This window comes from Etheostoma spectabile, unplaced genomic scaffold (assembly GCF_008692095.1).
Source record: "Etheostoma spectabile isolate EspeVRDwgs_2016 unplaced genomic scaffold, UIUC_Espe_1.0 scaffold00005339, whole genome shotgun sequence".
NCBI classification, from domain to species: domain Eukaryota; kingdom Metazoa; phylum Chordata; class Actinopteri; order Perciformes; family Percidae; genus Etheostoma; species Etheostoma spectabile.
The window spans coordinates 14,318-79,236 of record NW_022603251.1 but is presented as its reverse complement, the minus strand read 5'-3'; the positions used below and the strand labels follow the sequence as shown (position 1 = coordinate 79,236).

Sequence of the window (64,919 nt, the reverse complement as noted above, 5' to 3'; positions counted from 1 at the left end):
CTCGGATCTGTCCCCGTCTCCCCACAGATCTGTCCCCGTCTTCTCCCTCTGATTTTCCTTCTTAAATCTTTGTGGGTTTTTCCCAACATTTTTAAAGCCTTTTTTTTACATCACTTTTCATATTTACACAAGGAAACTCACATCTAAAAAGATGAATTTGGTAGCTGTGACTCCCTGATGGTCTAGTGGCTAGGATTCGGCGCTCTCACCGCCGCGGCCCAGGTTCAATTCCCGGTCAGGGAATGGTCAGGACTTGACAGATGCAAGTGTAACATTTGAAAGAGTAAGTTCCTGGACTTTTAATTTCATTTAAATCAGACTCTGCTGAAACTGGTCCCGATTGATTGGAAACCGGGCAGAAAACCTGTTGTTTTTTATTTTAATTTGAACACTGAGTGATACAATTAAATGGTTCAGTCGAGTACCAGTGAGCCAGACAACATTTGGCACTATGTCAGCAAGATGAAACAGCATAGATAGAGAAAGAGTACAGGTTTCATTGTCTTCACTCATGCACATACATGTTTTAATTCCAATGTTTACATAACTCTTTAGCCTCATTTGTTGTTTTGTGGATTCCTGGATCCTGAGGTAGGTGATCCTACGTCACCGGTAAAGCTCTCTTTGACAGCAGAACATGCTCAATGCTTATGTAAAGGTTTTGTCTTTCTTGGACTTTATATCATTTAATACCGTTTTCCTATAACAACGCTAGGTGTTGTTTTATTTAGGCCACGTATCCACACTACTCCAGCATTTCGGCAACAACTACACAAAGACATCTGGAAACGTTACTCACCCAGCTTAGGTTTGAAAAAGGGTTGAGTTGTAGTCTGTACAGACAGACGGGTAGTTTTGCTGACCTCCCTATAGAAATGTTAAAAAGAATATTCTCCCTTGTTACTGTGGTTGAACAATGGTGAAATGTTTTCTAAGTCATTCCTATTACCTAACTTTACCATTGACTTGACTGTTGAATTCAGTAAGTGCTACTTGTTGGGGCAGTTGAACATGACAATGCTACAGACTAACTGAAGATGGATGTCATTGTAATCACATTCAGATCATCTCAAATGGAGACACTGATGATTATTGGGTTCATAAGTGCTTCTCTTTGGGGTTGTCCCGGTAGTGAGTTCATCATCAGACATATCTCTGAACAAATACAGAAACAAGAAGGAAGTAACCAGAAAGGTTATTTGCCCATACGGATTGGATAAACCATTAGATCTCTGTTACAAAATAGCTCTTGTACAAATAAGGGAGCATATCAATCAATCAAACTTCATCCACAACTATCCACAGACTATGATTTGCACTTTGTCCATGTCTGGTATTACTAACCAATTGAAATGTTTATGAACATTCATGCAAACAGGTATAGGACTGTGTTTCAGGTTGTCGTGGCCGAGTGGTTAAGGCGATGGACTAGAAATCTATTGGGGTCTCCCCGTGCAGGTTCGAATCCTGCTGACAACGAGAGGCTTTATTTAAGAGCGGTAGAAAACCAACAATGTATGACATTATACCAAATTGCAGATGTACCTTCATGAATAATATTGTGTTATCTCATAACTACTGGAAGCCACCAGCCTCCAGCAATGTATCTCTTAGCATTTATTTTCAGTCTGTGTTACAACATTTGCAATAAACGTTGTATTTGTCCAGCAGAAAGGCACAGATGTGTACTTTTTGACTATGAATTATATCATGGCAGTGCAAGCATTTTGCCCAGGTTGATTTCCAGCCACCGCAGTTGCATTTACAGGTTTTGAAGCCATATACAACATTAACATTACATGTTTTACCCAGGTTTCTTCTTTTATTCAGTGATATTTCAATTTCCTTGTGGGAGTCATCCAAAAGGATTAATAAAGATAAGTCTAAGTTTATCTAAAAAAAAAGTAAAAAAACTGAAAATCTTCAGGGATGTAGCTCAGTGGTAGAACTCATGCTTTACATGTATGAGGACCTGGCATCTCCAGCAGGTATTATGGTAGAGTCTTTAAAAGAGCTGCAAAAGATATTACCTCCTGTAGTAATCTGACTTGTAGACAGCACAACAAGCACTTTAAACCTACATGTTTCTATTTACAGTATTTATTAACTGTAGTGTAATGTATTTATTGTTTTATGCTCCAGTTTTAATGGGTGTTACAGCAGGTATGAGCACTGTAGTTTCTATTTTTATGGATGAAATGAACTTGACAAACTATTAAGTTAACTCTTCAGCCGGCGGAGACATTTCACTTCAGACACTTGCAGCAACAGACGCTATGCTATGTTAAACATCAGACTGTAAATATACTTACTGCTGGTACAAAGTATAGGAATTAGCAGAGGATGGTTTCGATCCATCGACCTCTGGGTTATGGGCCCAGCACGCTTCCGCTGCAGCACTCTGCTCTGCATGCTCAGGGTCTGGAAAAACAAGCCGAAATATGTCGGTCAAAGGCAGAAAGGAACTGTTCACTTGTGGCCATTAACGACAAAAAGACAAACTTGAAGAATATGTATTGAGTATCATTGTCAAACATAACACCATACCATTTGACAGCGATAAGTACCCCACTAACACAGAACGTTTAGAGAATGTTAGGGAACGTTAGTTTTTGGTTCTCTAAAGGTTAGTTTGAACCAAACCAAAAACTAACGTTTAGGGAACGTTCCCTCCTGGTTATAACGTTCCCTAAACGTTAAGAGAACCAACCAACTGTAACGTTCCCCTGCGGTTGCGCCGTATCTTCACACAACGCAAAAAACACATAATTTAATGGTGGTCACACATCCCTTTATAACAAATGGCAGATGTGCCGTCATGGACGATATTGTAATATCTCATAGGTACTGGAAGCCACCGATGCATCTCTGAGCATTTAGGTTTGAGTCTCAATAACCAGATGTGTTGCAAGATTTGCCGTGACCATTGTATTGTCCAGCGATGGTGGTATAGTGGTGAGCATAGCTTCCTTCCAAGCAGTTGATATGGCTTTGATTCCCAGCCAGTAACATTCTTTGAGTGACGTAACCTGCTTTGTTTGTCAAAAAGTAACCAGAAAGGTTACTCTCCCAACCCGGTTTGATAAAAATTAGATCTTGGTTATATCGCACAAATAAGGGAGCATAACAATCCATCAAGCTGCCTCCAAGAGGATCCACAGACATAGACATGTTCCACCACCTGCTATTAAGCCTGTCTCCTCAGCTTCTAGGCGCCGCTGCATCTCCTCCTCTTCAGCTGGAGAGTTTGCATCTGCGTTTGTGAGCTCACAGTTTTATGCCAAGAATGGTCTGGTCTCTCCCTCTTCCCCAGATAACATTCTCTCTGAGTTCCATTCCACATGCACTGAAATCCTAGACTCTATTGCCCCTTATTGGATTAAAGCTGTTAAACCTAAGGCGGACCCCTGGCTAAATGACACCACAAGGGCCCTTAGGCAACACTGCAGACGAGCTGAACAAAGATGGAAAGACAATCTACACGTGACACTGGGTGTATTAAGGGACAGTCTATCACATACCAGAATGCTGTGAAGGTGGCGATGATGCAGCATCTCTCTTCTGTCATAGCTACCAATTGCCACAAACCTAGATTGTTATTTAATACTTTTAACTCTGTCATAAATCCATGCACCTCTGCTCCAACAGATGTGTCAATTAGTACATGTGAGAATTGTCTCGCTTATTTTATTGACAAAGTAGCATCTATCATGAAAATAACTTAGTGCTGGTTTTAAGGTATTTTATCCGCTTCTCCTACACACTCAGCTGTGTTTGAGGAATTTAAGCCAGTTTCTCTGATGTTACTTAGTGAGGTTGTACAACACATGAAACCTACCAACTGTCCCTTAGACATTGTCCCCGCCAGAATGGTAAAGGAGGTTTTTTAATAGCACCATTGGGGCAAGTCTTCTTACTCTATTTAAGTAAATTGCTAAGCCTGTACTTTGTTACTTTTACTTGAAAGAAGTAAAGAAGTTAACCCAGTACTTCTACTTTTACCAGAGTATTTGTTAACACAATTATCTGTACTTCTACTTGAGTGTTGGCAGTGAGTACTTTTACCATCTCTGACAGTCATTGGTATGCAGGTCACTTGATGTAATACAAGCAAATACATAAGGCCCCACCCAACAGTTTTGGGATAAGTGGCGTGCAACTGTATGTCAATGATCAAGCTTGTTGCTGTGACCAAGAAACCACCAGCAAAATGACTGATCTGTTCTGGAAGTTTCTTGGATGCCAAATATTTGAATTCAAAGTCAGAATCCAATTGACATGTAAGAAAAATACCATGCACGTCCAGCTTCTACATTTCTGCATGAGTCAGCTTCCCCAATTTCTAAGTAACAGGAAAATAGCCTGATAAGCATACATGTGCAGCTCAACTTCAAAAAGTCATAGAGCAAATGCTTGTGGCTTAAAGATCGAGCTCCCGCTCATAAAACCTCAGACAGGCGCAGTCTCTGTGGCGCAATAGGTCAGCGCAGTCGGCTGTTAACCGAAAGGATGGTGGTTCAAGTCCACCCAGGGACGTTTGTTGCTTAAATAACCTGGAGGGAGCCGACTTTGGGGTTCGTCATTCCGAAAAAGACCATAGAGCAGCCCAAAGACAACCCAAGATGTCTTACCTCTATAAGAGGGTACAGTTCTGCAAACCATGTACTGTACATATTAATCGTCATTGGTATGCAGGTCACTTAATGCAAAACATACAGCCCCACCAAACTGTTTTGTGATACTTGGTGGCAACTGCATGTCAATGATCAAGCTTGTTGCTTTGACCAAGAAACCACCAGCAAAATCAGACATTTAAAAGTCACTTGATTGATTTGATAATGCAGCTGTCATAGTAGGTGTGCGTTTTTGCTGTAGTGTAAGTGTATTGTCCAAAGGATGCTCATTGTATATTGTTTACCATGTTCATGTTGCCTTTAGATGAGCAATAAGCCTAAACTTCACAAGTCCATGGGGGAAGGAGAGTGGATGGCAAGGTTGAGGGCGTGTGCCGGCTCAGGGGTTTGGCATTCTGGAGGCAACAGACCAGCCCCTAAGCAGCAGAAGGGGCATGACCTCTATCAGAAGGTCAAATATAGCAATATATAATGATAACTTCAAAAAATATACCATACAATAGTGCAGATACTATGAATAAAACAAAATACTATATACCCCAGGGTTGTGATTGTTTCAGATTGAGAAATGTCCCATGCAGGCCCGTGGACAGACCACTCTGTTTGGAGGGTCAGTGGCTTGTAATTGTGGATTTCATGGCGCTAATGTGATCTGTTTTTAAATGCCCTGAGTGAGGGAAGCCGCTGACGGTCTACGGTGTCCACAAGAGGGCTCAGAAGGTCCTGGACATCGCCAGGTATTACCTGATGGTGACAGAGACACTCAGGTGCACTGTGTGTTCTCTGAACTACTTGTCAACATCTCAGACTGTCCAGAACCAGCTGGACCTGCTGCACCAGAAAACGTTCTGGCTGATCCTGACCCACAAGTGAGTAAATCTGTTTTGAGTGTCATAGCTTTTACATGACTTCTATTAATGTGTAACTAATCAGAGCTACATGTGCATTTCAGGTATGCCTGTGACATCCGTGTCAATCGCATGCTGCGTGACCGGACTCTGGTCTGGGAAAACAGCTCAGGGAAAACCATGGGGAGGAATGGCTGAACAGGTTGGCACACTATCTTGGGGAGTGTGCTGACTTTGTTGATCGGCCAAGCCTCTTCTCAGTGGTGTGCCAGGAGCCCCCAGAGCCCATTGATGTGCCCACCAGTCGCTGGCTGCTGACCGTCTATGGCAGGGACATCCTCTCCCGCCTGGACCATATCAAGGCCAGCATCACCTCCACATTTGGCTCTATCTTAAAGATGGACTCAACCAAACAGGTAATAAATAATCTGTGTAATAGATTTCCACGTTCTTAATATATGCCATTCATGCTATTGTCAATCATAATATAACATTGGTAGATATTTTTCAATGTGTACAGTGTAATTAATCTATATACACTTGGCTGCTGTAGATAGTTCAAATTACAGATTTTGTTTAACATCACTATTGTCAAATTTCAGATCACAAAGAAGCTGGCTGGCCACGGCAGGGGGGCTGGTCTCTGGGTCACCTCTATTGGAAACGAGATTGGCCAGATCATGACCAGTGTGGTTACAGTGCAGGAGGGGCCAGGACTGGACAGGATGGTGGCAGGGGTGATGGAGCGGTACCGCCAGTCAGCTATCGCACCCCCACTGCTGCTGTATGTGGACTGTGGCTGCTGTATCAGTGAGGGGTCCAGCAAGCTGCAGACAAGGTTTGGAGAGTGGCCAGACCTCCACATACGGCTGGACATCTTGCACTTCATGCGAAGGCTGGCGGTCAGGTGTACCACTGACGCTCATTCCCTCTACCCCACCTTCATGAGCGCTCTCTCTGCCTGCAGAACTCTAACATTCTAGAACTGCAGTCGACCATTCTAGAACTACAATGTAACCTTTTAGGACTATGAGCAACCTTTTGGGACTTATAAAAATTCAAAAACTTCAACCTATTGTTCTTGAATTGCAACTCAAATTTCTAGAATGAAAGCTTTACTTTCTAGAACTGCATCTTTACATTCTAGAACTTCAACCTAACATTCTAGAATTTAAAGCTAACATTGTAGAATGGCAGCTTAACATTCTAGAACTTCAACCTAACATTCTAGAACTGCCAAGTAACATTCTAGAACTGATAGCAGTCGGTAATTAGTCAGTCCCAAGGTTTACCAGTTTACCAATAAACGCAACACTTTGTCCCATCTGTTGTTTTTCCGATAACAGCAGTGAGCAGTCCTAGTCGGTGCTAGTTAGCGTTAGCTGTTAGCTCCTCTAAGACGCACCGGTGCTAATGTCATCGCATCCGCAGCAATGTTGTTTATATGCATATGGTTTAATTTTGCGTTACATGACCCATTTCTTCTATAAAGCCGTGACTGTGTTGGGTCTTTGTACGCTCTCTCGTCCTACTCTCTCTCCTCTACTCTCCGCGCCCCACGACACAGCGGCCGCCGGTCCACACTTCTGATATTTGTCCACAGTTTTAATTTTTTTTTAACACAGCTGTATATTGTTAAGTATGAGGGGCAAACCAGTATTTGTACCAGTGTTTCCGCGGGTAACTCTGCTATCGCGGCCGCTACGGCGAAGAACACAGAAGAAGTTATTGAATGCAACTAACTTCAGTTGGTAGAGTAACAGCGTGTGAGACGCAGCTGCTGGACCTGGACCTGGCCAGAGATGTGACCCATGGCCAGAATATCAGAGTTCATAAAAATGCAGCGCAGTGAAGATACAGACGTTTCATACACACGACGTGTGTGTCCGCCGTTCGACCCGTGCTGGACCCGTTCATAATGAGCCGTCTCTCTGTGAGTAGCGTCCATCACACTCCCTCTCGCAGTTATAAATAGCCTATGTGACAATACAATTTGTTTTGGTTAAAATCAACAAATAATCGTGAGAATAATCGCGATCAAAATTTTGATCAAAATAATCGTGATTATCATTTTGGCCATAATCGTGCAGCCCTAATGTGCAGGCTGGGGGAACTCATATTGATGTTAAAAAAACTCATAAAGTGAAATCTTCATGCCATGGGACCTTTAATGAGCTTCAGCGTTGGCTCCACTCCACTGACCCGGATGCTCAGTCCATTCATTTTTACAGTCTATGGTCTCAGGAAAAAGAGAGCAAGTGTTCTGGTCTTTTCTCCAGTAACAGTGGTATCCTATTTCTTTTGTTGTCTGTCCCTCCAGAGCTCCCACAGCAACATGTCTGTAAGGAGGAGGAGGATCTCTCTGACCAGCAGCTCAACATGCCAGTTATAACCTCTGTGGAATCAGAAGCAAACCGTGACCACCAGCTCCTCTCTCACAACTCTCATGGAGCTGAGAGCCAAGATCAGAAAGGAGACCAGCATGGAGACTCAGGATCAACTAGAAATGCAGAGCCAGAACCAAAGAAGAGACGACGCAAGAGCAGAAGTCAAAGTAACAACGTAGACAACACTAACATGTCAGAGACAGGTAAATGTAATAAGTCTTTCATGTGTGACATGTGGATAAGTGTAATTCAGAATTTCGGAGACACATGAAAATCCACATAGGTGAAAAGCCTTGTTATTGCAAAACATATGGAAAAGATTTCAGACCTAAGGATGTTTTTAACATCTACATGAGAATCCACACAAGTGAGAAGCCTTATTCTTGTAAAACATGTAGAAAAGACTTTGGACATAAAGATAACTTGAAAATCCACATGAGAACCGACATTTATACAAAGTAGTGGCTTGTTGGTCCACGTGAGAAGAGCCCAGACAGTTGAGAAGTCGTGCATTTGCAAGACTTTTGGAAAAAGATTCAGACGGTTCAGCATTATTAAAGCATATGAGAATCCACACAGGTGAGAAGTCTTATTCTTGTGCTGCATGTTGAAATGACTTTGGACTTAAAGATAACTTGAAAATCAACATGAGAACCATGATTTATACATAGTAGTGGCTTGTTGGTCCACGTGAGAAGAACCCACACAGGTGAGAAGCTGTATGTTTGCAAGACCTGCAGGAACAGATTCTGTCATGGTTCAGGTTTAATGCAGCATATGAGAAGCCCAGAGGATAGACTCTGAACAGTGGCCGCTGCAGTCTTGTTTTTTTATTTTTATCAGGCTGTTTTAGAGAATGTAATCCGCTTTGGAATGACTGCATGGTTAACGAACCTTTCCTTATCATCGAAATTTAAGTTAGTGGTTATTTGTTAAAGACAGATAATCACTTTTTAGTCTCTTTTTGACCAGTGCGTACTTAAACAGGTGAAGATTATCCTCTGTGATCCGTCCCATGTTCTGGACTGAGTGTGTGAATTGTTACCATATAGGCATTGGTCGTTTACCGGTTTCAAGGTATATTGTGGTTTGAAAAAGTCACGGTTTCAAATCCTCTCAAGTTTTCTATAGTGTTCCTAAGGTATCAGCTTTTTACCCAGACATTTTGAAATAATACATTTGAAAGCTGTGATTGCAAAACCGTGAAACCGTAATATTTTTGCTTAAGGTTATCATACTGTCAGGATCTCATACACATATACACAGCTCAGCAGTTCAGATAGAATATGTTGCCGATGGGGACATGGGTTAATTACAATTATTTTAGAGAATAAAATGAGTATTTTAAGTGTAACAAACGCTACCTCATTTACACTTTCAGAAATCAGCTCTAAAAACTGTATACTTGTATTTGAGTACAGCTGATATACAGAGTCATGCCAGTGGTTCTCTATTTTATTACCTTGAATAACATTTGGGTTTTTCTCCTGAAAAATAAGCAGAACACTTCTTCCACCTCTGCGCTTTTCCTAAAAATCATTGCTTACAAAGTAGCTCATTGTTAACCTTACTACGTTAGGAGAGATGCGTCATTTGTGATTTAACATCATTTCGATATATAGAGTAATTGATCCCAGAAGTTTGAATCTCTGAATATCTTTCCTATTTTGCTCTCGTTTATAAAATCGTGAGCACGGTTTATGAATCCGTGCGCACAGTTTATTATTTATTTATTATTATTTTTTTATTCAGCTGACCCCAGGGGGGCGCCGTATGTTTCTGTGATAAAGAGCCGAACTGCCTCACATTCATTTAAGCATAATGTTGTCAGATTAACAGGTGTGAATATTTGTAAAAACTGCTTGTACTTTACAAAAAATGAAAGCAGAAAGCAACAATTTGGTCGTAGTTTGGAGCCCTGTAAAGAGATCCTGTCAACATGAAATTACAGTTTTCTAACAGTTTTCTACATGTGCTTGTATTTCCTTTATCTCCTCAGACGTCCAGAAGCTGTCGGTGGTTAAAGCAGAGGTTCCCCCTGAGCAGCAGGGGTGGAGCTCCAGTCTGGACCAGGAGGACCCAGACCCCCCACACATTAAAGAGGAACAGCAGCAACTCTGGACCAGTCAGGAGGGAGAGCAGCTTCAAGGGCTGGAGGAGGCTGATATCAAGTTCCCGTTCACTACTGTCCCTGAGAAGAGTGAAGAAGATGATGAAGAGAAAGCTCAGTCCTCACAGCTTCATGAAAGCCAAACTGAGGAGAACAGAGAGGCAGAGAGAACAGGAGCTGATGGAGAAGACTGTGGAGGACAAGAACCAGCCAGGAACTCAGATCCAGATAGTCCTTTACAACCAGCTACTCATGACAAGACTTCAGACTCCCCTGAATCTGAATCTGATGATAGTGCAGACTGGGAGGAGACTAGGGAACCTCAGACAGGTTTAAACCCTCTGCCAAACAATGAAGAACCTGTAAGTGTTGTTGGATGTAACACTGGAACACATCAGTTAGCTCCTCTGAATGTAAAGGAAGCTTTGGCCGCAAAAAACATCTGCAGAAACACTCTGGAGACCAAACAGGAGAGAAACCATTTAGTTGCTCAGTTTGTGGTAAAAAATACCTTTGGAAGAAAACCTTAACGACTCACATGAAACTTCATTCAGAAGAAAAATGTTCCACTGCTCAGTTTGCAAAGCAAGTTATTGTCAGCCTGGCAATTTGGTTGTACACATGAGAATCCACAGAGGTGAAATACCATTTAGTTGTTCAGTTTGTGATCAAAAATTTGCACTGAAGCAAAATCTGAGACGACATTTGACTGTCCACACGGGAGAAAAACCATTTAGTTTCTCAGTTTGTAGTAAAGGTTTTACACAAAAGAAAACTCTGAGACAACATTTGACTGTCAACACATTTTGCTTCACAGAATCAATCCGCTCACTAATTGAACACAACCCTGCTATTATTATGAGCATGCTCCTTTCAGTTACAGATTATACTCTACAGAATGAGAAGCATGCACGTCATGACTATTGGTTTTCTAGGACTCTACAACACTTACTAGTAAATTATTTGCCATGTAGAAATATCACTTTTACCAAAAAATATGATTTATGAGTTTAGTGATGCTATTTTTTAAACATCCATGACCACAACATTTGCGCTTGTGTTTTTCAGAGGCGTCAGTGATGCTCAGCAGTTTTATTCCAGAGCACAGCAGAAAGCTCTGCTGAGCTTCAGAAATGCTTGAGGAAATGCAGCTTGTGTGGACAATACCACATTACACTACCATATTACTTACTTACACAATACTGCTGGTTATACAAGTTTGATTTAGCAAAAACGACAACCTAAAACAAAAGGTCAAAGTTCAACTGGTGCCCCTCATTGTTAATGCCTATCAGGGACAATGGTTCCAATTTACTTTACTGGAGTAGAGCTGTTCCAGCAACATGAAGACAACACGGTAACCCCTACAGATACCAGTGAAAGCTGAAAATCTGTGGGAAAATGTTACAGTTACAGCTTTTCCGGTACTAAAATCCCATATGATCCCCCATTTGTTAGCGGCTGGCAACAAAATGGAGACAACACATAAATTGATCAAAAGTAGTTTATTTATCACAAACTAACCAACACTGAATGTTACATTTCCCATAATGCAACTCCATAATAGTGATGTTGGCAGATAATTAAGAAAGGTAATGCGTAAATCAAACAATGTTCCATAGACGTGCTCTAAATGTTGTTTCTAGTTTAAGATAGAGCTCTACAGCATGGCAACTCACTAACTCACTCTCTTGGTTTTTCTCTGTTGATAGAAACGGAGAGGAAGAGGAGTCCAACGTCACCGTTGTCAGCAGTGTGACAAATCCTTCACATCAGGATATTTAAAGATTCATCAGAGAGTTCACACTGGAGAGAAACCTTACAGCTGTGATCAATGTGGGGCAGCTTTCACACTACAGAGTGCCCTTAAAACTCACCAGCACATTCACACTGGAGAGAAGCCGTACGGCTGTGAACAATGTGGGAAAACATTTTCTCAGAGTGGTAGCCTTAAAAGACATCAGCACATTCACACTGGAGAGAAGCCATACTGGTGTGAACAATGTGGGGAAACCTTTTCTCGTAGTGGTAACCTTAAAACTCACCAGCGCATTCACACTGGAGAGAAGCCGTACAGCTGTGAACAATGTGGAAAAACCTTTACTCATAGTAGTAACCTTAACCTCTTAAAATACACTGGAAAATATATGATTTTCTCGCCTAAATTTTTACCCCCTAAAAAGTGCTGCAGTTTCCACCTGCTTTGGCCCTCTGGGATGACCCTGAGTTCATTGTGAAGCTAACTCTCTCAGTTTGTTGTTTCTAGTGGCATTGTGACACTAGGACTTACTGACACAGAGCTACAGAGGTTAGAACACAGAATTTCTATTTCCGTCCAAGTAAATCATCTGAAAAATTAATAAAAAGCACTACTGTAAGCATATTACATGGGCTATATACTAAAATAGTACCCTAGCGACATGTCTCAACTTAGAACAGAAAAAATCCAGAAGAAAATTGCTTATAAAATGGATTTTATATGAATGTTTTTCTACAGATATGTCTGTGCGTTTGTCTTATTTCTTATTTCTAAAAAAGCCAAAAAAGTGCTAAATACATAACTTCTGAAATACAAAAACACATCCACATCACTCACACATATACATAAAAGAAGTATATACATAAATTTATAGGAATAAGTAATCATAATTTGATGAAATGGTGAAATGCCATAAAAAGGCAATATTTTTGGTTTGAATGGGCTGGAGACCCTCTCAGGGAAAATGTTTGTTGGCCATGTTTGATATCATTCAACTCGTCTTCCTATTGGCTAAACAGAAATGCCAGTTTTATGACCTCTGTCTCTGACTGGTGGGAAATGCTGTCAGTTTTTCCCACGTGGGCCCAATGGGGACTGTGAGATGTTTATTGGCTTACCTTGGGAGTATCTTGGGAAATACTCATGCTATTGGCTGAGAAGAAAGTTCATTGGAAACTGGACAAGCCCCAGATTCCGACGGTGTGCCGAGTGAGAAAGTAGCGCGAACACGGAAAAAGTTACACGCCATCAAAACCGAGAAATGATGCATGATCTAGATTTCTGAACGTCAAAACTTGGCCAGAAACTACCAGATTGTGAGGGGACCAGATAATTATGGATTACAAGGCTTGGATATTCTAATAGCTTGGAGTGTTTACGAAGGAGGAATACCACGTTTTCGGCGATCTTTCACCGCTGTGATTTATGACACGAGCAGACAGGTAGGAAAGCACACTCAATTTAGACTCGAATATGTCTGTCTTGCTTTACTTCAGAACATGATTAAAACCGTTGTGAGTCACCTTATTGCTTGTGTGTGGGCTCGATGGAATCATGAGACTTTAAGCTTTTAAATGGTGTATGGCTTGAGCGTGTTTATGACGGTTTAATGCTTGCAATTTATGACGGAAGTCAGCACTTCCGAAAAACGAAGATAAATCCCGGTGCCGGGACCTATACGCCCAACACGTTAAAACTCATCAGCGCATTCACACTGGAGAGAAGCCGTACTGGTGTGAACAATGTGGGGAAACCTTTTCTCTGAGTGGTAACCTTAAAAGACACCAGCGCATTCACACTGCCTCGTTGTGAACATGTTTCAGAGCCAAGCTGTTTCCTCCTCCTCATACCTGATAGCTGTGTTGTTAAATTCTGATCTTCTCTCCACATTGAAGGCTGACCAGCAGTAACTTTATCTTCTGAGCAGCATGTATGTTATTGTGGATCAGCTGGACTGTTTTCTGTCTTTCCTCAGAACTCTTACCATTTAGGCACCAGAATCGGTGCCTGAACCCGTTCTTTTAAAAAATATATTTTTTAAAGGTATACGTTTAAATAAAAAAAAGGGAGCACAAAAAGACAGCCAGCAACATTTAAGAGCAGCTTGCTTATTACGATATGGTCCAAATTAAATGTAAAAATTTTTTTTTAATAACATATTTCTCCAGTAAATTGCTGCTAAATGACAAAAACAACCACTAGATGGAAAAAGGCAGCCCTGGTGTTTCAGTAGCACCAAAATGAGGCCCCAAAATCCCCGTTACTATTCGGTCCGATAGATACCGGGTGTTAAGGCACCGGTGCCGTACTGGCACCGGGTTTCGGTACCCAGCCCTAACCACAATGTACCCACCGTGGGAAGGAGAACGCCCAAAACTTCTTTAAACATTAAGACGTTTAAAGATGTTTCGGTTGGAAAACATAGACATGTTTGAAACTTTTGATTTTGTAAAAAACTTTCTTCTCATCTCTAGAAATCTGTTTTTGGCTGACAGAAAGTCATTGTAATTTTTATTTATATGGTGGGTTTGGGATGAAACTATGAAAAGTTGGGAGTTTAGAAAAAGCGCAAATTAAATATTTGTGTAAATTGGTCCTCTCATCATTACCAGCACACTAGAAGTTGGCTATTTTTACGCTCTCAAGTTATTATTGTTTTATAGTTAAAATAAAATAAATTAAACGAGGCCTCATACTGATTATTTGAGACTTGATATGGTGGATTTATCCTTCCTGCTGTTCCTGTGTTTAAACTCCTTGATAAGAGAACGTTTCCATCCACTAAAAGTGCTGAAAGACTCAGATTATTATTCTAAGTGTGTGACAACATTATGGGATGGATCCCTACAGAAATAGACCTTTTAGATAGAAAAATGAAGGTGATTTTCTTACTAAACCAAGTGACATAGCAAATTGTGTCAATGATTATTTCATAAATAAAATAAATAATCTTAAAAATACTACACTGCTACACAACACGGATTTGTCAAAAACATTGATAAATAAGATCATGGAAAGTAAAACGTAGCTTCTGATGAATTGTAAAACAAACCACCTGGTGGGGACTATCTTGAATGTAAGTGGATTAAGCCAATAGTTTCAATCATTGTTCCTACTATTGCTCATATAATTAATGTGTTTTATGGAAAATATATGTCTGCAAGCATGGAAGATATGTAAAGTTGGGCCAATACCAAAGAATAAGAAAATGTCTTTTATCTGGATCAAACAGTAGACCAATAAGCTTATTACCAATTCTTGGTAAAATAATGGGAAAGAATTGTTTATGAACAGATTCAGTTTTATTTTTTAAATAATAATTTAATTACAGGTTTTCAGCATGCATACATACAGTGGTGTGAAAAAGTGTTTGCCCCCTTCCTCATTTCCTCTTCCTTTGCATGTTTGTCACACTTAAGTGTTTCGGAACACCAAACCAATTTAAACAATAGTCAAGGACAACACAAGTAAACACAAAATGCAATTTGTAAATGAAGGTGTTTATTATTAAAGGTGAAAAAAAATCCAAACCATCATGGCCCTGTGTGAAAAAGTGATTGCCCCCTAAACCTAATAACTGGTTGGGCCACCCTTAGCAGCAACAACTGCAACCAAGCGTTTGCGATAACGTGCAATGAGGCTTTTACAGCGTCCTGGAGGAATTTTGGCCCACTCATCTTGCAGAATTGTCCTAATTCAGTACATTAGAGGGTTTTCGAGCATGAACGCCTTTTTAAGGTCATACCACAACATCTCAATAGGATTCAGGTCAGGACTTTGGCTAGGCCACTCCAAAGTCTTCATTTTGTTTTTCTTCAGCCATTCGGTGGTGGACTTGCTGGTGTGTTTAGGATCATTGTCCTGCTGCAGAACCCAAGTTCGTTTCAGCTTGACACACGAACAGATGGTCGGACATTCTCCTTCAGGATCGCTTGGTAGACAGCAGAATTCATAGTTCCTTTTATCACGGCAAGTCTTCCAGGTCCTAAAGCAGCAAAACAGCCCCAGACCATCACACTACCACCACCATATTTTACTGTTGGTATAATGTTCTTTTATGAAATGCAGTGTTCCTTCTACGCCAGATATACTTGGACACACACCTTCCAAAGAGTTCCACTTTTCTCATCGGTCCACAGAATGTTGTCCCAAAAGTCTTGGGGATCATCAAGATGTGTTGTGGAGAAATTGAGACGAGCTTTGATGTTCTTTTGCTCAGCAGTGGTTTTCTCCTTGGAACTCTGCCATGCAGGCCATTTTTGCCCAGTCTTTTCCTGATGGTGGAGGCATGAACGCTGACCTTAACTGAGGCAAGTGAGGCCTGCAGTTCTTTGGACGTTGTTGTGGGGTCTTTTGTGACCTCTTGGATGAGTCGTCGCTGCGCTCTTGGGGTAATTTTGGGCGGCCCGGCCACTCCTGGGAAGGTTCACCACTGTTCCATGTCTTCGCCATTTGTGGATAATGGCTCTCACTGTGGTTCGCTGGATTCCCAAAGCTTTGGAAATGGCTTTATAACCCTTTCCAGACTGATAGATCTCAATTACTTTCTTTCTCAATTGTTCCTGAATTTCTTTGGGTCTCGGCATGATGTGTAGCTTTTAAGGATCTTCTGGTGGACCTTACTGTGTCAAGCAGCTCCTATTTAAGTGATGCCTTGATTGTGAACAGGTGTGGCAATAATCAGGCCTGGGTGTGGCTAGAGAAATTGAACTCAGGTGTGGACAACCACAGTTATAGTATGTTTTAACAAGGGGGGCAATCACTTTTTCACACTGGGCCAAGACGGTTTGGATTTTTTTTCACCTTTAATAATAAACACCTTCATTTACAAATTGCATTTTGTGTTTACTTGTGTTGTCCTTGACTATTGTTTAAATTGGTTTGATGTTCCGAAACACTTAAGTGTGACAAACATGCAAAGGAACAGGAAATGAGGAAGGGGGCCATCACTTTTTCACACCACTGTACAGAGGAAAACACTCGACAGCCACTGCCCTGACTCAGATGGTTGAGGACTGGTTTAAGGATATGGACGAGAGAAAAATAATAGGTGTTGTGATGCTTGATTTTATTGCAGCATTTGATATAATTGACCACAACTTACTGTTAAAAAAACTGGAATATTATGGTTTTTCACAAATCACATTATTATGGAAGGAAAGTTATTGGACTGAGACAATTAGTTTACTTTAATGGATTTTTTCAGGCTTGTGGAACATGGAGTTCCTCAAGGAAGTTGTCTTGGGCCACTCCTCTTCACAATCTTTACTAACGATTTACCATCTGTTTACTAAACTACAGAGAGAGTTACAGTGGTGGACTGGATCAGAAGTAACAAACTGATCTCAATGGATCTAAAACTACTAGTTTAGTGGTTGGAACTCATTTTTTTAATGTTCCAAACCGAAACTTGAACTCAGTATAGAGCAAACTTCTGTAGAGCAAAGAGAAGAGGCTAAACCTTTGGGTGTGATAATCGACAAGAGATTGTGTTGGGACAAATACGTTCAGAAGCTGGTAACTAAAATGGGCAACACCTTGTCAGTTATTAAATGGCGTGCAAACATCTTCACACCACAGATAGGTAAAAAAGTCCTTCAGGTTTTGTTTTTTTCACATGTGGATCACTGTTCAGTGGTGTGGTCCAGCACTTTGAAAAAATGACAAGTGACTAAACAATAAAGCTGCACATGTGACGCTCATGTGGGTTTAGATCAAATGTTGATACCATGCATGAACAACTCTCATGGTTTAAAGTTAAAAATAGATTTGTGTATTTGCTAATGTTTTTTTTACATAACGTTATAAAAAAACAAAACACCTTTTATTTCAAACAGAAAACTATCCTTTAGTACTGCTACACATCATCATCCAACGAGGCGTGCAGTAGGAGGGAGTTTTATTTTACCTAAAGTGAAAACTAAATCAATTCAGCGTTCTGTCGGGTACAGAGCGATGTGTGAATGGAACTCTCTCCCAACGACGATCAAACACAACTCTCAGTATGGTTTAAAAAATCACTTAAGACATATTTATTTCAAAGGAATTAAATACGTAATTTAAAATTAGTTTGTTATAGGGCTTTTGTTATCTTATTTCTTAAATTGATTTTTCTATTTGGAGTAGTGTCTTTTATTTTATTTCTTGTATGAATTGCGTTAACTTTAAGATTTAATTATGGTTAGTGTTTTCTAATTTATGTCTGTGTGTGTGTAATGAAATGTCATAAAGAGTATTGTCAAAGAAAGGATTGTAGGACCCCAGGAAGAAAAGCTTTTAGTTCATGCTGAAGCTAATGGGGATCCAAATAAAACAAACAAGTTTACTTCAACATTTTTCCCGGGTAGGGGTTTCTGTAGAAACATTCAGGGGATGTAGCTCAGTGGTAGAGCGCATGCTTTGCATGTATGAGGACCTGGGTTCAATCCTCAGCATCTCCAGCTGGTATTCCTTGTCCAGTTTGTCAAAGAGCTGCTGAAGCTCTTATTCTGAAAGAGAAAATGAAACAATGCAGCAAGTATTAAAAGGCAATAAAGTGGATGATTAACTTATCAAGTGTCTAAAAACTCGGTGCACTTTACCCATGTCCTGCTTTACTCAACAATTGAAAAGGATTAGTGCATATTTGAATAGCACAGTGTTGTGAGTTGCCGTGACCTCCTTGCATTTATGGTAATTAATGCAAAATCAGTCTCAATGCCCAGATGTGTATCAAGATTTGCAGAGAACATAGCATTGCCCAGTGATGGTGGTATAGTGGTGAGCATAGCTGCCTTCCAAGCAATTCACCTGGGTTTGATTCCCAGCCATTGCATTAGTTTTCATTTTGTGGGTACTTGCTTTATTTGTGAAGATTAGCCAGAAAGGTTACTCGCCCAACCCAATTTGATAAAATATTAGATCTCTGTTATGGTAAAAATAAGGGAGAATATCAATAAATCAAGCTGCCTCCACGAGGATCCACAGAGACAGGAAGTGCACTACGATTTGCACTTTGCCCGTATCTGGTAACTACTAATAACCAATCAAAAAGTTTATGAACATTTGTTCCAATAGGTCTGGCACTAAGTTGCAGGTAGTTGTGGCCGAGCGGTTAAGGCGATGGACTAGCAGTCCATTGGGGTCTCCCCGCGCAGGTTCCAATCCTGCCGACAACGAGAATGGTAGCAAATCACAGAATACCGAACTACGGATTTGTTTTCATGAACAATTTTGTGTTGTCTCATAGTTACTGGATACCACCAGTCTCCATAAATGCATCTCTCAGCATTTATTTTCAGTCTGTGTTACAAGATTTGCAGTGAACGTTGTATTGTCCAGCAGAAAGGCAACAGCAGTGTGTTACTTTCAACTATAATTTATACCATAGGTTTTGAAGCCATATACAACATTCCCATTACATGTTTTACCACAGTTTCTTCTTTTATTCAGTGATATTTATATCTCCTTGCGGGAGTCATCCCAAAAGGATTAATAAAGATAAGTTTAAGTATATCTCAGAAAACAATCCAAAAAAACCTGAAAATCTTCCGGGGATGTAGCTCAGTGGTCTTTTATACCTCAGGTTTTTTTTTTTTTTTACAGTTTCACTGTATTTATCTACTTGTACTGTAGTGTAGTATATGACATCACACTCCAGTTTGTTATGCACCTGTACTGTATACAGTATATTTATTTTGTAATGCTCCAGTTTTTATGGGTGTTACAGCAGGTATGAGTACTGTAGTTTTCATATTTATGGATGAAAATAAACTTGTCATGCAATTAAGTTTACTCTTCAGCAGGTGGAGACATTTCACTTCAGACACTTTGTTAAACATGGAAATATTCATGCTGATACAAAGCATAGGAAAAAGCAGAGGATGGTTTCAATCCATCAACCTCTGGGTTATGGGCCCAGCACGCTTCCGCTGCGCCACTAGGACCCTGTGGAAATTAAGGATCCAACAACTTACGGGTTGCAAAGTTTAACATTTGGTAGACCTTGTAACTATCTTTTAAGTGAGCTTCCTGATTAGTCACACATTGATTATTGACATCTAACACTTGTGATTGGCTGGTGTTTAAAAAAAGGGCATTGTGAGTGCAGATATAAACATCAGTAAGGAGTCTACCAAGTTGCCTCTTATCATTTTAGTTTGGAAAGCGGCACACCAAGTCAGTTTTACCGCGATGGTTTTTTTGGCTGCTCTCGACCAGATGGTTGTACTCACTCTGGTTTCTCTTCATAACACATACGTCTTTTGTCTTTTACTAAAGACTTCCTTGGAGGGGAATGCAGATGAGCTAAAACTAGTTAAGTCTATTTCTAGTCTGTTAACGTTTAACAAAGCATCTGATGTTGCAAGTGTCTGAAGAGAAATGTCTCCACCTGCTGAAGAGTAAACTTAATGGCATGTTAAGTTTATTTCATCCATAAAAATAGAAACTATGGTGCTCATACTCGCCGTAACACCCATAAAAACTGGAGCATAATACATTATATGTACTACACTATGTTACATAACTACACTTAAATAGAAACTGTAAAACATGTATATTTAAAGTGCTTGTTGTGCTGTCTGATAATCTGAGGTATAAAAGGGAGAGCATACTTCACAGGAAGTCTTAGTCTACCACTACGTTCTATAACCCTACCAGTCAGATTACCACAGAAGGTAATATCAGTTGCAGCTATTTTAAAGACTCTACCATAATACCTGCTGGAGATGCCAGGTCCTCATACATGGAAAGCATGAGCTCTACCACTGAGCTACATTCCCTGAAGATATTCAGATTTTTGGGACTTTTTTCTGAGATAGACTTAGACTTATCTTTATTAATCCTTTTGGGATGACTCCCGCAAGGAAATTGAAATATCACTGAATAAAAGAAGAAACCTGGGTAAAACATGTAATGTTAATGTTGTATATGGCTTCAAAACCTGTAAATGCAACTGCGGTGGCTGGAAATCAAACCTGGGCAAAATGCTTGCACTGCTATGGTACAAAATCATAGTCAAAAAGTAACACACCTGTTGCCTTTCTGCTGGAAAACAACGTTCACTGCAAATTTTGTAACTCAGACTGAAAATAAATGCTAAGAGATACATTGGTGGAGACGGGTGTTCTCCATTACCAATGAGGTAATACAATATTGTTCATGAAGGCACATCTGACCACCACCTGAAAGTCAGTGTATTTTCATTTTTTGTTTGTTTTCAAAACACCTGCCCCATGTGAGGGTTGAACTAACGACCTTCAGATTATGAGATGTATATATTCACAAATTCAGTCCAGGTAGATGTTCAGCCCATATTCACACAGACCTAAACCTACTCACTTAATGTTGGTTACAATATTCTAAAATCAATGCCAGAGAAAAATGACAAAGTGTGATAACATACTCACACAGCTACTCTGAGATGGTCATTCATTTTTTGTATTGAATTTTTTCAACAAAAGAGATAAAATGCATGTGCAAAACCCAATCTATGATCAATATTATATACTATCTATTGTACAAGGGCATACCTGACACATCTGAAATAATGCAGTTTCTGTAATGTCAGCTGATGATAGTGTTTTTTTGTCATTGTGTTATGATTGACTAAATGTTCCTGTTGGAAGAGAACATGTGTTAGTGTTTGGAATAATTATTTGATTTTGAAACATGTTTGCAGTGTTTTGTTAGACATAGTGTGTTGTGTTAGTGTATTATTGTATTTTGACAATTAGTTTTAGAGTTTAGTTTACAATGTGTGATTTTGAGCATGAAATTAACTGTTTTGACAGTTGTGTTTTTGTGGTGTGTTGGTGTGTTAAGAGTTTAGGAAACTTGTTAAATGTATTGAAAATTCTGTCATAGCGATTGTAAAAAACTGTAATATATTCATGCTATTGTCAATCATAATATCACATTGGTAGATATTTTAAATGTGTACAGTGTAATTAATCTATATACACTTGCTGCTGTAGTTCAAATTACAGATTTTGTTTAACATCACTATTGTCAAATTTCAGATCACAAAGAAGCTGGCTGGCCACGGCAGGGGGACTGGTCTCTGGTTCACCTCTATGGGGAACGAGATTGGCCAAATCGTGACCAGTGTGGTCACAGTGCAGGAGGGGCCAGGACTGGACAGGATGGTGGCAGGGGTGATGGAGCGGTACCGCCAGTCAGCTACCGCACCCCCACTGCTGCTGTATGTGGACTGTGGTGGCTTCTTATCAGTGAGGGATCCAGCAAGCTGCAGACAAGGTTTGGGGAGTGGCCAGACCTCCACATACGGCTGGATATCTGGTACTTCATGCGAAGGCTGGCTGTCGGGTGTACCACTGACGCTCATTCCCTCTACCACCTTCATGAGCTGTCTCTCTGCTGCATAGTTGAGTGGGATGCAGGAGACCTCTCTCTGTTGCGGCGGGCAAAGACAGAGCAGCTCAGGCCGGAGGGTGTGCCAGCCATGACTGATCATGGGGTGGATGCAAAGATCAGTAAGAAGGAGCTGAGTCAGTACTGTCTCAGGAGGACACGCGGTGAGGAGGCCACCATCTGCCTCCTTGAGCGGCTGCTGCAGGAGCTAGGAGGGGCAAATGGGAGGGAACTCATGGGGGTGCCACTGCTGGACCAGGTGCGCACGGAGCACATCTGGCGTATGCAGCAACGCCACGTCAAGTGCATCCAGGACCTGCCTGGTGTGCAGCTTTATATAGAGACGGGTACCACCAAGAAGGGGGGTGTTGTCCTGACCAAGTATCGCTGTGCCAGAGGGTCCACGTCTCTGGAATCATTTCATTGCCACCTGAACAGATTGGAAAGCTAGACCTTTTTAATGGACTATTAATATTTTATTGTTTTGTCAGGAACCAGTGCAAATGCGCTGAATTTCCATCTTTACCTCCTGGAAGGCCTGAACAGGTGGAACCAGGATCGGGGGAGTGTGGCGGTGACCAGTAGGCCATTGTCTCTGCTCACCTACGCCGGGCATGTGACCCAGTGCGTCAACAGCAGCAGCTTGAAGGTGTCTGGCCGGCCATTTGTGCCAAACTTCCGGCCACCCTCCAAATCCACTGGCATGCTAATGTAATAATAACTGTCTACCTAGTACAGTGAGGAAAATAAGTATTCGAACACCCTGCTATTTTGAAAGTTCTCCAACTTAGAAATCATGGAGGGGTCTGAAATTGTCATCGTAGGTGCATGTCCACTGTGAGAGACATAATCTAAAAAAAAAATCCAGAAATCACAATGTATGGTTTTTAAACTATTTATTTGAGAAGTGGGAGAACTTGCAAAATAGCAGGGTGTTCAAATACTTATAGGTTTCTGCTGTTAAAAGACATTTTTCCTCATACAGTGAGGTATGAGGAAAAATGTCTTTTTAACAGGCAGAAACCTCAGACTAAAACTGGCTCATGGTGGGCAGTCATCTGACACAACCAGTTGGGGGAGAGGGGTGAGAGAGAGAGAGAGAGAGAGATGGAATGAAAAGATGACCGGTGGTAATTATGGCAGCAGTAAGGTAATAGAACTATAGCTAATAATAGTAGCAGTAATAGTGCAGGGCGTCCAGCAGGACCACGGCAGCAGCTGCCTCCACTACTCAGGTGCCACCACAATCCAAAGGAAGTCTGACAGGGGAGAAAGCACAAGGGCTTCTGAAAAGAAGTAACATTAATTACATGCATGCTTTTTTCCAGTATCAACAACTATCATAAAGATGAAAACCTACACACATCCATGCAGGGGGCACCCAGATTTGAACTGGGGACCTCTTGATCTGCAGTCAAATGCTCTACCACTGAGCTACACCCCCACATACTCTATGTTGGATATGCTTATGGTGCAGCAAAACAATGGCTGGGCCTCCACCATGTGGTTACCTTCACAGTCTGAGAAAGTATCCAAATCTCATCTACTGTATGAAAGGGAGTTACAGTTTTTTACAATTGCTATGACAGATTTTTCAATACTTTTAACAAATTTCCAAAATTATTAACACAGTTAGCACTACATCCACATGTGTAAGCTATACTATACAGTTTTTTACAATTGCTATGACAGATTTTTCAATAGATTTAACAAGTTTCTTAAACTCTTAACACCAACACACACAAAACACACAACTGGCAAAACAGTTAATTTCATGCTCAAAATCACACTTTGTAAACTAAACTCCAAAACTAATTTTCAAAATACAATAATACACTAACACTACACACTATGTCTAACAAAACACTGCAAACATGTTTCAAAATCAAATAATTATTCCAAACACTAACACACGTTCTCTTCCAACAGGAACATTTAGTCAATCATAACACAATGACAAAAGAAACCGTTTAGCTTTAACGTTGCCAGCCGGTTGGATGCTAACCTCAGCTAATGTAATGACAAACTATGAATGGACATTCTTAATTTGAACTATGTAAATGCGTCGTATTTTCTTTGCCATCAACATAACGTCGGCTGGCGCTATCAGACACCGTTGTATTTCTGCAGCTTTACGCTTAGCAAGTGTTTAGATCCAGTGGTGAAATGTAACTACTATACATTTACTTATGTAGGCTACTGGAACTGGAACGTTACTGCTACTCATACTCTAATGTCACATCTCAGAGGGATTTGTAGGCTACTTATTAATTGCTCTACTTTTTTTTGCAGCTTTGCAGGTTGAGGTTATTATAGATCAACACATAAATTATGATGTATTATTAGAGATTAAACTACCCAACCGGTGAAAAAGTAGTTAAATCAGCTCCAACTTTACCAGCTGCCACATTACAGTGAAACCTCTGCCCAAAACTTGTCTATTGTTGTTTCTGAGATCAACAATAACTTATGAAGTTGAATAGTTATTGCTTACCTGGTAATATTAGAGAAGAGCTCTCGATGCCACTGTAAGTGGAAAGTTTTGAAAATTAAGTTACTTACACGTTAAACTGTTAAATCTCCTCTGAATCACCATCTGCAAATTTTCGAGCCTCATTGGCATGCTGACCACATCTACATTAGGTAAATCACTGGCTAGCTATGCATGAGTACCTCATACCTTTTACCAGGTTCAGCTGGTTAATAGTTATGGTCAAATGAAGCTTCATTAAGCTTTCTGAACAATGTTCTTCATTTTCTGAACTTATTCACTCAGCTCAAAGTCACAACTCATCATGGCCACTAGTAGACTGTGAACATCCAGTAAACCTGCATGACAGATGACGATAGCGAGCACTTCGTACATATCCTAGAATAAAGCTGTCGCCGTACCCGGGACTTGAGCTGTGGTTTTCTTTTTTGCTGAAAACGTTGATAACCTAATGCAATTTTACAGCTCTAGACAAATAAACTTTACTGCTGGTGAGTATAATAAAACAACTCTCTTCCTCTTGACGGGAAAAATCCACCAGATGACTTGCCATCCAAGCAGGGAGATCAGCACAGAGATTTGGGTGCTAACAAGATGGATGTAGGTTGGCCATTGTTCATTTAGAGATAGCACCCGCATTGTTATGATGCAAACCTGCATGAAAAACAGCCACATTTCTTTTTAAAGACTTGCGCATGTTACTTTAATGATGCAACAGAGTGTGAACGTGTTAAGGATTGCCAAAGTGTACAGTTTATCATGGCAGCAAGCAGAATGTGCAACTGTACGCCTGAACAGGGACTGGAACCCTGGACCCTCAGATTAAAAGACTGATGGGCTACAGACTAAGCTATCCCTCGGGGGGTAGTCCAGGCATGTCCAGCTGGGAGGAAGCCACAGGGAAGAGCCAGGACTAGGTGGAGGGATTATATCTCCAACCTCTCGGAAAAGGGAATTTTGTCCAGTCCCCTGCTGGAGCTGGTGGACGAAGATGGATGGATGGAACCCTGTTCACTAGCTCATTGTATTCTTGCATGACAGGCAAATGTGTCACAGGCGCTGTAGCTTAGTGGTTAAAGCGCCTGTCTTGTAAACAGGAGATACTGGGTCCAAATTCCAGCAGTGCCTGGTTATCACTAACAGTATGTGCACTACAAAGATTTTATCCATTTGTTTTGCTGTAGTAATTAACAAGCAATGTTTAATTTTGCCCAGTTTTGGCCTGTTGAGGGCCAATAAATATCCAAAGGAAAATGTATTGAACCCATTTTTAATGCTTTTAAACCTTGTTTTGTTGGGGCTGAATGTGGCCCAGGTGTACGCCAGGACCCTGTGACACTGTCGGGTGGGGTTTCAGGTGCATGTGATGCTGACTGAGGTCAGAGGTGAAATAACATGAACTTTACCGGCCAAGGCACTTTAGGCGCTGACTGCCTGATTTTAACGTCTACGATGCTGCTTTAATAAAAATTAATAAATTGATTATTTGATATTAGTTGACTATATCGGGACATGCAACGAAGGAACAATCACCAGGTCATCATGTAAGAATAGGGGAGCCCACTCGTAAAGATCACCACCATAAACTGTAATTTCTCGAAATATCGTCCTTCCTGTATGCTTTGCATCTTGGATGCTTTTCTGTTGTTTAGACTAGCTACATTCACATAAAGTGTCCAAAGTGCACAATACTCCACTGTATTCTGTTCAGTTGTTTCACAGAGTTCCTCCAATATGGCGCGCATCCGTTTCACACCCAGAGGTGTTGTGGCTCAGTTGGTTAAAGTGCCTGTCTAGTAATCTGGAGATCCTAGGTTCAAATCCCAACAGCAATGTTTTGTTGCAGAAATTACATCAAATTGTGTTTCATCCCTTGACTTGTAATTAAGTTGCCTGCCAAGAGATGGTTTTGTGTGCGGAGCATTAATTCTGACTCAGTGGTGAGTGAAATGGAGCAGTTTGACAGACACAGGCCTGTAGTGGAGCAAAAGTAGTGCGTTTATTAATTTAACTAGTCATCAGGCAAAAAAAACACATTGTGGGTATTTATTGATGTTTTTGTGTAATTGTAACATGCCATTTTCATTGCTACCAGGGTACTTTAACAGGGGTTGGGTTGACATGATGATGACACGCAAACAGAGGTAATCCCTGCATCAAAAAGGTGCTGCTGGGATTTGAACCCTGGATCTCCTGTTTACCAACTAAGTCACAGCACCTCATACTACTTTTACCTTCCTTCCTTCCTTCCTTCCTTCCTTCCATCCATCCATCCATCCATCATCCATCCATCCATCCATCCATCCATCCATCCATCCATCCATCCATCTTCATCCGTACCTGGCAGGTCTCTCCATTCAGCAGTTTGAACGCCAGCCCACTCCTTCTCATTGGTGCTGATCATCCACATCTCACCCCATAGAGCCAGTGAAGCGGCCCACCAGGTAGACCACTCACCATTCAAACCAGACTGGGGGGGAACGTTTCAGGGCCCAGCACGGATCGTGGAGCAACAGCTACGCCGCAACAGTGCCTTCTCAAGTCCACTGTTCCTTCAACATGGAGCTCTTCCAGATTGTTGAGAGCCTCTACCAGCTGGATGTGCTGCTACAAATGAAAAGTGGTAACCAGGTCAAGACAAGACCAGGAGGCAGTAAGTCTGCTTGAAGAGAAGACTACGCGTGTGGAGGTGGACAGAAAACTCTGCTATGCTGTAACAGTTTCCCTAACTCACCCGCAAGGGAAAAGCACAACGCATAAAATTAAGGTAATGGGTGGATCTCTGATAGATATCGGCTATAATCTAGTCCTGCCTACTTTATTTACACAACCCCGAATACCCTCAACCCCACAAACACCCTAATTGTCTCAAATTTAGCTCAATATAACATGCTAATAAAATAAAAGAAGACCATGGATATAAGTGTAACTGCTTAACTGTGTAACTAATTAAACAGGATTCACCATCTTCGTCCCCATCCCTTTCTGGCAGCCATATCTGATAAGAATGGCCGAGCAACCAAGGAGCGTATGTGAAGTAGGTAAGGGAATGTACTGTTGAAAGTTGGTGTGCAAATATGTGCTGATGATTGTGTAACCTTGCAAGCGACTTATCTTATCACCCCCCCCCAAGCTACCCACCACAACAAACAGCAAAAACAAAACAAAACAATATCCCCAATTTCGAATCTATGCCTCCAGTGGAGACTGTGACCTGAACGCAGCACCTAAGACCGCTCAGCCATCCTGACTGAATAATCCAACGTGTAGTAGGATCTCTCACAGAAAATAATAATATGGTAAGTCAACTATGTCATGATATAGTAGGTTCTCAGTCATCCAGGTCGTAGTTATCAAAGAAAGGTTTCCCTATTGTCAGCCCAATATATGGGTTATGGGGACACAGAAGAAAAGTCCCCAGTGTGGAAATGTGCTTGACAATAGCAATACATTGCGCGGGATGTGAAGGCATCTTACCGACTCTGTACCCCAATGTGCAATGCGGGCTAAATCCTGTGGTGGGAACAGAAGTGGGTAGAGTAGCCAAAATTGTATTCAAGTAAAAGGACTGTTACTTTAGAATAATATGACTCAAGTAAAAGTAAAAGTAGTCATCCAAATAATTACTTGAGTAAGAGTAAAGAAGTACTTGATGAAAAAACTATTCAAGTAGTGAGTAACTGTTGAGTAACGTCTGATTTATTTCTTAACACAAGCATCAATCAGACCGACAAAGACACAAAATAATTATCTTTTGGCAAATTATAGTTCATCCAATCAATAAAATTAATTTAAATTAATTTATTAATTACAAAATAGCTTACTTGAGAGACTTGTCACATCAAATTTGGATGGATACTGCATGTGTAAAATATACTGTATGTAACTTAAAAGACAAACACCTTCCTCCTGGTCTGCGTTGCCTTGGCAACGGTTGATTCTGACATCTTTGATTTGCTACGACCGTAAAGCTAACCTGTCCCGGCGCTGAGATCGAGTATGGTCACGTGACTGCACAACAATGTTTGATTGGTGAAACACAGTCACGTGGTAGAGTCTTCAGCGGAAGACTCTCTCTCTCTTTCAAAATAAAACATTAAAATGAGACGTACGCTGGGGTAAAAACAAGGACGCGTAGAATACCAAAGAGGTCAAATGAAAGTAACGAGCTCATTGTAGCCTGATGTAGCGGAGTAAGAGTATAGTTTCTTCTTCACCAATCTACTCAAGTAAGAGTAAAAATATAGTGATTTAAAACTACTACTAGAAGTACAATTTTTTCAAAAACTTACTCAAGTAAATGTAACGGAGTAAATGTAACTCGTTACTACCCACCTCTGGGTGGGAATCAAGATCCACCAATGTTTCTGTCCAAAATGTCCACCTGTGTCCAGACATGTGCCTACTAGATGGGAAATAGACTGACATTTGGTTCAACATTGTGGAAATATTTTCAATATGTTCAACTAAGTCTAAATTTGGAGCTCTTTTAAGTTAACATGAAGTACAGGTTACAGCTCAACCAGCCACCACCAACACACTGTTTTCAGTCAAACAGCCAGGAATATTTTACCCGTTAGCCTAGATGTGAACAGTGTAGAGGTTGATTTTTTCTTCCCACCAGTACTCTGACTTAAAACCAGGTTCCACCGAGACTTGAACTCGAATCACTGGATTCAAAGTCCAGAGTGCTCACCATTACACCTGGAACCACTGTTCTGAAAGGCAACATTGGTTTGCCAGGCAGCTTCTTCCATATTATTAACACTTATGCTATTGAAGGCACACAACAATTAATGGCTAACTTAAGTCATTTAGTAAGCTAAGCGTTCACACAGGATGTGGAACAAGGCAAGTCAAGAATAGGTTTTAAAGGACTTGCCACAAACAATGAATACAGCAGTAGATAGGTCTACTGTGTAATGCAGATGCTCACAAAAGGTGCGGCTGTACTTGCAATTCAGTATCTTTGCGTGAATCTATAATGTAGAGAATAGCTGAGTTCAAACTTCCCAATACTAGATAATAATAGAGAGCTGGTCCTGGCACGTCCAGCTGGGAGGAGGCCTCGGGGAAGACCCAGAACTAGGTGGAGAGAGTACATCTCCAACCTGGCCTGGGAACGCCTTGAGATCCCCCAGTCGGAGCTGGTTTATGTCGCTCGGCAAAGGGCAGTTTGGGGTCCCCTGCTGGAGCTGCTGGACAAAGATGGATGGATGGAGGGAACCCTTTTCACTAGCTCATTGTATTCTTGCAAGACAGACTAAGCTGTGGGAGGCGCTGTAGTTTGGTGGTTGAAGCGCCTGTCTCGTAAACAGGAGATCCTGGGTCCAAATCCCAGCAGTGCCTGGTTATAACTGAATGAAGTATTTCCACATGGTTGCCGAGCCTTAACATGTGCATCCAAGATATTGCCTGTTTTTTAGATCACTAAAGTGACATGTGATGTTGTTTTGTACCATAACATTACATGTGTCCATGTAAAGCGAATAAAAGCCTTTTGTTGGAGGTGTGTTTGCAACTTTAGTGTGAAGAATATAAAGTTTTTATTATCATGAATTCTTTCAGTCTTACCTTGGAAGCTTAGGGCTGCCTGCATGGCATGAGCGTGTCAGCAGAGGTTAGAATGCCTACCGTATTGGTCAATACTGTTAACATGGGAGAAATAAAAACAGACACGCCACACAGCAAACGCTATGTTAACTGTTGAGGAGGACTAAATTACGACTATGTTTAAAGCTTTTCATGGCTTTCCATGAAACATGGCCTGCCTCGAGGGAGTGGTTAATGACCTTTGTGATGAGGGGACTTATGGCATGGAGGTTGGATTTTACCAGGGCTTTGGGGAAAGGGTCTCTCATCTCTCAAAGACCTTGCATAGATAGGATTTCTGATGTTCTCGGTAGGCCTGCCTATGAACAGTGAGTCCTGAGGCATCGCTCAAGGACACGTTCAGCTGTTTTCATTTGCCGGAGTTCGTAGGGGTCCCCTGCTGGAGCTGCTGGACGAAGATGGATGGATGGAAGCAACCCTGTTCATTAGCTCATTGTATTCTTGCAAGACAGGCTTCTCTGTAGAAGGTGCTGTATCTTAGTGGTTAAAGCGCCTGTCTTGTAAACAGGAGATCCTAGATCCAATTCCTAGCAGTGCCTAGTTCTTACTTAAGGAAGTGTATGCATATGATTTGTGATTCTTAACAGGTGCAACAAAGTTACCAGTTGCCTGATTTTCCAGAGCACAAAAGTGACATGTGATGTTGTCTTATAACATTATATGTGGCTGAAAACAGTCTATACCAGTGGAGTGGAATGCTGGCTTTAATAGGTTCAGGTGGGCTGCACGCTGTTAGGTCAGCCATTTTGGGAATCACTGGTTTAGACTTCCACTGATGACACTCATCAAGTGTGCAAGTGATGACCCTGCTTCTCCCCTCTGGTAGGCGCTACAGAGCACTTTACGCCAAAACCAACAGAGTCAGGACCAATTTCTTACCACAAGCCATCACTCTGATGAAATGTTTGCACCGCTCTTCTATGGCTTCTGAATGAGAGTAAGTTTGTTGTTTTGTTTGTGAGTAGCACTCAAGAGGGTGTTGTGGCTTAGCTGGTTAAAGTGCCTGTCTAGTAAACAGGAGATCCAGGGTTTAAATCCCTGCTGCACCTTGTTGTTGGAGTCATTACCTCTGTTGCATCCCATCATCATGTCTACCCAATCCCCATACTACTCATTAAGCCCTGGCAGCAAATGAAAAAGGCATGTTACATTTACACAGAACACGACACAGACTCAAGATGATACATGAAAACACATGAAATTCAGAGCAATGCAGTTTAAGCTAGTTCATTCATCAGCTTTTGTGGTTCTGCAACAAATCCGGACCTGGTGGGTGTTGATGGACTGCGGATCACGGAGCAGACACGAAGCGGAGTGGATCCGCAGTTGGTGGAAGTCAGGGGTAAGGCCTCCTGCACACTGCCTGTGTGGTGTGAGCATGGCATTTCTGTTGTGTGGCATTTTCTTGGTCTTTGCACACCAAAATATTTTCTGATGCGGCGCTGTTGCTGCTTGCCTTGTCTGTACACATGTATGTTTCTCATTGACTTGTGATTCAATAACTTGTTAATTGTTAATCTGGACTGGTTTGGAAATGAATCAGATCATCTAAAGGGGGTGGATTAACTACCCACATTACAACTGAAATACCCTCAAGATTTGAATGATCTTTGGAACTGAAGTGCTTGGGAATCCCCATCAGTCATTCAGAACTGCCCAAGGTACTTGTGAGATAGGCTCTATCTTTGTCTGATTGGTCTGAATGGAGTCTGTCAGGCATCAGGGGTTCTCCACTGTAAAAACAGAGCATATTTTACAGCTGTGATGGCCGAGTGGTTAAGGCGTTGGACTTGAAATCCAATGGGGTCTCCCTGCGCAGGTTCAAGCCCTGCTCACAGCGATTAATAACTACAGAATAAATAAGATTTCCGTGAGATATAGGGGAGGATGATATTTTGAGAAATTACAGTTCATTGGTGGTGCAGATCCCTACAAGTGGCTCCCTCTTCTTAGATCCATGATGACACATGATTCTTCTTTCAGTTGCATATTGCGATATAGTCAAGTAATATCAATACCAGTGCCCAAAAGTGCCAGTGCTAGTGTTTGCTTAGCAGTTTCTTTTAATAATAACACGTTGTCTTATTAAGTTGATGTTGGTTCAGTACTTTTCAGTTTCCTATGTGTAAGGGCGGACCTCTAGAAGTGTTTAGTTTTTCTCCTGTTTTTTCTCAGTTTATCGGCACGGCGCCACAGCACGTCGAGGATGTTGTGGAACACGTCGAGGGGCCAGCGCGCCATCTTCCTGCGGCAGCTGTACGTGCCACAAGCTTGTCCCCTGTGTGCGTGTCCAAACAAGAACATGGAACATGGAACAAGATGGAAGAAAAAATTAAAAACTACACACACACACACACACACACATACAAAGACAATTGTACGGCAATGGTAACCAAAAAAACAAAACAAAATAACAACAAAGCAATACAACACCTCGGCGGGACCGGTACACGCCTCCACCTGAAGAGGAGGAGATGCAGCGGCGTCTAGAAGCTGAGGAGACAGGCTTAATTGCGGGTGGTGGAACATGTCTATGTCTGTGGATCCTCATGGAGGCAGCTTGACTGATTGTTATGCTCCCTTATTTGTGCGATATAACCAACATCAAATTTTTTATCAAACCGGGTTGGGAGAGTAACCTTTCTGGTTACTTTTTGACAAACAAAGCAAGCAACGTTACTCAAAGAAAGTTACTGGCTGGGAATCAAAGCAACTTCAACTGCTTGGAAGGAAGCTATGCTCACATCTATACCACCATCGCTGGACAATATAACGTTCACTGCAAATCTTGCAACACATCTGGTTATTGAGACTCAAACCTAAATGCTCAGAGATGCATCGGTGGCTTCCAGTACCTATGAGATATTACAATATTGTCCACGAGGAACATCTGCCATTTGTTATAAAGGGATCCTTGACCACCATTACATTATGGCTTTCGTTATCGGCAGGATTCGAACCTGCGAGGGGAGACCCCAATGGATTTCAAGTCCATCGCCTTAACCACTCGGCCACGACAACCTGAAAAGCAGTGCAATACCGATTTGTTGTTTTAATATTACCATGTAATGAAATAGAAACAGGCAGTTTTGCATTTTGCACCACTACCTTCTAAAGCTCTAGCCAGGCGCCATTCCTCGTCTAAAACAATATGGCCAACAATATGGCCAACTAGTCAAGGAACAGCAAGAGACTTGGTATTTAAGAATACAAACAGACTATGTGACAGATGTGTAATCTGTCATTTCCTGCCTTCTGAAGCTCTAGCCAGGAGCCATTCCTTACCTAAAACAATATGAGTCATTCCAGTAAGTGAAAATGAAACTCACATCTACAAAGATAAAGTTGATAGATGTGACTCCCTGATGGTCTAGTGGCTAGGATTTGGAGCTCTCACTGCCGTGGCCGGGGTTCAATTCCCGGTCAGGGAATGGTAGAGACTAGACAGATTCAGGTGTTACGTTTGAAAGACTATGTTTTTAGATTTGTCAAATTCTTCCTCATTATTTTAACGTTAGAACCCCAACACTTTTAACCCTCTGAGCCCGAGACACTCGCCCACGAGTAAAAAAGTACCTCTGATTCATAGTTTAATAACTTTTGAACCATACAAGCGATTTACTCACTTTCGGTTTCGTTTGAATCCTGACGTCTTCGCGTTTACAGCGGTCTTTTCCGGGTCTTTCTAGCCTCTACAGGGGATTTTCTATCCAGCCTGGAACTTCAGCCTCTTTGGGCTTTAAATCCATACTGTTATATCCAAGATTGATCAATTTTATGTCCATAATTCATCGCGTTTTGGCTCATTTTCTGCCGCTGGCTCGCTCCTGCATCTCTGCCCTGTCTGTCCCGTCTATTGTTTCAGGAAGTACATGCCCATATATGGGAGATAAAGGCACCCCTCTTGTATGGAAGGCCAGAGGGGACAAAAATGCCTATATACTCTATGGAAGGCCAAATGGTGCACTATTTAGACACATATTTGCTTGTATAACATTGCTGTGGGTCTAATATCAATAAACATGACATTATTATGTTATTATTGGCATAAGTAAATGTCATGAGAGCAAAATGTCTTGACTTTTTTGGAAAAAATGCATGTATTTTGTCAACTGTATAAGTTATAATGATTATTTCTTCACAGTGTGACTCCCAAGACATATGAGAAGTGTTTTAGAGGTTTTACTTATATGTCTGTGATATCAATACATATCTGGAAGATTCATTTATTTATTTATTTATTTATTTATCTTTAAGGCCCTACGACCATTTTTAACATGCAAGTGACCTCACTGCAACCCAAATATTCTAATAACCCAGTTTGTCCTAAAAAAATGATGTTCATATCTTGACTGTAGACAACAGGGTTGATGTTTTACAAGCTTTTTTATAAAATAAATCCAGACGGAAATTAAACTGTAAAAATGGCCTCAGGGCCCCAAGGGTTAAAAGGAAAAAGACAATAAAGTGGATGCTTAACTTAACAAGTGTCTACCAATTATGCACTTTACCCATGTCCTGCTTTACTCAACAAGTGAGAAGGATTTGAGCAAACTTGTATAGCACAGTGTTGTGGGTTGTAGTGACCTCCTTGTGTTTATGGTAATTAATGTAAAAATCAGTGTCAATGACCAGATGTGTTACAAGATTTTCAGTGAACATTGTACTCTCCAGTGATGGTGGTATAGTGGTGAGCATAGCTGCCTTCCAAGCAGTTGACCAGGGTTCAAGTCCAAGCCATTTCAGTAGTTTTCATTGTGTGGTTATGTGGAGAGTGAACAGAGTTCTATTGTCTGAAACCTGAACAAGTATTATTGTTTAAAAGTTATTACGTGAATATTTTGAAACCTTGAAAAATGAAGAACACTGAGAGCGAGGAGAGCTGGACACTCCTTTGTCTGACCAGCAGGGTATGTTTGACAATGATACTCAATACAGGAAACATGACAATGCATAAAAATAAATTTTTATTCTTCAAGTTTGTCTTTTTGTCGTTAATGGCCACAAGTGAACAGTTCCTTTCTGCCTTTGACCGACACATTTTGCCTTGTTTTTCCGGCCCCTGAGCATGCACAGCAGAGCAGAGTGGCGCAGCGTGCTGGGCCCATAACCCAGAGGTTGATGGATCAAAACCTTCCTCTGCTAATTGCTATGCTTTGTACCAGCAGTAAATATATTTCCAGTCTGTTGATGTTTAACAAAGCATCTGTTGCTGCAAGTGTCTGAAGTGAAATGTCTCCACCGGCTGAGGAGTTGACTTAATGACATGTCAAGTTTATTTCATCCATAAAAATAGAAACTGCAGTGCTCATACCTGCTGTATCACCCATACAAACTGGAGCATAAAACAATAAATACATTACACTACAGTTAATAAATGCTGTAAATAGAAACATGTACGATTAAAGTGCTTGTTGTGCTGTCTACCAGTCAGATTACCACAGGAGGTAATATCTTCTGCAGCTCTTTTAAAGACTCTACCATAATACCTGCTGGAGATGCCAGGTCCTCATACATGTAAAGCATGAGCTCTACCACTGAGCTACATCCCCTGAAGATTTTCAGATTTTTTTTTACTTTTTTCTGAGATAGACTTAGACTTATCTTTATTAATCCTTTTGGGATGACTTCCGCATGGAAATTGAAATATCACTGAATAAAAGAAGAAACCTGGGTAAAACATGTAATGTTAATGTTGTATATGGCTTCAAAACCTGTAAATGCAACTGCAGGTGGCTGGAAATCAAAAAAAAAATGATTGCACATTAGAGAACTGCATTAATGAGAAATTGAACAGGTGTTCCTAATAATCCTTTAGGTGAGTGTAAATCATAGTCAAAAAGTAACACACCTGTTGCCTTTCTGCTGGACAATACAACGTTCACTGTAAATATTGTAACACAGACTGAAAATATATGATAAGAGACACATTGGTGCTTCCAGTACATTGTGATGTGTCATTGGTTTACTACCACTCTTAAAGAATGCCTCTCGTTGTCAGCAGGATTCAAACCTGCGCGGGGAGACCCCAATGGATTTCTAGTCCATCGCCTTAACCACTCGGCCACAACAACCTGACAAGCAGTGCTATACCTGTTTGGACAAATGTTCATAAACTTTTTAATTGGTTAGTAGTTTCAAAGTGCAAATCATAGAGGCAGCTTGATTGATTGATATGCTCCCTTATTTGTACCATGACAAAGGTTTAATATTTTATCAAGTAACCTTTCTGGTTACTTCTTGACAAATAAAGCTAGTAACCAGTCAATGAAAACTACTGCGATGGCTGTAAAACGAACCCAGGTCACCTGCTTGGAAAGCAGCTATGCTCACCACTATACCACCAATGCTGGACAACGCAGTTGATGTCTTTAAAGGTTGGATTTTTCCTTTTTATTAAATTAAGGCAATAAGCTCAATTTCCAAAAGATGATTTTTTAAATTTCTCTTTTTGGTCAACTTCAGCATGGGTTCTTAACGCATGCATACCACTGTATGCATGTATACCTGCATACAATTCTAAATGTAGGCCAAGTATGTTCTTAAAAAAAAGAAACGGAGCCGTATTGACACAAAAAAAGATTTTTACAGCAGAAATCACCATTTTAAGGACACACAGTAGACTTACAATGAAATTGTAATTGCACTGCTTTGAAAATAGTAAGAACCTTCTTCATCACAAACCTGATGGTGCAGCACTTGATCCACATGGATCCACTTGCTGTCCCTCTGGCTGTTCCTCTCTCTGTCCCATTTATGTTTTCTTCCTCCTCACCCTCTTCTTCATGCTCTTCACCCGCTTCTTCATCCTCCTCACCCTCTGGAATATCCCTCTCTGTGTGTTACGACTGCTGTCATATTTGTTTCTGTGATTTGCTGTGTGTGTGCATGAGTCCTGTGTTCATATTGTTTTCACATGCATGATGAGCTGTGCGATAGTGGGGAGATAACTGGTGGAAGCAGACATGCCCAACCCATGATTTTGTTTTCTCCTGCAAACATGTAGTAAACCTAAATATATCTACATGTATTGACTATGGCCTAAATGCTGGAATAGCGCCACTTATCAAATGATGTGCCAAATTTTAAGCTGGGGCATTCCTTGTTAGTATAATGGACAGTTTCTCTGCCTGCTATGCGGAAAATCGGGGTTCGATTCTCCGATGGGGAGATTTTTCTACCAGCTGCTAACCAATACTACAAGGCCTCAAGAAAGTCCCGGAGAACAACATTGATCTGAAGCTATATGTTGATGCTGTCATGTAGTTTTCTAATCAGCCAATTTCTGATCAACCCATATCAATTGCATGCTTAAAATAACATACCGGTTAAACCCCTGCCCATTTCAAGACAACCCAACCCACTTCCAGGTTAAATCCTGTCCACTTCCGGGTTTGGCACCGCCCAGTCCAAGTACTGATACAGATAATTCATATGGTTAACAGATACAGATACTGCTGTACTCACTCATTCTAATTAGACACTCCTTGAGTTAATTTTCCACTTTGTTGCCTGTATGTATGTAGCTAGAACTCTGATTTAATACAGGACTAATGTCAGAGATTGGACAGTGTTTTTTTATCAGCTAGATTTCATGAATCAATTAATAGTCTGGCTGGAAACAGGCCTTCTCTTGAACATGAAGAAGCTTCTTAAGTAAGTTTCATCTTGAAGTTTTTGAGTGTTCTTTAGGTTTTTATCTGCTTTAACTATTACCGGACAGCGGGGGCACGGAGCAGAGCAGAGCGGACCGTTAGGGAGGAATCCTCCTCCGTGTTCAGCTCCATTTTGAACTGGCGATAAAAAACTTAACACAGCACCCCCTAATGGCCTATCTTTACCAAAATTGGTACAGAGCCTCTGAGCAGCATGACAAAAAAATCCTCACAGGTTTCGTGTTTAGCGCTTTCCTGCTACTGCGGTCCGCATCCTCGGGCTTGGACCCCTTAGCCGAGGATTTGTGGATCTCAGGAGCAAGGCTGTGCGGTTCACACAGCACAGATGTGGAACCCTATTGTTTTTCAAAGGATTTTCCTTTTTCTTTTCCATTATTCGTCTACATAACTTACATTTACGTAAATTACGGGAAATTAACAGGTTGATGATGTACAATAGGTAGCAGACCTGACTTACCGAATAATACACATTTGGACCACTAAGTGGTGCTACAGTGAGGTCAAACGTATTTTTACCTATAACTCCCACATTTGACATTAAAAATTAAAAGTCTTTACATCCAAGTTCACTGAATTAAGCTGAGTCTCCGGATATAGGCCACGCCCATTTAGGCTCAAAGGGCTTTTCGCAATACAAGCGTGAAACCAACTTTTTTGAACTCGTCCTAGGCCGTGCGACAGATCTGTACGAAACCTGGTTTATAGCATCTACAGATGGCCCCAACAAAAAGCACCTGGAGCTCAGCGCCAGTGTTTCAGTTAAAACTGTTAAAAGTGTTAGGATAACTAAAATGTATTCTGCAATATCGATATCAATTCTGATATTTTTAAACGTATGTAAAATTACAAAATAGATTCATAACAAATTAAACAATTTTTCTTAGAACAAAAGATTTATATCAACTGACAGTCAAATTGGAGTGGTCAAGCGCCCTGAGCGGTTGGGAGGGTACAGTGCCTTGTTCAAGAGCACCTGGCAGTGCCCAGGAGGTGAAGTGCCACCAATTCAGACTCCGTTCTTTGGTGTGCATGGGGACTTATACCGGTAACCTTCTGGTTCCTAGCCCAACTCCATACAGACTGAGCTATTGCCCCCCCCAAACATTTGACCCTGACGTGATTTGAACACGCAACCTTCTGATCTGGAGTCAGACGTGCTACCGTTGCATTGCTGTGTTGATGTGAATATGCATTAATCAAAAAAAAGCTGATGTGTATATGCAATAATCTAAAAGAAAGTAGATGTGCATCTTTATTGACCCGAGACCTCGTGGCGCAACGGTAGCGCGTCTGACTCCAGATCAGAAGGTTGCGTGTTCAAATCACGTCGAGGTCAAATGTTTAGGGGTTTGCAGTCACTCAGTCTGTTGGGATTTGGTTTGGGAACTGGATGGTTTAAGTCCCCATGTGGACCAAAGTGTCAATTGGAGGCTGGAGAAATGACACTTCACCTCCTAGGCCCTGCCAGGTGCTCCTAAGCAAGGCATTGTACCCCCCCAACTGCTCAGGGTGCTGAACCTGTCAGTTGAAATAGCCTTTTGTTGTCAGAAAACTTGTTTAATTTGTTATGAATCTATTTAGTAATTTTACATATGTTTAAAAATATCAGAATTCATATTGATATTGCAGTATTCATAATCAATATTGCAATATCACATTTTGTCAATATCGTGCAGCCCTAGTGTGTGTCTGTGTGTGTGTGTGTATGTGTGTCTGTGTGTGTTGGGAGTGGGGCTGCTAAATGTCAAGGGCTGGGAGGCGATGATTTAGAACAACGTGATAGTACAGTGTGTGTGTGTGTGTGTGTGTGTGTGTGTGTGTGTAAGTGAAAGAGAGACAAATATAAAAAGCTTCAAGTAGACTCTAAAAATATAATCATATTGTTTCTTCCACTTATTAAAATATCTGACTTTATTGCCACTCTGTTTCTATCTACTTCTCTACTAGAGTGCGGATCGGGCCGGATTTTTCTGTCCGAGCCCGACCCGCGTCCGACAGGCATTAAGATATTTATGTCCGAGCCCGACCCAGTTAAAATCGCATTTGTTTCTCATACTAATGACACATGTACGTTTGTTTGTGTGGAAAGCCGCTTTTATTAAGCAATTGTAGGAAGGCATTTGGAAATGTCAACAGATGAGCGCATCAATGCACACGGGGCAACAAGCGCCATTACCTACATAATAAGCTGTTTTAAATTCAAATGTTCAATGCCTTATCGCACTGATGTGACCGAGCCCGACCCGAACCCGAGCATCCTTTCTAAACATCTGTTTGAACCCGGCCCGACCCGTCGGGTACCGTCGGGCCCCGTCGGGCTCAGGTCGGGTATCCATCCTCTATTCTCTACCATATTTATAGTGTGTGATTTGTAAAATACCAATCATACATCATCACCAATCATACAGCCTACATCGCATAAAAAAACTACCTCTGTCCCTGACACACACACACACACACACACACACACACACACACACACACACACACACACACACACACACACCACACACACACACACACACTAGGGCTGCACGATATTGACAAAATGCGATATTGCAACATTGATTATGAATACTGCAATATCGATATGTTTTCTGATATTTTTAAACATATGTAAAATTACAAAAAAGATTCATAACAAATTTAACACGTTTTCTTACAACAAAAGGTTTATTTCTACTGACAGTCTGCCGTTGCGCCACAAGGTCTACTTACTAATGCATATACACATCAACTTTTTTTTTGATTAATGCATATACACATCAACTTTCTTTTTGATTAATGCATATACACATCAACTTTCTTTTTGATTAATGCATATACACATCAACTTTCTTTTAGATTAATGCATATACACATCAACTTTCTTTCACATTAATTCATATACACATCATTCGTTCTTTTACATTACTGCATATACACATCAACTTTCTTTTTGATTAATGCATATACACATCAACTTTCTTTTAGATTAATGCATATACACATCAACTTTCTTTCACATTAATGCATATACACATCAACTTTATTTTGGATTAATGCAAATACACATCAACTTTCTTTTAAGCTGCAGTTCTGGAATGTTAAGTTGCAGTTCTAGAACAATAGGTTGAAGTTTTAGAATTTAAACATGCATTGTCACCAGACTTTAGTTTGATCTGAGGAACAGGAGGTCAGCACAGACCATGATTGTAGAATGCAGGCACATTTTAGTCTGGACAGTCTGGTAAATTTCAGGGATTTTTACACTGGGATGGAACTGCTAATCTTGCGATTGACAGATGATCTGCCCCAATACAGCCACTTTATGTGGATGTTAAGTTGCAGTTCTAGAACAATAAGATGTAGTTTTTGAATTTTAAGAGTTATGGTCCTAAAATGTTACTTACAGTTCTACAATGCTATGTTGTAGTTCTAGAATGTTAGGTTTGAGTTTTAGAATGTTAATATTCACTTCTAGAATGTTAAGCTGCAGTTCTGGAATGTTAAGTTGCAGTTGTAGAACAATAATATGTAGTTTTTGAATTTTGAGAGTCATGGTCCTAAAATGTTACTTACAGTTCAACAATGTTATGTTGTAGTTCTAGAATGTTAAGCTGCCATTATAAAATGTAAAGTTGCAATTCAAGAACAATAGGTTGAAGTTTTAGAATATTTGTAAGTTGCGGTCCAAAATGTTACTTACTTTTCTAAAAGGTTACATCTTAGTTCTAGAATGGTAAGTTGCAGTTCTAGAATGTTAGGTTTGAGTTCTAGAATGTTAAAATTCAGTTCTAGAATGTTAGGTTTAACTTCAAGAATGTTAAGCTGCAGTTCTGGAATGTTAAGCTGCAGTTCTGGAATGTTAAGTTGCAGTTCTAGAACAGTAGGTTGTAGTTTTAGAACAATAGGTTGAAGTTTTAGAATTTAAACATGCATTGTCACCAGACTTTAGTTTGATCTGAGGAACAGGAAGTCAGCACAGACCATAATCGTAGAACGCAGGCACATTTTATTCTGGTAAATAACAGGGATTTTCACACTGGGATGAAACTGCTAATCTTGCGATTGACAGACGAATAAAGCCACCTGATACTGTGAGACTCAGGGATTCCGACTCTCTAAAACACCACCGCCCAACGTGGGGCTCAAACCCACGACCCTGAGATTAAGGGTCTCATGCTCTACCAACTGAGCTAGCCAGGCACTTCTCAAGTTTTTAGTCGCGGTCCAAAAATTTCACTTAAAACTTCTGAAATGTTACAGTTCTAGAATGTTACTTGGCAGTTCTATGGTTATTTCTGACATCAACAATCTCAGGCAGGTGTATTAAAATCAATAGAGAAAAAGGGGAAATCATACTCTTAATAAGTAGACTTAAAGAGTATTTGCATAACAAAGGCACAAGCATGGACGTTGTGATGCGATGGTGTCGTCTATTGTTGTTTCTGAGATCAACAATACCTTCTAAAGTTGGATAGTTATTGCGTACCCGGTAATATTAGAGAAGAGCTCTCGTTGGCAGTGTAGGCGGACAATTTAGAAAATGTAGCTACTTTACACTTTTAACTCTTAAATCTCCTCTGAATCACCATGTGCACACTTTCAAGCCTCGTTGGCATGCCGACCACGTTCTACAGTAGGTAATCCACTGGCTACCTAAGGGTTTCTTTCTAGGAGCGGTTCAAAATTACATTGCACTATTTTGTCTAATTGCTTAGGGCATAATATTTCCAGAGACTTAATTTCTTTTAGGTGGTTAAAAGTTATGGTCAAATGAAGCTGCATAAAGCTTTCTGAACAATGTTCTTCATTTTCTGAACACATTCACTCAGTAGTGTTTTATTATTGGTTGTGCATCTGTGATTGCCCTAGAGGTCTCTCAGTCCAGCACCTCTCCCGCTCTTTTTTGTTAGTTCTACACTGTCCAGCATAAATCACTGACACCATACCTCACACTCATCCATGCATACACACTCACCACCGACTAAACTGACTACCACCATCATTGAATTATCATTTCTTTTGTTGTGGTCATATTCTCGCATTTCCTTTAACCTTTGCACACGGTCTTTTGTCCTGGCCTTTTCCTGGGGTCATTACAAAGCATCTAGGGTCGATCTTAGCCTTTGTGTGAGTACATAGGTCTCCAGAAACAGTGTTTTTATTGAAATTAAAGACATAATTGTTAGTTTTTCCGAAATTTTCCCAACCATTGTATTCACTTTCATAGCCTCGTTGGCGCAGTAGACAGCGCGTCAGTCTCATAATCTAAAGGTCTGAGTTCAACCCTCACACGGGGCAGGTGTTTTAAAATCAATGGGGGGAATACAGTGAAATTATCCTCTCAATAAGTAGGCTAGACTTCTAAGAGATTTGCAAACAAAAAAAACACAACTCATGCTGAAAATACAGTGACTTGCAGGTGGTCAAGCACATGAATGGAAGTTGTGATTCTATTGTTATTTCTGAGATCAACAATCTCAGGCATGTGTTTTATAATCAATAGGGAAACAGGGGAACGCATTGTCTTAATAAGTAGACTTCCAGAGAATTTGCATAACAAAGACACAAGCATGGACACAAGCATGGACATTGTGATAAGATGGTGATATACGTTTAAACACACCACAAGCTATATTGAGGGTTACAATTTTTATCATTTAAAATACGGGTCACTTCCTGTCACCCCGGAAGTCTTACCGTCTTATAAACCTGGTGTGCAATGTAGAATGGCTAGGTTAACTGATGATTTCAAACATTGTGAAAATTATCAAATCATATGAACACGTTAGTATAAGAGCATATAACATAAACCTTTCTCAGGATGGTATAGGTAGCGTATCGCTACCGGGATGGCCGACATGCATCCAGTCACAGTTATCGACTATGAATGGCAATGAATGAGTATTTCACGTTGAACACTTACAAGTGAGTTGTCCTTGTGCGTACAGATGACTTTAGTTACTTCAAAATATGAACTAAGAGTTCCACAGAAGCAACAACTGTGCATCCTCACACTGAATGCTTTCCAGCGGTTCAACATTTGCAAACGGCAGTGGTGGGATTTGAACCCACGCCTCGAGAGAGACTGGAGCCTAAATCCAGCGCCTTAGACCACTCGGCCACACTACCTGCCTTCACAAGTTCTCCACATCGTGACAAACACAGGGACGTAACTAACGGTATGCTTGTTAATGTTATTGGAACAAAACTTTTGCAAGTCAAAAGGCAATACTTTATTGAAAAATGCCAGTACTTTATTAAAAAATGTTATCACTCTTTGTCATTTTTCTCTGGCATTATTGATTATTAGAATATTGTAACAGCATTAAGATAGACAGATATTTATTGATCCCAAAAAAATGGGAAATTACGGTGTCACAGTAGCACACGTACATTAGTCACACAACACAGAATATAAATATAAATGAGATACTAGGAAAAAATATACATAGTATACAGTATACATGAAATAATAATAATAATAATAATAGTAATAGGAATAAAATATAAGAATAAAATATTAAAACAAATATTCAAATATATACAGGATGGGAAAACACAATGTGCAAGCCTTCCTGATCAGTTTGTTCAGTCTGTTTGTGTCGCTGGCTCCACAAAGTCCTCCACCAGTGCCCTGTACCCCCCCTCCTGTCCATCCCTTATACACCCAACAACTGCAGAGTCATCAGATAACCTCTGTAGGTGACATGACTCTGAGTTGTGCTGGAAGTCTGTGGTGTATAAGGTGAACAGAAAGGAGACAGCACAGTCCCCTGTGGGGCCCCGTACCACTCACCACCACATCAGACAGAATGTATTATGTCAAATCTTTTTATGACCAATAAGAATGATAAAGGTCTCATTTGTACGGGCCTAATCAATCAGTGGACATCATGGGCATTGGAAAAAAAACATTTTTCCCAGTGAAAAGGTCATCATTGACATCACTCATGTGGGAGTCAGAGGTGGGAAACTGGGGCTAGGTTTTGCTAGAACAGTTTCCCAGTTGGTGACATGTTGATAACTGACGTACGTTCATGTGTTGAATGGTTAGAAACGTTTCAGAAATATACAAAATTCCCACAGTGCCATTGCCAGTAAACGGTAAACCAAGACAAGTCAAGTAGGTCTATGTTTTGAGCTCTTGTACACACTGTAGTGAGGACCGTAATGCCTAATTAAAGAGCTTTGGGTGTCCTTTGTCATTGTGGCCTCCATGTTTTCACACACCTGATGCTCTAGGCTACGCCCAACAGTTAGTGGCAGTAATGCAACAAGTTGTTATGCCAAACGCCAATATGACAGAAAAGAGGAACACACATCTGTTCACTCCCTATTAAGCCCCATTCCACCAATCCGGAAGTTTCCCCAGACTGGGAGTTCTCCCTTATTAGACATTTGCTGGCATTCTGAAAAACAATGTACTGATGGGGTCGGTCCCTGATATTCCCAGGTGGTGTGAACGCACCAAAAGGAAACCCACAGAGTCCTGGGGTGTGGTCTAATCAGCCAGATTAAGTGGAAACACCTGTGTGGGTGTTCATCAACAGATAGGAAACAGGTGTGTGTATGTTTCTCTAGACGGTATATTAACTCGGCTTTGAACTAGTCCACTCAGAACCGATACCAGAACTCCTAATAGCCACTGCAGAACAACCTGTTGTGATCATGCTGTTTGTCTGGTTTTGCGTTTTTGTTTCTGCTTTCACCGGCCGCTTTGTAACTGGACAATCTCCTCCTCCTCTGCCTCCCGGTAGCCCACAAGAAGTCCCGGTGAACCGCACTGATGTTTTAGAAGCGGCACAGTTTGCTGTGGTTGAATTCAACAAAGCCAACACAGAAGACCTGTTTAATTACGCAATTCTGGACATAACATCGGCTCAAGTTCAGGTAACGTAAAAGTACTTTTCTTCTACGGAAGAGGATTAGGGCCAATGTCAAATTTGTTAATCTCTGAACTCATGACTTTCTTCTTTTTGACATTAGCCTTAATCCTTTCATATTCAATGACTTGCGTTGTTTTATTATTGGTGCTCACATGTCTGAGTCCTGTTTCCTGTCACTTTAGACCGTCGGAGGATTTAACTACTTCCTGGAAATGCTCCTGGGACGTACAACGTGCAAGACCGGCAACACTGCTGCTGTCAAAGGCAATGCTGCTGCTAGCGACTGTGATTCCAACTCTGAACCCAAGGCAAGTGTGAGACTTCAGGTTGTGTTTGAAACTCAGGGGAAGAACACCTTAAAGCCCAACACTGGTCTGCCCCAGTGCATCAATGTCAAATGTTAAAAAAGATTCACTAATTGTTTGCTTTTTATATTTCAGGAACTTAAGTGCACCTTCTCTGTTTATGTAATCCCTTGGGAAGATTCACGAGTCCTTTTTCAAAAGGAATGTAAAGTCAACCACTGATTCTGACTGACTTTGTGAATAAACTTATTGAACTGGGTTTCTGTGCCAATATTTATTAAAATGGGCCACTATAAACCAGGCATGTCATTAGCTCACAGATATGCCATTTCTGACTTGAGTCACACATTATTCCAGTGAGTGACTAGGGAAGCTTGTCTGTGCTGTAAAGCTCAGCTTGTGTCACACACGGCTGCTAAATGGCGACAAGACTACACATCCACGCTGCAACCACAGTTCTAGAGACTCTGCATTGAGGCAAGCATCTTAAAGATTCAGCTACCCAGACAGGAAATACACATTTGTGTAGATTTTGCTATTGGAAGGTTCAATTTCAACTCTGTGAGATTAAAACACATGTATAAATATTTAGTTAGCTAGTGTACAATGTACCACTGGTGGTTTGAAATTGGAACGCACCATAAAAGGACGTTATTACTTGCATAATCCGTCATAAACACGCTCAAGTCATACATCGTTAGAAAGCTTAAAGTCTCATGATTCCATCGAGCCCACACACAAGCAATAAGGTGACTCACAACGGTTATAATCATGTTCTGAAGTAAAGCAAGACAGACATATTTAAGTATAAAATGAATCTGCATCCATACCTGTCTGCTCGTGTCTTTAATCACAGCGGTGAAAGATCGCCGAAAACATTTTCCTCCTTCGTAAACATGTCAAACTATTAGAATATCCAAGCCTTGTAATCCATAATTATCTGGTCCCCTCACAATCTTGTAGTTTCTGGCCAAGTTTCGACGTTCAAAAATCTAGATAGTGCATCATTTCTCGGTTTTGATCGCGTGTAACTTTTTCCCTGTGCGCGCTAGAAATCATGCCGACACATCATTGTAATCCGTAGTGCCAGCACGTTCGAATGAAGCTGGTTGCCAACCAATAGCATGATTCTATCAAGAGATACACTCAAACTAAGCCAATCATATCGTACAGCCCCCATTGGGCCCACGTGGGAAAGAATGACAGTAGAAGCCACCAATTAGAACATAAGGGCATAAAACTGGCATCCCTGTATAGCCAGTAAAGAGACGAGTTGAATGGTACCAGACATGGCCAACAAAAACCTATCCCTGAGTTCACTCCAACTGTCTGAAAGCCAAAAATATGGCCTTCTTATAGCATTTCAACATTTCATCAAATTATGATTACTTATTCCTATAAATCTATGTATCTACTTATTTTAGGCATGTGTGTGAGTGATGTGGATGTGTTTTTGTATTTCAGAAGTTATGTATTTAGCACTTTTTGGGCTTTTTTAGAAATAAGAAATTAGACAAACGCACAGACATATCTGTAGAAAAACATTCATATAAAATCCATTTTATAAGCAATTTTCTTCTGGATTTTTTCTGTTCTAAGTTGAGACATGTGGCTAGGGTACTATTTTAGTATATAGCAGTTGTAATATGCTTACAGTAGTGATTTTTATTAATTTTTTAGATGATTTACTTGGACGGAAATAGAAATTCTGTGTTCTAACCTCTGTAGCTCTGTGTCAGTAAGGCCTAGTGTCACAATGCCACTAGAAACAACAAGCTGAGAGTGTTAGCTTCACAATGAACTCAGGGTCATCCCAGAGGGCCAAAGCATGTGGAAACTGCAGCATGTTTTAGGGGGTAAAAATTTAGGCGAGAAAATCATATATTTTCCAGTGTGCTTTTATTAATGCCCCACCTGGTGGGCATGGCGTGAGTCCAAAGCATAACTGAATTGGAAACTAGAGGTGCATGCTGGAGTCTGGCTGTCGCTAACATGTCAACGGTGGCTCTTGTTAAAATTGCTGTAACGCTCTACTCGTGTCAGACACATGGAGATGCAACCAGTCTGCAGAAGGACTCTTCATTGAGGCCCAACTTGTCCAGACAACTGATACTTTAAAACTGTTCAATTGTCTTTCCATTTTTATTTGTGTTCTTGACCCACCTTCAGACCCTTTTTTCGGTTCCAGGTGCCAAACTTGGTAATGTAAAAACCATTCCCCAGTCTAAAAATGTTTTCTCCCTAACTACCTATTCCCCTAGAAATTAAGTGCGACCCTCTTGGAGGTCCAGACCCCCAGGTTAAGAACCCCTGAGCTAGTGTACTCAAACACATTTCATTGTGGGAAGGCTATTCTGTTTAGTTTTCATTACATATGTTTTTTTGGCTCTTTCAGTTATTTAAACCATTCAAATCTTCAGCTCTTTCAGAAAAACATGTACGTTTAAAGTCCTTGTTGTGCTGTCCACCAGATTACCACAGGAGGTAATATCTTTTGCAGCTCTTTTAAAGACTCTACCATAATACCTGCTGGAGATGCCAGGTCCTCATTCATGTAAAGCATGAGCTCTATCACTGAGCTACATCCCCTGAAGATATTCAGATTTTTTTTTGACTTTTTTCTGAGATACTTAGACTTATCTTTATAAATCCTTTTGGGATGAAATATCACTGCATAAAAGAATAAACCTGGGTAAAACATGTAATGTTAATGTTGTATATGGCTTCAAAACCTGTAAATGCAACTGCGGTGGCTGGAAGTCAAACCTGGGCAAAATGATTGCACTGCTATGGTATAAATCATAGTTGAAAAGTAACACACCTGCTGTCTTTCTGCTGGACAATACAATGTTCACTGCAAATTTTGTAACTCACACTGAAAATAAATGATAAGAAATACATTAATGGAGACGGGTGGCTTCCAGTACCTATGAGATAACACAATATTGTTAATGAAGGCACATCTGCGTTTTTTTAATGCTGTGATGAGTCATTGGTTTGCTACCACCCTTAAAGAATGCCTTTCGTTGTCTCAATCACAGAAATACAACTTCCAGTCATGTGCTTGTCCCAGTATTCAACCACCTGAAAGTCACTGTATTTTCAGCATCAGTTATGCTTTTTTTTGTTTTTGAAGTATTTGCCCCGTGTGAGGGTTGAACTCACGACCTTCAGATTATGAGACTTACGCGCTGCCTACTGCGCCAAAGCTGGGGAACAATAGTCTGTATGGGGGGGTGGGGGGGGAAGAAGAGGAAAAAGGGGAAAAAAGAAGAAATTAGAGAAAAGATGAGAAAGATGCTAAATTACACACATAGTGTAAGAGTTTTATAGTTTCTATTAAGTCAGATTTTAATTTATTTGCTGAAATTGGAATGTTTCTGGGAAATAAGGGAAGTTTAACGTAGATTCAAAGGTCACAGGTTCGATCCCCACCTAGCACCAGATCTTAGGTTCAATCCCCACCTAGTGCCAGAAGATCCAATTAAACTGTCCACAACTATATTGTTCTACTAAACAAAGTTTTGGAGGAATAAGATATTAGTAAGGTTGGGAAACAATTTAAACAAATAATTTATAACGTTTAGATTGACTTTTTAACAATATATCTGATTTTAGTACTGCATACATTTAGTAATCGTGCTATGTTTGGTCAATATTAAAAGTTAGTCTTTATAATAAGTATTGTTTAGTAATAAATAATTTTCTTTTTCTTTAAACAATGTATGACAGGTAAAACCAAGCATTTTTAGTTCTCTTTTCTCTAAAAGCTAGTAGATCAAAGTCATTTGCAGGGAAGTAGGGTGTATAAAGGCAAGTCATATGCTCAGCAGTGTGTACACTATAATTTGGAATAATATTGAAAGGAAGCCAATTAATATAATACATGCCAACTTTATGACATTATTGATCTCAACAAAACAATATGTCTTTAGGTAACGAATAATATTGTTTAGCACAAGAAATTACTGACTATACAAAGGTTTTTACACAAGGTAGGAAAATAAGAGAATCAACAAACTAATTCTGTACAAAGAGTAAAACACACATAACATATAAATCACAATACATCATAGTATTGTATGCATAGTAAAATCTAACTATTTACATTTTCTATTTACATTATACAGTACATTTACATTTTAGACTTTTTAATCTGATCTAACCACAACTCTTTTGACAGTGTTTCTGTATTTGGGCAGTAGATAGTGCCTTGATATTGGCTGTGCCCAGTTTCTGCGGTCCTGAATTGTCCACACTTCCTGCAAGTGTTGTACTCCACCTTCCTCTTATTAAACCTTGCCTTAGAGGCAGGGCGACCACTGGCAGGTGGAGGTGCGGATGGAGCAAGAGGGGCAACCGGTATATGGGGGGCACGGTATGCTAGTGTTGGAACAGCAAACAAAGTTCCTGTGGCTTGAGGATAGACAGAGGTTGCTTGAGGGAAGAACGACAGAGGACCAGAAGCAGGAGGCTGTGGAAAAATCTGATTCTGGGCTGATGGCTTTGGCATGATAGCCTGTGGGGCAGCGGTGACGGGGGCTACTCCCCGCCACCACTTTGTCTTTGCCAACCCCACAGTGCTTGGGGGCAGGTTGTAAACATGTTCAGTGCAGTGTGTTTGAGGAGCAGCAGCAGCGTGGATGTTGGCAGGTGGAAGGGCCTCCGAGGCCACAGCGATTCGGGCAGGTAGATTTATTCCCTGCAGCATCAGTGTAACATCCTGGCGCTTCACCCGTTTATTATGCCACTGCATGAGGGTTGTTTGATTGATCTCAACCAGCTGCAGTGTAGTGCTCTGCATGATGGCTCCATTACCCAGAATAAGCTGCCGGATTTTGCGGTAATCCTGCAGGACACAAGTCCATCTTGTAGTATAGTCCTGTACTTTACCCTTTACTTTCCTTTTTGGATTCTAGTGTAAATCACAGAGTCTGATACAAATGGCTTCCACCAAGCGGCAGCAGTCTGGCCACTGGGCAGGGGAGGCAATGGATCCCAGCACACACCGCTTCAGGCTCTCCACACCAGGAGTAAACTCTGCCCGTAGTTTTGGAGACCTGAACTTTCCTACTAGGAGCCTGTCTTGGTGTCTGGCAGCAAACACCACCCGTTGCTGGTCATATGGCAGCAGGCTCTGCCAGAGGTCAATGATGGTGCTGGCCTGTTGGTTGCTCAAGGTCAAACCAGTATGGTTCTTCCGACCCACCAGATACTCTGCTGGGCTGTCCACAAGATCCATTCCCGGCATGTTGTGTTCATCCACAGCCTGAAAAACAACATCAGACCAACAATTACAAGTTATCACTAATATTACACACACAATACTATGGAATAATTACACATTTAGGTATTCTTTTTCTTAGCTATGCTTTAATCCCTCTTACTAGTTGTTCTTCAGGCATGGAGACGGCAGCAGGCTGGGTAGCTGGGGTGGACACAGAGACAGCAGCAGGCTGGGTAGCTGGGGTGGACACAGAGGCAGCAGCAGGCTGGGTAGCTGGGGTGGACACAGAGACAGCAGCAGGCTGGGTAGCTGGGGTAGACACAGAGACAGCAGCAGGCTGGGTGGACACAGAGACGGCAGCAGGCTGGGTAGCTGGGGTGGACACAGAGACAGCAGCAGGCTGGGTAGCTGGGGTAGACACAGAGACAGCAGCAGGCTGGGTGGACACAGAGACGGCAGCAGGCTGGGTAGCTGGGGTGGACACAGAGACAGCAACAGGCTGGGTGGACACAGAGACGGCAGCAGGCTGGGTAGCTGGGGTGGACACAGAGACAGCAGCAGGCTGGGTAGCTGGGGTGGACACAGAGACAGCAGCAGGCTGGGTAGCTGGGGTGGACACAGAGACAGCAGCAGGCTGGCTGGATGAATCAACACACTGGCCTGGAACAGATGCTGATGTTATCAGGTTCACAACTGTTGGGTCTAGATCCTGGTCCTCAAAGCCTTCATCTTCCTGCTCCTCCCCAATGTTGATATCTTCCAACAGCTCATCTGTCTTCTCAGAGTCTGGGTTCATGTCCTGAATGGGCTGCCCTGTCTGATTATACAAGTAGTCAACACCAATGAGCTCTCCTGGGAGGTGGACAACATAATAAAGAGAGATCTTATTAGCATGAATGAGCACAAATACATAAATAAACAATAATATGTAAATGCAGAGTTAATGAATGTTGAATAACATGCCTGCTGCTTAACATACCGGTGTATTTGGGCGGAGGCTGGAAAAACAGAACATACTTCCGACCAAGCACCTTCAGACTATTGGTGTTGACCGACTGGACAAGGTCTCCAGAGTAGCTGAGGAGATGCGAGGGTTTGGTGGCAAGAGACCTGGTCCTGGTTCCATCTGTTCAGGCCTTCTAGCAGAAACAGCTGAACGTTTAGGCTGTTGGCCTTTTTTCCTGAAATTAAATTTGAATTCCCTCATTACTGAGAAGAATAGTCAACACTATATTATAATATAATGTAATATATATATTATTTTTCATTAAATAGTAGTGCTGGGTACCATTTCAAGGGATAATTTGGGTTGCACTCGACCAGCAGAGGGTGCAGCAGCAGTTGGAGCAGCAGGTGTGGCTGTCTGCACATTAGTTTTCTAATACTATCAAAGAAATCAACAGCCACAAATATAAGTCAATTTTAACAACATACATTATGGTTGAATCTTTAGTATTTATCTATCATTTAAGAATCCCAATTAACTTTACCTTCTTAGTGTGAAATCCACTCGTGCAGACCTGTGCTCCACCAAAAAGAGACATCTGCCCCAGCTGCTGGAGTGGACACTTCTCTATCTGTAATTAACCCAAATTAAAATGCACCAGAATGTTACATGACATTAATTAATTGTTGATTGTTGTAAATAAAACCTTAAGATAGAGCTCATGCCATTTCTTTTGCCTAGGGGCTGGTCTATTCCCAGCATCAGTAGGCCAGACCCCTGTAGCGGCAAACGTCCTCAGCCGGGACAACCATTCATCGTCCCCCACGGCACGATGCTTCTTAGCCTTAGATGCCATCTGAGATTAAAACTCAATAGGACAAAAGGACAATAATGTCAATAGCTTAAGAATACAAACTGACCATGTGACAGATGTGTAATCTGTCATGTCCTGCCTTCTGAAGCTCTAGCCAGGCGCCATTCCTCGCCTAAAACAATATGAGTCATTCCAGTAAGTGAAAAGGAAACTCACATCTACAAAGATAAATTTGATAGATGTGACTCCCTGATGGTCTACTGGCCAGGATTCGGCGCTCTCACCGCCACGGCCTGGGTTTGATTCCCGGTCAGGGAATGGTCTGGACTTGACACACTGAAAAACAAAATCTGTAAATTAACAAATATTTTCCTGTTAACTTCACAGATTTCTTCTGTATTTTTTAAACACAGATAAACATCAATAAATTACAATTGTGAATTTAAGGGACAACTAGCACGTGTGAAACCACCTGTGGGAGAGGAACATGGATGTGTAGAGATGGGCTTTCAAACAATGCACCTTTTGACATTTTGACATGGCACAGTAGGAAAAGCAAAGGTATAAATAAAAATGAATTATGGCTCAACTCAATTTACATCATTACAGTAGACATAAGGCCTTACTAAGTCAAGAAACTAGGTGTTGATAGTGAAGGGCAAATGAAGCTTTGGTGAAGCACTGAACCACTTAGAGGAATTGGTTATAAAACGGGTTCATTACTAGAAGCTTCAGTAACAGCAACCTCGCCTGGTGAAGGGCCAAGGCTGCATCCAAATGATCCCGACAAGAAGAAGATAGTGGACAGGAGGCTTTAGACTAGTGACACTCACGTGTACTAACAATGGGATAGCATTCTTTTGTAAATAAAGATTGATGGATTGTATTATTGGGTAATAGGTATAGAGTGCTTGGGGAAACAGAGGATGCGCTGAGAAAATATGGCACAAGTTGGGTGTGCTTGTGTAACTATGGCCGGGGGGTATGTGGGACAGGGACCACTCATCCATTTTTATCAAGGAACATTATTTTTTCCACATTATTGGACTGGAAAACTCTGACTGTTGTTTGTGCATATGCACCAAACAAGAGTTTGGAATATTCTGCCTTTTTGGAGACCTTGAATAGAGTCTTGTATGGGGCTCCAGATCGCCATAGTTCTGCTGGGGGACTTCAACGCACACGTGGGCAATGATGGAGATACTTGGAGAGGCGTGATTGGGAGGAACGGCCATCCTGATCTGAACCAGAGCGGTTGTCTGTTGTTGGACTTCTGTGCTAGTCATGGATTGTCCTTAACAAACACCATGTTCAAACATAGGGTGCTCATAAGTATGTGGTACCAGTGCACCCTAGGCCGAAGATCAATGATTGATTTTATAATTGTTCTGATCTGAGGCTGTATGTTTTGGACACTCGGGTGAAGAGAGGGGTGGAGCTGTCAACTGAACACCATCTGGTGTTGAGTTGGGTCAGGGGATGGGGGAGGACTCTGGACAGACCTAGTAAGCCCAAACAGGTGGTACAGGTAAATTGGGAACGTCTGGAGGAGGCCCCTGTCCGACTTTCAACTCGCAGCTCTGGCGGAGCTTTTCGTGCATCCCTGTGGAGGCTGGGGGCATTGAACCTGAGTGGACAATGTTCTAAGTTTCCATTGCTGAGGCTGTGGGCGGCAAGCTGTGGTCTTAGGGTCTTAGGTGACTTAGACTTAGACTTAGACTTAGCTTTATTAATCCCTTTGGGATGACTCCCGCAAGGAAATTAAAGTTACCAGCATCCGATACAGCATATGAAGGAGAAAAAATAAGAAACACAAAGTAATACAATGATGCACTGGACAACACACAGAACATGTGGTTACATGAAGGGATTATTTGAGGTGACTGGGGTGGGGGGTGAAGAAACACAAAAAGAAGGTCCCCGAGGCAGTCAGTTTGAGGCCAGCTGCAGGTTGTTTTCCCGAACGATTTCCCAGGAAAACAGCAGGCAGGTGGGAGAGAGAAAGAAAGTCTCCACACAACAAAGTAGACAAGACTTTCTTTCTCTCTCCCACCTGCCTGCTGTTTTCCTGGGAAACCGTGCCTCAAGGGGCGGTAACCCATGAACACCCTGGTGGACACCGGTGGTCATTAAAGCCGTCCGACTAAAGAAGGAGTCTTTCCGGGATATGTTATCCCAGCGGACTCCGGAGGCAGTGGCAAGGTACTAACGGGCCCAAAGGACTGCAGCCTCTGCCGTGACAGGAGGTAAAGCAAGGGAGACGTTCAGAGAAGACATGGAGAAGGACTTTCGGTCAGCACCAAGGTGCTTCTGGAAACCCAATTGCCACCTCAGGAGAGAGAAGCAAGAAATCATCAAAGCTGTGTACAGTAAGGATGGGACGTTGTTGACCTCAACTGAGGAGGTAATAGGGCGGTGGAAGGAGCACTTTGAGGAACTCCTAAATCCAGCTGACATGTCCTCTGTGGTGGAGGCAGAGGTGGAGGATGATGGGGGATCATTGATGGGGGATGATGGGGGATCATGTCATTAATTACCCTGTAATTAATGACAATTGATTAATTACTTCTTTTTTTTTATTAATTAATTACCCTGTTTCAAGTAACATTGTCCACCATGGACAAGAAAAATATTTCAAGATTGGCAATAACTGTAGTTGATTAAATAGCTTAGCACACTTTGTCATGTTTACTCACATTAGTTTTCCACACATCTACTAATACCATTCTGATCATATTCCCTTCCTCAATGCTCCATAAAGAAACAAGGAACGATCATCAATGACAGAGAGCATATGAAGTGAATCATTACTCTCTGTCAGCTTCACGCTCAGAAAGGAATATCCCAACTCATCATCATGGTCAGCGAGACCAACCCATTCAGTAACACAATCCTCAATTCAGAAACTCTAGAAATGATCCCTAAAAGTACAGTCTTGGTTAGACTGAGGGGGGGGGGGGGGGAACTGCATCGCATTCACTGCAGAGTGATTGTCACTCAGGGTTCAGAGGGACAGAAGCTAATGGTTACGTGCTCCAAATGACTCTGAGGTGAGAAAATCTATTTAGATCTTTAAATACTGAAAGCAACCATTTCCACTCAACTCCACCTTCTTTTTGATCAAGTTTCAGTGGTCTTGACTATTGTAAGTAATGAATGGCTTCATGAATAGACAACCATCATCCCGATGTATGCCATTAACAGTCTATGAGTGGTCAATTAGAGTCCAATAACCTTCTTTGGGGCAACTCCTTTTTCCTCCAGATAGAGCTCATTCAGCAATAGAAAGTACCAGTTAGTGCTGCATATCTATTCCGAAACCCCCATTCTTTTATTTATTTGGACAACTGCTGAAATGTACTTGCTCTGCATGTGTTAATGTCTGATGATGAACTCACAACCAAGACAACCCCAAAGAGAAGCACTTATGAACCCAATAATCATCAGTGTCTCCATTTGAGATGATCTGAATGTGATTACAATGACATCCATCTTCATTTACACTCTGTAGCATTGTCATGTTCAACTGCCCCAACAAGAAGCACTTACTGAATTCAACAGTCAAGTCAATGCTAAAGTTAGGATAATAGGAATGACTTAGAAAAATTTCAGCATTGTTCTACCAGTAACCAGGGAGAAAATCCCTTTTAAACATTCTTTATGGTGCAAATCCTGGACTTCAGAGGTCAGCAAAACTACCCCAACAAGTAGCACTTACTGCATACACAACTCAAGTCAGTGCTTGTGTTTGGGTTGTTTTGCTGCCAGATGATTTCATTTTACTATTGTTGGGAAGAATTGTGATATAGCCTGTCTCTGCATTTGTTCAGAGATATGTCCAATGATGAACTCACTACCAAGACAACCCCAAAGAGAAACACTGATGAACACAATAATTATCAGTCTCAATTTGAGATGATCTAAAGGTGATTACAATGACATCCATCTTCATTTACAGTATGTAGCATTGTCATGTTCAACTGCCCCAACAAGTAGCACTTACTGAAATCAACAGTCAAGCTAAAGCTAAAGTTAGAGTAATAAGAAGGACTTACCAAAACAATCATTTATCCAGAGACACAACCTAGAATGAATATAACACATTTCTTACACTGCGCAACCTTCTTTGCTCATGATCTTCTCCATAGTTCCGATGTTTCTTCTGGCATCTTCTGTGTTGTGATATAGAAGCAGTGGAAGTGGTTCTTTACACAGATTTTCCAATTAAATACTGAATGCAGCCATTTCCACTCAACTCCACCTTCTTTTTGATCAAGTTTCTGTGGTCTTGACTATTGTAAGTAATGATTGGATGAAGCACTTATGAACACAATAATCATCAGTGTCTCCATTTGAGATGATCTGAATGTGATTACAATGACATCCATCTTCATTTACACTCTGTAGCATTGTCATGTTCAACTGCCCCAACAAGAAGCACTTACTGAATTCAACAGTCAAGTCAATGCTAAAGTTAGGATAATAGGAATGACTTAGAAAAATTTCAGCATTGTTCTACCAGTAACCAGGGAGAAAATCCCTTTTAAACATTCTTTATGGTGCAAATCCTGGACTTCAGAGGTCAGCAAAACTACCCCAACAAGTAGCACTTACTGCATACACAACTCAAGTCAGTGCTTGTGTTTGGGTTGTTTTGCTGCCAGATGATTTCATTTTACTATTGTTGGGAAGAATTGTGATATAGCCTGTCTCTGCATTTGTTCAGAGATATGTCCAATGATGAACTCACTACCAAGACAACCCCAAAGAGAAACACTGATGAACACAATAATTATCAGTCTCAATTTGAGATGGTCTAAAGGTGATTACAATGACATCCATCTTCATTTACAGTATGTAGCATTGTCATGTTCAACTGCCCCAACAAGTAGCACTTACTGAAATCAACAGTCAAGCTAAAGCTAAAGTTAGAGTAATAAGAAGGACTTACCAAAACAATCATTTATCCAGAGACACAACCTAGAATGAATATAACACATTTCTTACACTGCGCAACCTTCTTTGCTCATGATCTTCTCCATAGTTCCGATGTTTCTTCTGGCATCTTCTGTGTTGTGATATAGAAGCAGTGGAAGTGGTTCTTTACACAGATTTTCCAATTAAATACTGAATGCAGCCATTTCCACTCAACTCCACCTTCTTTTTGATCAAGTTTCTGTGGTCTTGACTATTGTAAGTAATGATTGGATGAAGCACTTATGAACACAATAATCATCAGTGTCTCCATTTGAGATGATCTGAATGTGATTACAATGACATCCATCTTTATTTACAGTCTGTAGCATTGTCATGTTCAACTGCCCCAACAAGTAGCACTTACTGAATTCAACAGTCAAGTCAATGCTAAAGTTAGGGTAATAGGAATGACTTACATAACATTTCAGCATTGTTCAACCAGTAACCAGGGAGAATATCCTTTTAAACATTTCAGCAAAGAAACCAACAAGACTCATCCTTCATATGACAATGCCAACGAAGAGCCAATAAGGATGGGTTTTACTCATGAGGGTGAGAAGGAACCACCCCTGAGGGAAAAGGAAGCAGCAGCATGGGGGAGGGTACAGATTGTGGAGGTGAGTGAGAGGGTGGGGGGGGGGGGGGCATGCCATGAACAGATTGAAATGTATGTGTGTGTGTGTGTGTGTGGGGGGGGGGTGATTGGGGTTGGGCAGGACATTGCAGCAGAGGCAGGGCAATCAAAGCTGTTGTAGAACTGGTTGAGTGGGTTTGCCCCCCCCCCCCTCCAGGTAGACCAGGACTAGGTGGACACCAACACCAAGCCCAGTATCAGACCCTGTGGATGTGAGGAAAGCATCTGAATATCTCTGCCTGCTTTGATTTGTACTCAACAGAATCCAGAGTTAGTCCAGCTGCCACAGTGGAGATCTGCTGGATTTCACTACAATAGGGAAATGGAGAAGGACCAGGACCCGGAGCAGTGGACCAACCAGGTCCCTAGAGGACCAGCAGCAGACCCGGCCTATGGTACCAGCCATGTTCAGGTCAGTGTTCAGGACACAACAACCAGTCTAAACTTGGAGGCCTATTCACAAGACCTAGATAGTGGATTAGGCCGGGGTTTTCCAGGGTTTCTGTATGTATAAACAAGGCTAACAGCTCTGATAACATCCATGTGACAGTCATTGGTGCTGTTATGTTGCCTCTATGAAGACTAATAAACTGCTGGTCATATTGTTGTTAGACGTTTGGTGAATATAGTACGACAGTTGTTGAGATCATTAGAAAAGGCTGATACAGTTCTAAATGAGCCAGTGATGAAGGATAATGTATAACGTCCTCAATAGTTTTAAAACAGGTAGTTAGTCCTACACTTAGACTATGCGACACAGGCTCTGATTTCTTCATTTAATGATCATAAATGCATATTGTGTTGAGACATTTCATTTGTTGTAGACATGCTTATAGAATATCAGCAGTTAAATTTATATTTGGCCACAATGCAAAAGAGCTGTGTGCAGTCAATTGAGGAAGTGGTTTAATGGGAGGCCACTGATGCATAGAAGGTTATGCTTGCTAGAAGTCCCCCCCTCCCTGTGAGGTTATGGTAAATGTTTGAGGGAGAGAAGAAGGCGTGGTGCCATACAGGATGTTAAAGTTAAAGTGTACCATGATGATTGTGTGGTAATGTGTGAGAGGTTTAATGGCAGGAAATAGTCCAGTAGGGATGAGTGTTTAGGTGCTCGGTCAAAAAGGTCACAACAAGGAGGGAGGGGTTTTTGTCACCCCCCATTCAGAGAATGATCAGACTTCTGCCTTCCTGGGGTGAGGGGAGAGGACACTTCAATGGTTTTTATATATATTATTACATCAATTTTAAACTGATGAATACACTATTACAGTCATGTATACAGTGGACATTTAGTTGATTAATTTCAGTATTTGTATAGTTTCTAGATTTCAGAGTCCAAAAGAGAGACAGAGTTAGAGGTAGGTATGTAGGCTATGCATCATATTCTAGCATTGTAGATAAGATTTTTTATTTTATCTTAATGGTAATTTCCTGAGTAACATTATCTTCTGCCAACTTTTAAAGTGCTCATATTATATTTGTAGACTGATTACGCATTCAGGTGGTCCACCATCATCTGCCACACTTTCTTGTTTCATTACAGCGTTGCAGTTGTTTCACTGAAGTTTGCCTGAAAGATTTAGAATATTTCAGAACATGAAGAGTGCATTTGCTTTCATTAAAACATGTCAGCAATATTTTCCTTCATTTTGTCATAAATTATTGAATGAATAGTTAAAATTGTGAGTAAGAGAAAATCCAGGGTTTAAAGAAGGTTGTTCACTAACTCTCTGTTTGTTTCTCTGTTTGTCTGTTACTATAGAAACAGAGAGGAGAGGGACCCAAACGTCACCACTGTCAGCACTGTGAGAAATCCTTCACAACATCTGGATATTTAAAGATTCATCAGAGAGTTCACACTGGAGAGAAGCCTTACAGCTGTGATCAATGTGGGGCAGCTTTCACACAACAGAATAACCTAAAAACACATCAACGCATTCACACTGGAGAGAAGCCGTACAGCTGTGATCAATGTGGGGCAGCTTTCACACAACAGAATAACCTAAAAATGCATCAACGCATTCACACTGGAAAGAAGCCGTACAGCTGTGATCAATGTGGGGCAGCTTTCACACAACAGAGTAATCTAAAAATACATAGACGCATACACACTGGAGAGAAGCCGTACAGCTGTGATCAATGTGGGGCAGCTTTCACAGTGCAGAGTACCCTAAAATCACATCAACGCATTCACACTGGAGAGAAGCCGTACAGCTGTGATCAATGTGGGAAAAGGTTTTCTCTGAGTGGTAACCTTGAAAGACACCGGCGTGTTCACACTGGAGAGAAGCCGTACTGGTGTGATCAATGTGGGAAAAGGTTTTCTCACTGTATTAGCCTTAAAAATCACCAGCTCATTCACACTGCCTCGTTGTGAAGATGTTTCAGAGCCAAGCTGTTTCTTCCTGCCTACTCCTCATGCCTCATGTTCCTGTTCTGTAAGGAGGGAATCCTGGTTTTTATTGTAAAATGCAGAGGAGGGTGTAAAGCCTCAGCTCTGAACAACCCTTACCCCCCTTTATCTGCCTGTTGTCTCTCTGCACCAGTTCGGGCCGTTGCACCAGGTCCCATACCGTAGCTCCCTGCCTCTTGATCGCTGTCCTGTTGTGTTGCAGCAATGCTTACTTCACTGCTTCGTGAACCACTGATTGAAGCACATTTGTTGTTTTTCCAGGACCTTTCCAGGCTACAGCGTTCTCGAAGTGTAGGTCCACGTTAGCATCAGTCGCCGTGCTCGCCGTCGCCATGTTGGAAGACTTCTGTGCTCAGGTAAACGGCAGCGAGGCCTGTCTTTTTGCACCTGCAGACATTGCACTAAGTCACAGTGGTAACAAATAAAAACAACTTGCAGCTGGCTATCTTCTCATGCGCACTGGCTTATCTCTCTTGAAGGACAAGGCCGAATTGAACTGAACTGTACTGAAACAACCTCGACAGTCGGACGCCTCATACTCCACATATACACACTCACTATATGATCACACACTACCCACCCCTATCCCTCCCCCTTTGAACTGTCTGCCTCGGAAACCTTTTTCTTTTGTTCTTTCAACCTCCCAAGCCACCTCAAAAAATCCCTTCATGTGACCACATGTGCTGTGTGTTGTCCTGTGCATTATGTTGTTATGTATTATGTACTATGTTGCTCTCTGTATTAATCCTTTTAGGGCAAGCGTGTGGCTGCGCTTTAAATAGCTGCGGCCCGGAGGCTTTTTCCAACAAAAGCATTATCTCACTGTCTACCTGGGCACGTGTTACAAAGCTATCTGTATCTGTATCTAAAATGAGACGAGTGCGGAGCCTCAGCTCTGAGCCACCCTTGCAAACACCGGTCACGTGATCTTTTCTATAATTTAGAAAATACATGTTTAAGGACTTTAGGATGAACAGAAACAGCAATGTTTTATGTATAATGAAACTTATTGCCGCCTGTCTTGGCAGGACTCCCTGGAAGAAGAGTTACTGTAGCTCAATGTGATCGTTCCTGGTTAAATAAAGATTAAATAAAAATCAAATAAATCTTTAATATGTCCAAACATTCCTCTCTTCATTGCCGACATACTGGAAGTCGGCCATGTTTAATTGGATGCTCTCCAGTTATTGTTGTTTGGTAGATTAACATTATATTTCCTACTTTGGGGACTTTTCATTTCGTATTCTTTGTCTGACATTTTCTATTCCCTGTTTGTATTTTCTGTAACTGCATGTGGTTTTAAATCTGTTGGAGTTTCTTCAGACTAAAGCAAAGACACTGATGATGTCATCCTAAAGACACATAAAGGACAGCAACCTGTTTCCAGAGGACACTAAAGAATGACGGAGCAGCAGGAAACAGAGCAGCTCAAATAGCAAACAGCTGATTTATTCATCTGACTCGTAGAATAACGTCAATGATTGACTTGTTTTAAATGTCTGGGAATGTGGAACAGCTCCATGCTGACTACCTGAAATAAAACAAGGCCACATGCTGATTATTGGGGACTTGATTTGATGGATTTATTCTTCCTGTTGTGTCTCTGTTTAAACTCCTAATTTAAAGGTAAAGTCAGCGTCCACTAAAGGTTGTGTTGTTGCTGCTAACAGACTCAGATTATTATTCTAAGTGTGTGTTAACATTATGGGATGGATCCCTACAGAGATAGACCTTTTAGTTAAAGAGGAACATCCTTTTAGTTTAGATCCTTTAGTTTCCAACCAGACCAGAGTGGCGATTGGAGGAACAGTGGAAAGATGAACCAAGATGGCTTTTAATATATATTTTCTTTTTCTATTGACTATAGTTGTTTGTTATTAACAGAAATTAACCTATCAACATTTCTATTCGTCATAAAGTTCCGACCCTAAGTTTTTTACCGCCAGTTCAAAATGGAGCTGAACACGGAGGAGGATTCCTCCCTAACGGCCGCTCTGCTCTGCTCCGTGCCCCCGCTGTCCGGTAATAGTTAAAGCAGATAAAAACCTAAAGAACACTCAAAAGCTTCAAGATAAAACTTACTTAAGAAGCTTCTTCATGTTCAAGAGAAGGCCTGTTTCCAGCCAGACTATGAAGTGATTCATGCAATCCCTGTTATTAATATCTTGTCAGTCCCATATGGTCTAGACAAAACCAGTAAACGTTGATTACAGCACCCCCTAATGGTCTATCTTTATCAAAATTGCTACAGAGCCTCTGAGCAGCATGACATAAAAATCCTCACAGGTTTCGTGTTTAGCGCTTTCCTGCTACTGCGGTCCGCATCCTCGGGCTTGGACCCCTTAGCCGAGGATTTGTGGATCTCAGGAGCAAGGCTATGCGGTTCACACAGCACGGATGTGGAACCCTATTTTTTTTTAAAGGATTTTCCTTTTTCTTTTCCATTATTCGTCTACATAACTTACATTTACATGAATTACGGGAAATTAACAGGCTGACGATGTACAATGGGTAGCAGACCTGACTTACCAAATAATACACATTTGGACCACTAAGTGGTGCTACAGTGAGGTCAAACGTATTTTTACCTATAACACTCACATTTGACATTAAAAATTAAAATTCTTTACATCCAAGTTCACTGAATTAAGCTGAGTCTCCGGATATAGGCAACGCCCATTTATGCTCAAAGGGCTTTTCGCAATATAAGCGTGAAACCAACTTTTTTGAACTCGTACTAGGCCGTGCGACAGATCTGTACGAAACCTGGTTTATAGCATCTACAGATGGCCCCAACAAAAAGCACCTGGAGCTCAGCGCCAGTGTTTCAGTTAAAACTGTTTAAAGTGTTAGGATAACTAAAATGTATTCTGCAATATCGATATGAATTCTGATATTTTTAAACGCATGTAAAATTACATAATAGATTCATAACAAATTAAACCATTTTTCTTAGAACAAAAGATTTATATCAACTGACAGTCAAATTGGAGTGGTCAAGCGCCCTGAGCGGTTGGGAGGGTACAGTGCCTTGTTCAAGAGCACCTGGCAGTGCCCAGGAGGTGAAGTGACACCAAGTCACACTCCGTTCTTTGGTGCGCATGGGGACTTATACCGGTAACCTTCTGGTTCCTAGCCCAACTCCATACAGACTGAGCTATTGCCCCCCCAAACATTTGACCCCAACCTTCTGATCTGGAGTCAGACGTGCTACCGTTGCATTGCTGTGTGAATATGCATTAATCAAAAAAAAAGTAGATGTGTATATTTATTGACCAGGAGACCTCGTGGCGGTAGCGCGTCTGACTCCAGATCAGAAGGTTGCGTGTTCAAATCACGTCGGGATCAAATGTTTAGGGGTTTGCAGTCACTCAGTCTGTTGGGATTTGGTTTGGGAACTGGATGGTTTAAGTCCCCATGTGGACCAAAGTGTCAATTGGAGGCTGGAGAAATGCCACTTCACCTCCTAGGCCCTGCCAGGTGCTCTTAAGCAAGGCACTGGACCCCCCCCAACTGCTCAGGGTGCCGAACCTGTCAGTTGAAATAGCCTTCTGTTGTCAGAAAACTTGTTTAATTTGTAATTTTACATATGTTTAAAAATATCAGAATTCATATTGATATTGCAGTATTCATAATAAATATTGCAATATCACATTTTGTCAATACCGTACAGCCCTAGTGTGTGTGTGTGTGTGTGTGTGTGTGTGTGTGTGTGTGTTGGGAGTGGGGCTGCTAAATGTCAAGGGCTGGGAGGAGATGGATGCAGAACAACGTGGTAGTACAGTGTGTGTGTGTGTGTGTGTGTGTGTGTGTGTGTGTGTGTGTAAGTGTGTAAGTGAGAGAGAGAGACAAATATAA

The 64,919-nt window shown here is 41.2% G+C and overlaps 1 protein-coding gene, 10 non-coding genes and 1 pseudogene across 11 annotated transcripts; 8 read left to right on the top strand and 4 right to left on the bottom strand.

Moving 5' to 3' along the window:
• Positions 1-4,462: 4,462 nt before the first annotated feature.
• Positions 4,463-4,536, top strand: trnan-guu (transfer RNA asparagine (anticodon GUU)). Its single transcript has one exon. It is a non-coding gene; the product is annotated as a tRNA-Asn (tRNA).
• Positions 4,537-7,786: 3,250 nt separating this feature from the next.
• Positions 7,787-10,509, top strand: LOC116677582 (ribosome biogenesis protein BOP1 homolog). Its single transcript, XM_032507973.1, has 2 exons — positions 7,787-8,072; positions 9,869-10,509. The coding sequence occupies exons 1-2, from the start codon at positions 7,862-7,864 to the stop codon at positions 10,507-10,509; spliced, it is 852 nt and encodes a 283-aa protein (XP_032363864.1). The 5' UTR covers positions 7,787-7,861.
• Positions 10,510-18,106: 7,597 nt separating this feature from the next.
• trnaa-ugc (transfer RNA alanine (anticodon UGC)) lies at positions 18,107-18,178 on the top strand. Its single transcript has one exon. It is a non-coding gene; the product is annotated as a tRNA-Ala (tRNA).
• A 635-nt stretch (positions 18,179-18,813) lies between these two features.
• On the top strand, positions 18,814-18,895 carry trnaa-agc (transfer RNA alanine (anticodon AGC)). Its single transcript has one exon. It is a non-coding gene; the product is annotated as a tRNA-Ala (tRNA).
• Positions 18,896-19,947: 1,052 nt separating this feature from the next.
• LOC116677584 (uncharacterized) lies at positions 19,948-20,068 on the top strand (annotated as a pseudogene).
• A 3,395-nt stretch (positions 20,069-23,463) lies between these two features.
• trnac-gca (transfer RNA cysteine (anticodon GCA)) lies at positions 23,464-23,535 on the bottom strand. The gene has a single exon. It is a non-coding gene; the product is annotated as a tRNA-Cys (tRNA).
• A 2,102-nt stretch (positions 23,536-25,637) lies between these two features.
• On the top strand, positions 25,638-25,710 carry trnat-ugu (transfer RNA threonine (anticodon UGU)). Its single transcript has one exon. It is a non-coding gene; the product is annotated as a tRNA-Thr (tRNA).
• A 6,243-nt stretch (positions 25,711-31,953) lies between these two features.
• On the top strand, positions 31,954-32,035 carry trnas-uga (transfer RNA serine (anticodon UGA)). The gene has a single exon. It is a non-coding gene; the product is annotated as a tRNA-Ser (tRNA).
• Positions 32,036-33,134: 1,099 nt separating this feature from the next.
• trnas-uga (transfer RNA serine (anticodon UGA)) lies at positions 33,135-33,216 on the bottom strand. Its single transcript has one exon. It is a non-coding gene; the product is annotated as a tRNA-Ser (tRNA).
• A 5,919-nt stretch (positions 33,217-39,135) lies between these two features.
• trnaw-cca (transfer RNA tryptophan (anticodon CCA)) lies at positions 39,136-39,207 on the top strand. Its single transcript has one exon. It is a non-coding gene; the product is annotated as a tRNA-Trp (tRNA).
• A 4,699-nt stretch (positions 39,208-43,906) lies between these two features.
• Positions 43,907-43,988, bottom strand: trnal-uag (transfer RNA leucine (anticodon UAG)). The gene has a single exon. It is a non-coding gene; the product is annotated as a tRNA-Leu (tRNA).
• An 11,770-nt stretch (positions 43,989-55,758) lies between these two features.
• Positions 55,759-55,974, bottom strand: LOC116677583 (small nucleolar RNA U3). Its single transcript, XR_004329027.1, has one exon. It is a non-coding gene; the product is annotated as a small nucleolar RNA U3 (small nucleolar RNA).
• Between the last annotated feature and the right edge of the window lie 8,945 nt (positions 55,975-64,919).

Coding starts and splice junctions, on each gene's coding strand:
- LOC116677582 (XM_032507973.1), top strand. CDS start 7,862: ATGCCAGTTATAACCTCTGTGGAATCAGAAGCAAACCGTGACCACCAG. Junction 8,073..9,868: donor CACTAACATGTCAGAGACAG/GTAAATGTAATA, acceptor TTATCTCCTCAG/ACGTCCAGAAGCTGTCGGTG.